Here is a 52,033-nt window from a genome sequence, read left to right on the forward strand (position 1 = left end):
CCTTAATCGGGGGTGCAGCGACCGCCGAAGAGCACCTTCCAGCTCGCGCGGCGTTCGATATACCCAATGTCGGGAAAAATACGGTTCGATATAAACGTACGAATTCCTATACTTTTACACAGAATTTTCAAGGGGATAATTTACGAGTTCGATATAGACAATAATTCGATATACCCATGTTCGATATATCCGTGTTCGACTGTATTCGTTTAGCGCACCAAACGATTATGTCGAAGTGCTCTTTAAAGCGCGCTTTCTCCTCCACAGGTACTTGTATTGCTATAACGAGTGTTTATTTTACAAACGAATATCTTCTGCTGGACGTGAAGGGATGATAGCGAGAAATAAAAAAAAAACGACGTCTTCTTATAAAAAAACAGTCCACCGCATGAATTGTCTTCTTCCAGATGCAAGTCAACCATGCCGATTCAGCCGGGAGTGCCTTGGGCACTTTACATACAATGCAAAAAAAAAAACCGACTTGGCGGGGGTTTCAAAACTTCCCACTAAAAAATGCAACTTCAATTAGGGCAGATTACTAACCATGTTTCATTTTTAATCTCAAAGCGTAGGTGTCGAGATTTGTGCTGATAGCCTTCTACTCTTGCTCATCAACAGTAAAAGATGACTTGCATGTGACTGGCCCAAACTGGAAAACTAGCTGTCCTCGGTGACACACTGTGTCATGGGCCGCATTTACAGCCTCGTCTTTGAGCCTCAGTTCTCGTATGTTCGCGTCATGAATGGGGCCAAGAGGGCAACCCGACCCGAATGTCTTGTAACTTTGCCTCATTAACGGAAGCCATGTTTCTGTAGCCTTCTACGTTGGTTTCATACAGACGTTGTATGGTTCAACCCAAGCATAAAAATAGTGCTGTTCAGTGCTGAGCCTGTAGCGTTTGACATGTGTACAGAAAGCGGCGAACTTCCAGGAGGTTTAGCCCATTCCGGCAGTATTCCAAGGCCAAATATCGGAAATCCAAGGGCGTGGATCATTGCTACTTCAATAAGAACGCAGACCATGTTCATGACGAATCCTGGTTTTGCCTGTAATGGAAACAAGATAATGAGAGAACGTGTAGTAAACCCACCAGCAGTACAGCATAAGTCAACAGCAATCTCAAACATAAAAAACCACGCCGGCTGCCACAATAGGCCAAACGGGAAGTTTCAAAATTCCAGTCACAGTTCTCAGCGTCTCATCTATGTACACAGATGCTCCATACCCGGAGCGACGCGTCCATCTTCCGCTTCGCTCCTGATCTGCGAGCTGTTCACTCATAAGAAGCATCACACAACCGGACCCACGTCCGCACCGTACCACATTATCCTTCAAACGGCCTCGTTATCCCGTGACCAGACGCTCTGCGGCCCATGCCCCTCACCCTTTTTCCCAATCTGTTCAGCCAACACCGACTAGATTGTCGGTGTTGGTTCAGCCCATCTTTCTCGCATCCTTTCCTTCTACTCTGCAATGATTGCTGCTCCTCTCCCCACTCACCCGCCCTCCACCTTTTCCTTTGTGGCCTCACACAACCTTTTCCCCCTCCGCCTTCTCTTTCCGTATCCCACTCTCTGACCTTCACCCTCGGTCTTTATTCCGCCCGCGCTTTCTTTTTCCTTTCGTACCTACTGCTGCGGCCTCCGCCCCGGGGTGCGTGATCTACCCACCGTGGATAAGAAACCCTAGAGTTGGTCACTGAGTGTTCACCGCTAGTTGGTAGCCAGTAACATACCAGCGAGGAGACCCAGCAGTGAGATTGGCAGCTGATTAAAGGGACAGATATACTGTGGACACCACATTTTTTTCCGTATACGCATGCCATATGTGAGTCCTTCGTCTTTCTTGTCTGGCTTTAATCGATACCAAGGTTCTGGTAAAATATGTCAATAAGGATGTCACCAGAACAGCGCATACACTCCTGAAACTCGTCCTTTCGTCTTACACCAATATCCCCATATATTCACGTCTCCGCGCTAGCTGACTGCCATTTTAATGGAACGCCGCAAGGTTCACACAATAAAAAATATACATCCGAATCATCATGCAGGCACCTAATCACAGACAATTTACTTCGCTTTATTAGACTAAGATTGGTTACATTTTTGAAGCTTTATTCTCTCAAGATTAGCTTTACAAGAGTGGTGCAATCGGTATCGATGATGATAGTATACCTTTTACGAAAACGGCATTATTATAAGGGCTTACAAAACCCGAACCGCTTCCCGCTTCTCTGTACATTAAATTGCTCGGCCCCTGGTTTTTCTTCATTTATTGCATTACAACATTTTCAGACTCTTCTCAATGGTTTCCTCACCGACGTTTTTTTTTATTCGTGCAGCTACAGCTCTTTTAAAGTTCCTATTATCATTGGACGGTAGACAGTCTTTTATGTGAAACTCATAGAACAGGTACTACAAGCCTCTATCTTTTTTCGCACCAAAGAATAGGGTTGTGTCTTCGGAAAGAGAAAAAGCCTGAATCATGTACTTATGGTGCGTGGCACTCATCAAAAGCCATGGCTTACCATTTCGGGAACGCTTAGTTCGGCCAGCTCGTAAACGATGGCGTTTGGTGGCGTGGCAGCAGGAAGCATAAACGAGAAGGAGCAGCCGATGGTGACCGGCATTGCCAAGTACAGCGGGTGCACTCCGATGGCTATGGCCTGCGCACAATAATCACGAAACAATATATTTTGCAATCTTTCCACCGAAACACCTTTGGTGGGCGATGGCATTGCGGGTTACCTCGACAACAGGAGCTCCGCACTCCATGGCCATCATGAACCCACTTTAGATGCCGATATTGTTACTGACAAACGCGTTTTAACAAATGCGTGTTAAGGACATAGTATAAATTATGAAGAAGAAATGGGCGTCGTCAGGGCATGTAATGTGAAGGCAAGATAATCGTTGGTCATTAAGTGCAACAGAGTGGATCCCTAGAGATGGCAAGCGTGGCAGGGGCGGCAGAAAGTTAGGTGGGCAGATGAGATCAAGAAGTTTGCGGGGATAAATTGGTCGCACTTAGCACAGGACCGGGGTTATTGGAGATATATCGGAGAGGACTTTGCCCTTGAGAGGGCGTAGGCAGGCCGATTATTATAGTGATGTTGATGATCGTTACTAGAAGAATTATTTCATTCCCAGATGCTCTCTGCATTTAAGAAGGCCCTACGCTAGCGGTCAAGTTGTTATGATGATAACCATAAGAAAACGGCGCCTGCAACGGCAGGTATAACAAAGAGACTGAGAAAGTATTTATGCTTGAATAGAACGCGGCGCTTTCACATTTTTTGTGTATTACTGAACGTGTCGTCACGATTGTTGAGAAGTCCAAACATCGCTAACAAACTTTTATTTTTCGCCATCATTCTTTTGTCAATTTAATTGAACCATATCTTTCAAATGATGTTGTTATGCAGTAACAGTAGAACTAAGACGAAGCAGTGATGACCATACCGTTACCAACTACGGTCCGCCTAGTTATGGTGTGCTCTGCTGTTGTGCACCAAATCGGTCCTCCTTAATATAGGAATGTTTGCCTTGTGACGTAGCGTGCACCAGCCCCTAGTAATATTACAGCCTGCGAAAGTTGCCCAGTTTCAATTTATGATGATGCACTGTGGCAGCGCTGTACGATGCCACTTACTAAAATTCCATTTTCTAGACATGATGTCTGGTTTTCTTCGGATGATTTCAAAACAAAACTTTGCGAACTCCGCAGCATTTAACCAAAGACGTTTTGCTTTGTTTTGCACACATGTTGGTTTAAACTAGGTCGCTGCTGAGACCTGCATGCTTGCTAGACGCGATTGTTAGGAGAAAATGCTACTATTGAACAATAAAAGCTTAAAGATTGCAAAAAAACAGATGTTGGATGCCTGTCAACTGTTAAAGTATTTGAAGATTTCTTGCTGGTTTGGGACTATAAAATATCAGCGAATAAACGACACCAAAGTCCGGAAAGACGTATACACGTGCACAAAATGATCTTTTGTTTCCAGCTGCATAATATAGCCGACAACTTAGCAGAAAAAAATAAGACAGCACTCGCGTTTTTGTAAATAGCAAATGCGTAGAACATGACGAGTAAACAATGTTAACGCGAAATAGCTGCTGGCAAACACTTCAACTTAGTAAAGGAATAGGAAGTAAGAACGACTACTCGAGCACCTAGAGAAACAAGAAATGTGTTTACGGCAGCGGCTGCGAAGACATATAAAGGTCAAGGAAGCTGTGAAAGCCCGCCATTGTACCTCGTGTTGCATAAAAAAATTACTCCCACCTCCCCTCGCGAGAACACCTGTGTAGATGCGACGCATAGGGGGTTCCGTTGTTGTTTCCGTTAGGTTGATTCTCCCATCGCGTGAAACGTGCCATGAACCCCCTGCCGCGGCTATGACGCAACACAATCCACTTTAATCCAATCCAATCCAAACCCAATTCAATTCATTTCAATCCAATCCAAGCCAAGCCAAGCCAATCCAGTCGAATCCAATCCAATGCCCCTCGCGAGAGAGTGTTCGCTATCGGAGAGGAGAGGGGGTGAGCAGCGGAGGGCGCAGCTCGCGCGGCGAGGAGAATGGGGGAGGGGTGTGGAAGGACAACAACGCCGTATGGAGGGACAAGGCGAGTGAATGAGATGCCGTCGCATCTAAAACACATTGCAATTGGAAAATAAGTACTTAAGTGGCCTCTACGTACGCCCGACAATTTGTCTGCAAACAAACGACAGAAAGGAGGGCTCTCCTCCTTAACCGTGAGCAATACATAAGAAAATATCTAAAACTGATGGATAGGATGGCCACAGGCAGTTGGCGATTGCAGTAATAACTCAATAATACTTATCAAGGATGCATTCTTCCTTTTTTATTTTGTTCAGGCAAAAAAAAATTGAAGTGGAATAATTTTCTCCGTTGAACACAACTAAAACTGAGGTGTAGGCAATCACCAATAAAATCAGTGTGCGCCAAATTGCTCTCAGCGGTATGCTTTTCTTTTTATACAGAGGAATGGGCGGGGCGGGATTGTGGTCACTTGAGATTTGGTCAAGGAGTAGTTTGACCACCTTAGAATTTTCTCGCTCACCTGGGGAATGAATGAAGACCTTCATTTTAACACTTCCTTTACATCTACATGATACCTGCTTCAGCGGTGGTTTCAGTCTCCAGATAACAGTGCCGCTGAACACAATGCCGCGGGATCCTTCCTAGGCTTTAGTGGCGTATGGGGTGATCACGAACTCAAGTATTTGCAATATTCAAATACAGGGTAAAGAACTCCTGTAGAGGTGAAGCATTTCTTATGCCCCGCTAACAGCGCGCAATAATTGGCAGGTGTTTTTTTTTTGTCGGGGCTAAATTTAGCTTGTGGTTTTAGATAAGTGGTGGATGTATCAATTAAATTCACGAAAAAGCTATAATTTTCTTTTGGTGGATCTGAATCCTTTGCGGAACACATCTCCGATGTAAAGTGTTAAGTTGGAATATACAACAGAATTTGTTATTTCGCTTGATTTAAAGCAAACACCCATCTATATATGTAAATTTACGAGAACACGAAGAGCTGCACACGCAAAAAATAGTCAAAGAAACAAATTAAACCCTGGCACTTTGTCGTGACAGAAAAAAGGAGAGATGGGTTATAAAACACGTAGTTTTCCTCCATCCACTTCCTTTGGGGACAGGTCAGTAGAGCAAACTGGAAGCAAAGAAACGTGACGTTAAACAAAACATATTTTTGGAAGCAGCGTTCCAGTTACAAACTGCCAATGTCCAGGTGTAATTATGTGGAGCGCCTCCTCTAACTTATAAGGCACCAGGTTAAGAGCGCCCGGAATACTAACAAACGAGAACTGTTATGCACTTCCCTCCTCTAAATTATATTATCGAGCCGCCAAAACACCCGGGGTATTGGTGCCCCCTGCCAATGAGCTGGCCGGCAACACCGCGGTGCAGACTATCAGATGAGAGGCATATCATGTTGTATTAGGCAGTTCCCAGACAACAGCTGTACTGCCTTCTCTACTCGGGTACAACTCAAGAACCAAAACCGAAGTTGCCACAGCGCCTCATCAAGGCAACCGGCCGTTCCCCCGCTTGTCAGAAAGTGCGCCTAACTGCGAGTATTTTGAGCATGACGCGAGTCGTTTCAGTGATATTTCACGCTAAACAATTACCGCAGTGATGTCAAATTACGTGAGAAAAAGCAGGCGATGTCCCAAATTAAGCGCAATTTCATTTCAAAACGCGCGCCCGCGCTAACATCCGGGTCCGTCATTTCGGCGGAGTGATACACTGCATGAGTCCTTGCCCTTGTTAACTTGTACCCGATAATAGCCTCATGCGAGCCAACGTACGATGGCCGAAGGACCGGACGTGGAGCTGGAAATTTGTCGCCTTAGTAACCGCGCATCTCCATAGCCGCAGCGTTGCCTGAGACTAAAGAGGAACTGTCCACTGCTCCCCTGACCGTTTCCACACACACACTGGTGTGGTGGCACCGGTACACAGAAATCTTTGTTTCCCGCTTGGTATGTGTACAAGCGTGCGTACTTTTCCAAGTACATCATACGATACAGCTATCCCGCCTTCAGAGTGAAACACTGAACTGTTAGCTATCCTGGTAGGCAACTCACCATGTCACAGACGACGGGCAGGAGTATGGAGCTGACGGCCGTATTGCTCGTCACTTCGGTGAACATTGACGCGGCAAAGCACAGTACGAGTGCAATCATCACATGGGGTAGCACGTCGAGGCTTTTCAGATGCTCCACCAAGAACGCAGATAGGCCGGATTGCTGGAAAAAATAGTCCAAATGAGTCTGTCACCTCAGAAAACTTGAAACTTTGGTTGGTTGGTACATAATTTGAAACTGACGCAACAGTGCGTCGGGCGACACAAGAGGGACAAGGAGACAGACACTTCCTAGTGTTTGTACAGAGGCATGCACAAACTCAGGTGTTTGTCTCCTGCTGTGCTTGTCGCACTTGACGGGCTGTCACTTTGAGTCGGTTACATTGGGCCTATTATATTTACTCTTTTTAGCCCACGATACATTGAACGTTAGCAAAAGCCGCATAAACCATAATTGGACGAACATCCGCTGGATGTAGTAACGAGAGCACGTCTGCGTAAAGCAACGAGCAAATCAGGAAACTAACTAAACTCTTCGGTCTGTAATGTGCAAGGGACAAAAATACGTGCGGGTAGACACCGACCTTGCATCCTTCGGCCAGGCACATGCCTCCACCGATGAGCAGCATGACTCCCCACTGTGCCCTGTCGTTGGCCTCGCGCCACGTGATGAGCGACCGGCCTGTCGGTCGCCCGGGGTCCTTGGGAATCACGAACAGAAGAAATGTGGCGATCATGGCTGGGGCCGAAGGCTTTATAATCCTGCAGGCGATCAGTGGGTAGATAGGGAGAGTGAGACGTGACACTGTTCATCGTGCGCAACAAGGTATTGATATTAAGAACTGCGAGTTGGAAGTGTTGGTATAGGTTCATAGTCGGTACAGCGCAAACAAAACTCGGACAAGAAAGGACACTGGACGGAGCGCTACTAGCAACTGAAAAGTTTAATGATGAACACACATACGCATATACATACACTCAAAGCCACCGTCATCAAATCGTGTACATTACAATCTACCACTCGGCAAGATCGCGGGAAAATATTAAACAAAACACTGCATATAACCACGCGACAGCTGTACAAACCCTGAATAACGACGCTGCACACTCCATCAACCTTTTTCCAGAAAAGCAAACTCGGCATCCGATAACCTACAGACGGTTGGCTGACACATGTGTTTCCTTCTTTCTTGGTGTGAAAAGCTTCAATCATCTCTCTTATGGCGCGCTGTCTGTGTTTGTAAAGAACGATTGTGTGGCAACTCAGGACGGCATGTAGCCCCCCCAACCCTGGGGTTGTGGTTGTCATCAATAAGAGGGCGTGGCGACTCCGGACGGCCCGGGCACTCCTTATAATGCATGGCTAAATGCGAACACGGTACCCCTTGAAGGAGCTGTTATGTTCCCGTCGGCGAACGTTAAGGCAGCAACCAGTCTGGCCTATGTATTTCTTACCACAATTGAAAGGAATAATGCAATCAATGGTTTTACGCCATGTTTTACCCCGTGTTTTACACCATGTTTTGCCCCGCAGCCTCATTGATGACAACCACAACCCCGGGGGTTGTGGCTGTCATCACGTGCCGCCCTGAATCGTCATCACGTGCCGTCATCCCGTGCACGTGCCCTCCTGAATTACCACACACAATCGTTCTTTAGAAACACAGAAAGCGGGCCGCAAGAGAGATAATTGAAGCTTCTCCCGTCAAGGAAGGAGAAAACGCATGAGTCAGCCAGCCGTCTGTCACATTACCGGATGAATGCTGACTGCTTTTCTGAGAAAAGGTTGATGGAGTGTGCTGTGTTGTTATTCTGGGTTTGTACACGTGTCGCGTGTTTATGTGCAGCTTTTTGTTTGTTGTTTCCACGCGCTCTTGCCGTATGGTAGATTGTAATGTACTATTATGAGCAATATGAAGGGGAACACAGGAACGCGTGGCGCACAGCCTCGAAACAGACTCGGAGCGATGCGTGGATGGCGCTGTGAAAATCGAAGGGGGAAGGAGGGCGCTCTTCCACTAACTGGTGGTACTCCCACCAAGCTGGGATTTCTACAAAGCAGCAGCTTACTTCATTTCGCCGAAAATATGGTATCGTCCGACAGCCGATAAGACTCACGGCGGGAATGGGAACAGTTTTTAGAATAGCGTCCCCCTTTCCACTTTGTTTCCGACGGCTGCCACTGCGTGTCACGCATAGCTGGGTCTGAGGGTGTTTTCTATGCGTCCCTGTGTTCCCTTTCATATTGCTCATAATAGTACAGTCGCGGCCACTGAAACAGGGAACACGGCGCGCGTGGCCGCGCTTCTCGGACCACCAAGCGGGCACCTCGCGAAGTATTGCGGCGCAAGCGCAGTCAGAGCCAGAGGCGGATCCCAGCTGCGCTTCGTCTGCTACGGCTCCTCCCACTTCGCCGCAAGCTTGGTTTGTGTATTCCAAAGCGCGCGCGCAATCTAGGTTTCCCCGCTCGCAGCGGAGTGGGAGGAACCGTGGCAGACGACGCTCAGCTAACTCAGCCGCTGGCCCTGATTGCGCTTGCGCCGCGATACTTCCTATGGCGCCAGTAGTGGCGCTCCGCGGAGCACGGCCAGCCGCTCCGTGTTCCCTGTATCAGTGGCCGCGACTGTACACGATGTGATGACGGTGGCTTTGACTGTATGTATATATGTATGTGTGTTCACGATTAAACTTTTCAGTTGCTAGTAGTGCTCCGTCCTGTGTCTTTTCGAGCCCGAGTTGTGTTCGCGCTGTACCCGTCATGACGGTATTGAAGCGAACTGGTTTCGCTAATTTCAGTTCTTTAGAAGGAAATTTTCTAATTTTGTAGTTTAGAAAGCAGCCTCAACCCGCTGCCAACATTTTAACATGGACCAGTCTTCGTCGGGGCAACTTCAGTCATCCGGTTACCGCCGTATATAGGAGACATGACGGCACAAGTTGCTGACAGGGAAGCGATATGTGAGAGAGTTTTCTTTTTTTGAGTAACGGTTGGTTAAATGAAGCCCGACTGTAGAGCAGAGTCTTTTAAGTTCTTTTTTTTTTTTTTTTGGTCTTGCGAAGAGAAACCTTTACAAACCCTTGAAAAGCACCACTTTTTATTCTAAATTACGAACGAGGATCATATGGGAGGCCTCGCTGCTAAGCACGGACCCTCTGATCCAGGCCTCACTAGCCCAGAGGCTGAAGACGCCGCGGAGACCTATGTTAATCCTGCCGTCGCCGTAAGGACTCTGCAGTCGACCTGAAAAAGGTCCCACCCATGGCAGCAATACAGTTTTTCCAGATATGATCTGACCTAATCTGATGTAACCTGCGGGGAAAAGAGTAAGGTGTTGGGCTGTGACGATGCGCGGAAATTCCAACAATTTTTTTGGTCTAAACATCTCAGTTTGCATTGCTTTCCTTATTTATTTATTTATTTTACCCTCAGGGCATACAAGCCTTGTAGAGGGGAGGGGCTCACGTAAAAGAACAAAAATAATGTCAGAAGCTCGCTACAAGTGTTTAACCACTGCACACACACCAAAAAAACTATGCAGTAAAAAACAAAAAGTAAAGCAAATGCACTAAACACAGCCGTAAGCGCAATCACTCTCGGAGAACAAGAAAAGTAAATGGTAAACGCACATCATTCGCCGTAAAAGAACACAGAAACGACGGATCGACACAAGCATACAATAAACTAAAAAAGAAACAATAAACACAACAAACAGCACTCCTTACTAGGAAGTACAATACAAAAAAACTTACACCAAATTTTAATTTGACAATGCTTCCCGCAAATGGTCAGGGTTAGTAATGCAAGCTAATGAAGCAGGCAGGTGGTTCCACTCCCGGCACGTTTTCGGCAAAAAAGAATGGGAGTAGGTGACAGTGTTTTGGTGCGGGATATGAACTTTGTGAGGATGCTCAAGGCGTTCAGATATGAACCGTGCGGGTTGTATCCGGCGTGATTTGAATACATGGTTATTATGATACACTTTATGAAATATCCCAGACGGGACAGTTTTCTACGTGTAGCGAGAATCAGCGAATAGGTTTGTTTAGTTTACGTAGTAACTTAGCTAATTTGCATGGTAATCTCACTCACGCTTTTTCGCTTCCTCTCCATCTGCAGTATATCATTCCAGACCATGAATCGCCACCTCACGCGGCCTTTTCAGACAACTCTTCCCACACCCGAATAAGCGCCTGACTGCATACGCCCGCTGTTTATTGCGGGCACGCGACTAGATATATATTGATTGTTGAGGCTAGGTGAAGTGACTTTTTCTTGTGTTCTTTTTGTGAACTTCAACACTCGCCCCAATTCAGTGACTCTTGATTACTCAACAAAAAGGCCTCCTTTTATACAGAAGGCGATTCGTCGTGCCGTCCTTATTTCGTCAGGGCGGTGGGTCATGCGAGTAAAATTTAGTTGTGGGTGTGTTCCGTAAGTTAGCATCATGAGCAGAAGTTCACGACGAACCGCAATGAGAAAAGATAACAACACTTTTATTTTTGAGAATAGAATAAGAATTTGCGGGAATTCCAAGTACTAAGGTGTTAAAGAAGCGTTTGCGAACACACAACTGGCCCCAGTCTTCGATGGCGATAGCACTCATCGAATAAAATTTGGACTTTCATAACCTGCAAGATTTATTTTTTTAGTGACGCAACGATTGTACGTACGGTCCCGACGCATTCTCCTAGAGGCAAGAATGAACTTCGGGGTAGAACTTACTTTCCGTATGGAAGAAACTCCACCCAGCCCGGGAACATCTGTGGCTTCATTGTAAACCAAAGAAGAATCATCGACGTCATGAGGAATGCCACGCACAGCTCTGCAAAACTGAAAAAAAGCAAAAAAACGTAGGGGCGACGCAGAAAAAGCAGAAAACCGATTAGAAGTAGTATAAAAAAAATGTGGCGCTTCCTGACAGGCCAAGCTGATATGTTTGATGATGATGATAGCTAGTTTTTTTTTCAGGCGCAAGGCCGTCAAGGGCGAAGAGCGCCAAGCCGACGTGTTTGCACGTTCGCTGGTAAGCGGTATACATTTAAGACATTTTTATTGCGAGAAATCCTCTGTGGGTGTAATACAATGATGCTTTCACTGCTTTTTGTGCAGAGTCTGTTGCGTTATCATTGAGTTTCGGTCGAAAAACCATCGTTTTTATGGTCCGTTTGTGATGCAAGCATGCTTTTAACAGACCTGCATATTTCATCCGCGAATGCGCTTTTATTCTGTTTTGCGGCCCCAGACGCACAAAAGTATTACCTCATTGGGCCAAGATCTTGGTATCTTCTTGAAATTTCTTCTCGTATCTTTTCTTGGGAGGATGCGTCAGATGAGCTCTTGCTGCAGGAAAATAACAAGCATATTTGCACTTTATAGCACCCATCGAGAATTCTTCGTAGCGGCAAGCTGTTTAATGGCATACATGTGGCTCTTTCAACTATGACAACCACATTCGCGGGAAAAATGACTTTCGGCAATTAGACGTTGACGCCGCCACCAGATCAAACTCCCATACCGTTATCTGCCGCTTAACTGTATGCTGGCTATTGCAAAAGGCGGAACCCATCTCCCGCTATCATTTGTCCGAGTACCAGACCGCCGTGCGCTCTTTTTTAAATTTCTTCTTTTAAAACGTCTACCTTTTGCGTGAGTGATTGTTAGTGCATGGGAATAGGGAGTATGTCCAAGTGTTGTTGTACGAAGACACTGGATGACGTGGAGAACAGTTTCATCGCAAGATAAAATGAACATTTTTGGACACATGCCTGTCGCAATGTTTGTTCTTGTAACGCGATCATATGTTTTACAACAGTTTGTATTTGTGTTGCAAAGTTGCTCGATGCCATGCATTGCCAGTTTTATTTATTACATCACCAAACTTTCTGCGGGAAAGTTTCCCCCAAATTTCTTACTTTTGTGCAACCTAATAGCGGTGGGCTTAAAACCATCCCAATTATTTAGAATGTCATGGGAAATTCTATACTCACAGCGCACGTCTCGCTGTTACCAGGAGATAGACCCACGCAAGGAGAACGCAAATCACCATAGTGGGTACGTTGTACAACATCCACGTTGCGAAAGTCAGCTCGGTTGATTCTGGAAACGAGCTATTTGGGAGGGTAGAAAATATTCCATGTCAAGGCAGTGCGCATCGGCAATTAGTGCCCATTACGCTCGTCACTAACGTCAGTAGCAGGTCATGAGGGTGCTGATGATGGTGATCACGATGACAGTACGAGATGACATAGATACGACAGGCTTGTTTCAAATCACGGCGGGTTAAGTCTGGTGCATCACTAATTTCAAGTTGATTCAATGGGCAGTACACAAATAACAGAACTATTATGGCGACTGAACACCAACTTTACGAAATTATTCAACTGGATGTGCCGATTGCTTACATAGGGCAAAAAAGTACAGAAGGGAGATTCACAAGAATAGCGTAAACTTTAAACTGTTTAGTCCATTAGAATGAAGACGATTGTCTGCATGCACAGATGCGGTTAAAAAACAATAGCAAAGTGAAATATGTTCGCAAGTGTAATTTGTTATTCCATGCCATTTTTGTTACGCTTGATCTTTCCTTAAACACACGGAAAGATCGGAACGCAATGGACACATAGCAAACGCGTGCCATGGTTCTATATGCACAAGTATTGGCAGGTAATGAAGGACGCACAAAAAAAAGACAGTATAGAAGCTTACTAAATCTGCACCGAAGCTCATGAATGCGTCAGGGGGCCTTGCATTTGTTTATCCTAAGGATGAGATGGTGAATAGAAGTTACCACGGGCTGTCCCGCGTAATGCAGCCAATCTCCCTTAGCGTTAGTGGTGATATTAAGAGTTAGTAGACCACTTGCAAAACAGGTGAAAAATGCTACTGCAAGACAGGGCGCAACCGGCTGTCCACTTACTCATCCATGAGTCCCTTGAGCACCATATTCGGTCCCGTGCCGACTAGAGATCCCGTGCCCCCGATGTTGGCAGCATATGCCACCGACAGCAGCATTGTCGTGCGGATGACTTTCTGGAGAGATTCCGGCCTGTGCAATGTAATCACAAATATTTTTATCGCTTGTATTTTTGCTTGCAATACCTCTTTTGCCAGTGTGGGGCTGCCGTGAAGTGGGGAACAATAACATGTTCAATGTATACAGCGGGGAACGTCAGCGCTGCACAATCAAAGCCAAACACAAAGGGTAAAGCATCAAACGCAAAAGAAAACAAACGCGGATGGCTATCAATTAAGTCCATTTGTCAAATATGTTCTTGTGTGTGTGTGTGTGTTTTCAAAACGTCAGTGCGAGAATGAGTACTTAGTCGTTATTCGTTTGCCTGCAGAGAAGAACAGGACCAATTAAAGCAAGTTCTGCTTCCCTCTCATGTTGGTTTAGCTGGGGCATTCTACAAACATTTGCGTCTAATTAAGTTTATTTAGATGCACCAAAGGTTCTTGTTGTAGATATTTTGCAAGTTTTACAAAGGTTGGCTCAATTATCTCAAGATATTGTTAGCAAATAAAAATGAAAGCAAAATATAACAGGTGTGGATAGTGCCAAGATGGCATCTTACAGTTAGTGGGGCCAAGAACAGCGATGACACATTTGTATTATTTTTTCCCGTTTTAGTGCTCATCGGCAAGTTTTACATGTACAGCGAGTACAAGAAGTGAGAGACCACACGCTGGCGCCGTACGCTATTTTGCGGTGGTTGGGCTTGTCGATATTAGTATGCATATCGCCTGGCGGGGAACGAATATACTTTATAACCAATCCGCAACGCGGTACCCTCTCTTTTATTATTTGCAAGCAGAAAAACTTGCCACACGCAGGACTTGGCGTGGCACAAGACAAAGATCTTTTTGCTGAAATTCCTGAAATACACCTTGAATTGACAGTGAAGATGGTTGTGGTTCGTTTCCCCGAAGTCCGGTGTCGATCAGGAACCCAATCGCCCGGGCTCCGGTTGATTTGGCAGGAGGCTGGCAGGGCGATGGTGTTGAAGTTCTTGGAGATGGCGGTCGAATCGACGAACTCGAGGCGTTGGGGTTGATTAAGTGAAACAGAGAGTTTATATACAGCTATTTACAGTAGGAAAACTGGGTACATGAGTAATGAAAAGAAAAACTTCGAACATCAGCAAGACGCTAGCTCCGAGTGCGCACAAATCACTCGAGCTCCTTAACTTCGCCTAAGTCTCCTATTCTCGGAGCGTACACAAACCGCTCGAGAAACGACGGCCGAGACCCTGTCTCGCCGCAAGATCCGTCTAGTTGCCCGGTACGGCGCTGCACCCTAAACCTCCGACGCGACCTTAACCTCTAACCTAGGGGGCTCACAAATCCCAACCTAGCTTCAACGGTCGAGACTCCTTGTCCCGCCAGGAACTGCCCAGCTCGGTGCTCAGACAAGAACGATTTCCAACGGCCAAGTTCGGCCTTATAAAACCTCGAGATCACGCTCTCTCGGGAACGCCCCTGTAGCTTTCGTACACGCGTAAGGGAGTGCCCAAATTCACGTAGACAGCTGTCACTCAGCACGCCACGGAATATTCAGTGAGGCGCCGCCAACTTTGGGTCAACGGCACGCTCGCAGACGAGCAGGTGCGTGCGACCCCGCGGGGTGAGAGCGAAAGACGGCGACAGTGCACTGTGCCGGCCGCGGCGCGTTAACAATGGTGTCTTGCGCGGCGCGGGCTTCGACGCCGGTAATCCCACCACCTCCCCGAGTCACGCAGACGGTACCCGGAATCCGGCGGCGCCGTCTGTTTTCTCAATGCGGGATTATCCTTGGGGTATGCGGTGGGCCAGACAATCCGTCTCCCGTGCGCGCCGTGACGAATTGGCGACGGCTGCAGCGTAGAGTCTACAGTGCTGGGCCATCAGACAGAGTGGCGGGTTCTCACGCGCAGCCCGGGCGCCTGGCCGCTAATCTCATAAGTGGACCTTACACTTGACCCTACGAGGAGGGCAAGAAAGGGCGAAATACACTGTTTCCTTGACTTGTACTTACCTAATATCAACCGTACATTGCTCAGGCTTGCCGGTAACCTGTGAGTCGTCCCTAGCTGGTGCTTCGGCCTGTTTGTTCAAAGGTTCAAGCTCAGAGCCTGTAAACGGAAGCGATAAAGCATGATTCTTAGCTAACAACGGGGATACCAAAGGCACCCCCGTAATAGAGAAATGACAACAAAAAGCTAACAATCCTGCTATTTTCCACTGTCCCGTTGCAAAGGCGGTGGCCAAAGAAAACAATCTGCATAAGTCTGAAACTTTTTTCTGACATATATACGCGCTTCCATTACAAGAATGATATAAAATTATGCACAATTACTCTTCACCTAAACCGAAATGCCTGCTTCAGTGACAGAAACATTATAATGCATTCACAGTCTTCGCTAGTTGCAACTATCAGAGAAGGCTTATTTTAAGTCAACCTTTTGAGCATTAATGCATAGTTCTATCGTTTACTGAACCAAACCAAACAATGTTGTTTAAGCTATAACCGCTTGTGTAACACGCAGCACAAATTAAAATTGCTCCGACCGGAAAAAAGGCACGCACTTGTTAAAAGTTCTCCAAGGAAACGAAAATAGATCTATTTAACGTGAAGGCTTATGCCGAGTGTTCTCTTAGAACATATAATGTCCAGATACGTGGGACTTACTGAAATGTTTAATGTCGTGACTTAAATTACATCAAGGCATCAGTTTTCTTAAAAACTGTCTTCTATGCCAACTAGATAGCTCCCACCTCTCAGTGCATCGTGACGTGGTGCAAAGGGCCCGAGTGGCCAGTGCCGAACAGGAGTCCTTGAACTAGACGAGGCCCTTACCGGGCGGCCGGGCAACCCATCATCAGCGCCGACGTTCGTTATCATTTAATTTCATTTACTGATTCTCACTATAATCCCCCGAGCCACATCTTTAGTTAACGCCTTAAGCTCCTCCTCCTTAAAATATAACCGATTGATCTTTAAGCAACCCCTAATACGGAGTTCATTTCTTCTCATGATGTCCACCCAGACAACATCCAAGTTTCTTAAGAGCCTCAACCGGATCTATTGGTCCTGTCGCACATTTCAACTCGGTAAACTAAATTCACTTTTGTATGTTGCGAAAGTGGGACAAAAACAGGCACTGCTTTGTACAAGAAGCAGATAAGACAAATACAGCAAGTCTGACTTACTTTCGACGTCTTTAAGCTGAGATTTCGAAGAAGTGTACATCTGGTCTACGACGGCCATCACTATGGGAGCCATGATGGACGTGGCGGCCGTGTTGGGAATCCACATGGAAAGCCCCATGGTGACTAGCATAAAGCCGAGAAGAAGCCTGTCAGAAATATTTGCGTCGCCAAGAAGAGGCAGGTATTTTTAAGCCGTCGAAAATTGTAAAAAGGATAAGGGGTGGGAGATCCCCTATACTCGCATTATTTCCACCGCAAAGAAATTGGCTTAGCGGGCAGAAGTACAGCCAATAATGCAAATTGGCCTGATTGTCTGGTAATGCCTATTCAATTTTTAAATTGTTAGGTTTGGTAAACGCATCTAAGTTTCAAAGAATTTGAGGGGGAAATTTCGGTTGACTGCCTGAAAGAAGGCCAAATTAACGTCGACCAAGAGCGCATTTTCTTTTAGCTTATTCGTGATTGTAATTCCGAATTGAAAGCTTTAATCCTTTTGCATTGCATATATAACGATAAGTATTGTCATCTACATACATTCAGATCCTTCAGTGCTGCGCAGCGGCGAAGCATGGGGAGCATGTTGAGCCGCCTGGGCTCATCAGCATGTTACCCTGACGACTTCCACCTGGAGATCGTCCAGTTCAACCGCGTGAGGCGTTTTCCCGCTCCTCTAGGTGTGTAACTAAAGTGCCGACTGACACGTATTTGATTGATGCAATACACTTTTTGTTGGTACCAAAGAATGCCGTTGGTCATTTTAGACACAACCAATAACACCAGTTACAGATGGTTCTCGTTATGCGCGCCATAAAAGCACATGCACAATTTAATGCGATGTAATCGGTGATTTTACACTGACATAGTGAGATAAATATGACATAAAGTCTAATTAAATACAACGTGGTTTGAAAGATGAGCTCACGGTGAGGGTTTCAGCCATTCTCGCTCCAATACGATCACTTTATACTCGGATGTAACAAAACGTTCCATGGTACATCGATACGTGATGCTTATTGCTTAACTCGCACTCATGAAAACGCGTCCCCAAAACAGCCGAGGCAAAAAGTACCGCGGCTTTGTCGTCCATCTTTGAGTAAAAGCACCCATCATAAAAAACTCGGAGTCGTTCGCTAAGAACGCCTTTTCACGAAAAATAACCGCCACTAAACATATGCTCTGGCATTGAAATTATTAGTATAGCTTCTAAGTCGGATTAGTTATTTTACATGTTTCAGTCTTCGAAGCAGTTTCTCTCTTGAACTTTGACACCAGCACAAAGTGTAAATATTTTTTTTGCTCACCTAACGTTGCTTGTTCCGATGGCAAGTAATGATTTCAGCGCTATTCTCTTGTGTAGGTTGCTTGTCTCGACGGCCCCTGCCATGATTAGTGAACACAGCACGACGATGCCGATCTCCTACAGGTAAAGAAACACAAATGTATTGAGTGCAGACGTTTTCGCTTGATCAGTACATGGCCGCCAACTTGTAACCTTCAGATATTTAAATCAGTGACAAATGAGTTTTATATAACATTAGTTCGCGTTCATGTCATCCTCCTAAAACAAATGGGCCGTACTCGCGTTTTAATTTGGACAGTAAAGGAATGTTCTTTACTTACTACGAGGGAAAAAAGCCTGCTACCTTTTACCCACTTCCGATGACGGTCTACCTAGCAACTCAAGACGATAAAACACGTCCTACGACTCCTGCAGTCGTCGGAGGGGAGGAGCGGGGGGCGAATACTACACTCTTATTTGCACGGCAGGTAGCCAGAGGCCGTGACAGCGTAATTTGCTATGGCACCAGCACCGACATTTCTTCACAATAATTGGTGTGTACGCATGGTGTCATTTCGTAAAAGACATTGTTGGGCAAGTTGGCTAATAATGTAAAAATTTGGACCGTTAAGAACGCACCGACAAAGGAAAGACGCCGGGACAAGCGCTTGTTCCATCGTCCTTCCTTTGTCGTGTTGTGCTTTGCTTTATACGTTTTACATGGTGACATTTATATCACCAATATCCTCTTCCTGTCTCCCTACTACCTTCATATGTCTTGCTGACCTTACCTATTCGTCGTCATCATTAACACTGACAGCCCCTTGGTATCCAGTGAGGGATGAAGGCCTCGCTCATGGGCTTCCAAGCTCCCCTAACGTGGGTGTTCTGAGTCCATTGCTTGACCCGAATTTTCTTTTCTCATCGCTCCAGCGAGGTTTTTGCCTCTTGCTATTTCAGTCCCCTTCCTGCTTCGGCCATTCAGCTAAACGAATTGTCCTTTGTTGGCTGTCAACCACACTACCCGAGTTTTTCTCTAATCCGCGGCGCTGCTTTATTCCCCCGATGTTTTGGTGGTGTTATTCGTTTTTTCGTACGTTTGGTGTTGACCTAAGTTTTATTTCAAGGTGGAAAGTAAGACCGGCTTATGCTCCGGATTTAATCTCTGAAATTACACTTCGGTAATATACCAATCTATCTACTGATAGCAGTAGTCTATACCAATCTATCTACTATTGTGCTGATGCAGCAGAGCCTTTAACATTTCAACCTTTATTGCTTTTTAGTTGTTTGGACGAGCACTGACAACTTCCATTGTCTATTTGAAGGGGTGTTTTCTGAATCTTTCCTAGTATTACTGCAGATTTATTTGCGTTCATTTAACCCCGCAGCTGAGCTTTCTCAGTAGAGTTCTGTGAGGTTGTTTGTAAATCTTACCTAGACTGATTCAATAGAGCGATGTCACCATGAAATGTAACCCGCCGCGGTGGCTAAGTGGCTAAGGCGTTGCGCTGCTGAGCACGAGGTCGCGGGTTCGATTCCCGGCCGCGGCGGCCGCTTTTCTGATGGAGGCGAAAAGCAAAAACGCCCGTGTGTGCGAGATTTCGGCGCACGTTAAAGATCCCCAGGTGGTCAAAATTAATCCGGAGCCCTCCACTACGGCGCGCCTCATCGCCTGCGTTGCGTCGGCGCGTTAAACCCCACAATCAATCAATCAATCAACCATGAAATGTATGTGGATTAACTATGCCTCATCAATTTTTAACCCTGACTATTCATTATTAGGCAATCTAACACCCCTTTCAAGCAGAATAATTAATCTCAGTAAGTTTGTCTTTTCTACTATGACACCGTTCATGACAATGAACATCTGAGTCTTCTGATAAGGGAGCGTCGTATGTTACGAAGCAGTATGTGGCCTTAGCTATTACCCCACGCAAATCAACGATGTAAACAACCGGGCAACAGTACATTTACCCAAGTGAGCAGGTTTACTCACGTTCATATAAAAATTGGCGACGGTCTGCGATGGCACGATTCCGAAGAATGGGAACAAAAACACGGGCATCAGGGATGTAACCGCCAATGGGACCACTTCTGCCGACCAGTAGCTGGCCATCCAGAGCATGATGTAGGCGCACCATCCGGCCTGAAAAATGTTCATCAAATATAAATAAAAGACAGTTTTCAACTGGCGTTACAAGAAAAAGGAACTTGCGTTAGCTGACACGTCCTTTAATGCAATGTCTTCGCTTTTTATACCATAAAAAGGTTTCCCCTTTTCTGTTAATATTCACCTTGTGTAGCATAAAAGCTGAATATTAGCGTGGCTCCGGCGAAGAAAATTTCCGTACTTCTGCATGCCACAAAATCATTGTCACTTGATATACCATTGTGGTGGCATAGGGGATACGGTCTAACTTCATAAAAGGCTTTTTAAATATTCGTATGCTGCTAGCGAAATTAACTATTAGTGCCGTTCAGGCCACTGCTATACACGTTGTTTGGGATGAGCATTCAATCAGTAATCCCCAATCTGTATTTCGTCTTATTACTTCCAAGGGGAAAAAAGCCTGCTCTTTTTTTTTTCAAAGCTACTGTGCGCCAGTGACGCCCTACACGCATCGTGTCTTTTATTCCGAAAGCAATATTGACCTATGCCAACAAGTTTCATCGTGCGGAAAAGTTTAACCTGGAAGCATGGAGGAAAGGACAGGTTCCATGCCTGGAATTTTTACCACGTGGCCCATCGCAGCCACGGCAGCTGCTACTAGTGGCACCTTTCGGAAAGTTGTAGAAGTGGGAGGAGCGACTGGCTTGCGAGCCTGGAGGAGGCAGGTCACGTGACATCAATCGAATATCGGAGGCGTGAAGACGCCCTCTCCGAGGGCTCATCATGCAATTTTCGACCATTGCTAATAAATCCAGTTGTCCTACCGTCTCTCTGGCGCTTCGCAGTTTCTCACTATTATAGCCGAGCCAGCGCTTCAGTTCAGCCGTTTGCACAATGAAAGGGAGAACCGAGGACGATGCTTCACCTGTGCGGAACTCCCAATGGCAAAAGCAACAAACTGAGTCGGACCATCCGGCAGACGTCGCTCCGCTCGCTAAGGAGTTAACGCGGAAACGTGAGTAGGAGCGGCAAATTGCAGGCGGAAACAGGTAAACAACGCAAACTTTGGCAGCTAAGCGTCGGGAGAAGGGCGCAGAAAGACCACAATCGGCCTAGGCGAACTAAGCCGCGGCCATTTTTAAAGCGGAGCTTTCTACGTCTCGTTGACGGCGTAGGCCGCGTCGAAAACGCACTGCAGGATAGGCAACTTTCTCTGACGATGAGGACGATCGAGGGCGAAGGGAAAGAAAAAACTCCTTCGTGGTCGGAATCGACCCTGGGTCCCCGGTGTTATGAAACCGACGTCTACCCGATTGCGCCATCTCGACATGTTCCGACAGAATAAATTTGGAAAGGGATGCATGGACGGGCAAAATTAGAAAAACGATGCGCCCTCTGGCTAACGACGAGGATGAGTGAACTAGAAGCTTTCTTTATGCGAAATGAAATGGCGAAAGGCCAAAGTCTAAGCCGCAGCGGTCAAAAGACCAAACTGCGTGAGAGACAAAGTCAAAGCTCAATGAGTCACAGTCCCAACCATCTGCGGATGTAAGTCAAAACTCAGACGACAGCCAAGGAAACCTTAACGAGGAAACTTCGCGTTCAATCATCGTCGTCTTTAGACAGAGGGGTGCCTGATTTCTCCCTTCATTTACGTCCGTGTCCTTTCAAAGTTGTAAAGGCTCTGTCTAATAATCTTAAATATTAAGTGCGAATGCACTTTATAAGCGACCCTGAATTCCGTTGACGGCCGTCCGTCCACATAGCAACAGCTGCGGGTGCGCGCGCTCCTCGTCTTCCTTGGCAACGGGGGGAGATGGGCGCGCGCTGCCTGGCCGCTGACATGGCACATACCCACGTGGGGGATTGGCCAGGAATCTCCTCGTCTTCCTTGGCAACGGGGGGAGATGGGCGCGCGCTGCCTGGCCGCTGACATGGCACATACCCACGTGAGGGATTGGCCAGGAATCGGGCGTGAGAAGGGCTAATGCACCCGCTTAAAGGAGTACTGACACGAAATTTCAAAGCTGAGATCCGCTCTAGCAATCAAGTACCACGACAACACAAATAGGTGTCTGTGAATAAATGCATCTTTCTTTCTTTGTAGTTGTGTGTGTGTATGTGATCTCTCTATCGCGAACATTACCGAACCGCGCAAATTCAACTCCTGCATTCGCACTTTCACATTCTTCCCCTCGGGGAAATGCGGGGAAATTTTTTGTGGCTAAAAGGTTAGACCAATTTTATGGAAAGCAAAAAATATGTTTAGACTTGTATTGAATTCAAGAAACCCCGAATATATATTGAAACAGTTACCCTCCCCTCTTTTGGCATACTTTTTAATAGCGAAGCCCTTAATGTTGCCCCCCCCCCCCCATAGGATGTATTAGTCGTCATCCTAGTCAGAAAACAAAGTTGTCGCCAAAAAGAAAAAAATAAACTGCGCTGCTTCACAAATGATCCCTACTCTTTCCTTTCCTAAAGAAAGGAGGAAGAGGTTATTTTGCAATAGAGACACTCGCTGTTATTCCTTCCCTCGAGTATTCAGGGACGTCGTTGGCGAGGATCAGACGACTTGCATCTGCACTGATCTTCCCATCACTAAGTAACTGGTGACACAGCCCTAGTCCTTCAAAGGGAGTGAGTTACGACTGTCAGACTGTATATACGGGGTAGTTGGTTACGGGTATGAAGCGTTATTACTTAGCGCACGAGAAAACAGGCCGCAATACGAACACATAACAAGCGTTCGGGGTTCTTCGTCTGGAAGGACGAAACGATGATAATGGCGGGGTGACCGTCACGGAGATTCCTTGATTGTCTTGTTACGATAATGCGATCTTGAGGTTCAACTTCCCTGAACCACATTTATTCAGAGATAAATGTGCACCCATTTTATTTTTTCAGAACTCAACTGAACTAAATCTTTCGTACCAGTTTCAAACGTTTGCTAATTTATACAGTTTTAAAATGTTGGCACGCCTCGGAGTAGAGTCTATTCACTGTGCGTGATACCAGTCAAGCTTGGCCACCTAGACTCTTTAGAAAGACGCAACACAGAGGAACATCTGGCAGGCACATGCGCCTCGAGCATGGTTTCACCTTGAAGCCAGCATTTACCCTGTGTCGCGAGTGGAAGGATAGGGCTATTATTTGGCGCCATGAGTCTGGCCTCAACGGCGTCATAAAGACGCAACCTCGTATCCCCCATCGTAAAAGCAGTGTCCTTTGTACTGGGAACGTACAGCAGAGCGGCATTAACCGCGACGTTGATTAACGCGTGCTGTAGATGAGCCTCTGAAGACTTCACAAAACAACCAAATCCTTCGAGGATGCGATCTCTGCGTTACAAAAACAAGTACGACAAGTAGGTCAACGAATGAACGCATGTCGTGAAACAGACACACAAGTGGGACGAAAAATTCAGAGACGGGAAACAAAAAACACGCAACAACATACAGACACACACACACAAAATGACATGCGCCTTGGCGGTGGCCACGAAGAAATACCGTTCGAAAGCAGCATAATTTGCTTGTTATAAAGTATTCTATCCTCTGCGTGTATATGTTACTCTGCGCATATTCCACACTGTACTAGGGGTTACTGAAAATGCGTGAGCATCCTTTCACACCGAGTTTTGTCTCCACGTTTTTGTACCTGTTCATCATAATCCTCAAAGGGACTTCGCAGCACTTACCATCGACTACTCGGAATATATTTTGGGGTTAGGTATATTGTCCCAGCAATCTCCTCCCGCAAGAATTATGAAAATACGTTCACTATTACCGAAACTAATCGCGATGAGAAAATCGCAGCGTAATTTTTCCCTCTCAACTCGACCGCGGACAACGCGATGAAAGCTGCGCTCTCTCCCCCGGAGAGGGGGACGGCTCGCGGCGTTCTCTTCGGCGGCCTTCGATACATCCCAGGCCGCGGAGTTTCCTTTTGTTCTCTACAACGTGGAGTGGTCTATCTCCGGTCGGGTGCCACAAAAAAGCAGGCATGATGCCTGCTCCCAAGCAAGCGCTCAGGCTGGTAGGGCCTTTTTGAAGCAATAAACGTTTGTCGTCGAGTGATCTCATTGAAAAGAAAGTATTGAGTCCGCCACTCAAACTCCGCGCGCACTCAAAACAAAAGTAAAAGTATGCGTGCAGGTTCAGACATAGAAGAGTTTGGTACACAGCGCCGACGGCGGCGGATCGTCGCAGGAAATGCGAGAAATAACCCGCGAAGTTGACCAGCGACAGCCAATAGGACAGCCTTGACAAAAATGACGTGATTTAGGCCATGCCAAGGGTGCATAACGCGGATAATTGAAGAGAACGTGGTTGGTTTTTCCGCGTCTTTCACGGCGATTTGCGCGCTTACCGCTTCACGTACACGTGTAATATTTGGCTCAAATATTCCTGGCAGTGCAATCTAAACGTCGTATAGGTTTACTTGCAGAGCACAAAGAGTGTTGCAGGGTCCCTTTCACGCTTTAGTTTGCTTCTTTTCCCTTCTTTCTCCGTTACTATGTTTAGGAGCGTAGTGTTGTCGGCTTCTTAGGCCTTTAATATAGACGATGTTACAAAGCGCTAACGTTCAGCCAGACGACATGTCAAGCGACATCACAGTTAATATACGTAAAAATGCGGTTTCCGGTTTACGACTTTAGACAATACAGCGTGACGCTAGGCGTGACGTCGGGCCTTCAGGTTCCCGCGTCCGCGGTGTCTCTGCTGCGCTAACAGTTTTTGCTGGTTATAGTTTGTCCACTGCGCACCCCTCTTGGCGCGCGCATCCCTTAAACCGTAAAGCACGGTAGGCAGCTAGAACACCAGGCAGAATACACGCACGTACCTTCCCTCCGATGCATACCGCCACTGGAAGCAGGGCAATGGGAACACACACAGTGTAGATGAGACGCCAGGACCGCCTTAGTGCGCTTACAGTCACTAGCATCTTGCGTGCTCCCCTGGGAACAAACAGTAAAAATTAAAAAAGAAGAGTAAAAAGGAGAGGGCATTCCCGTTTTTCGGGCCGTATTCTGTAGATATTCGACGTATGCTTCGGGCTCCCGCCTGGTATGCTTGTTCCCAACCACTGTTTAGGGCAGCGTCGGGGGAATTCATGGTCCGTCTTTCACGCAGCGACTCGCGAAACGCACATTTTTATGAAGACAGAACCCCGTAAGGTCCACCGGACTGCAAGCTTTGTTCCTCGATATGGGACGTCTTGACTGAAGTAGATATATTCCTTAAACTCGGACTAGTGCGATGCCCTCAGATGTCTTCTGAAAGCATGAATCCCGTTTGGTCAGTTAGTGCGGCTTAGTTTTTTTCTTCCATTTTTAAAATATGATCGTTTTTAAAGCAAAAATTCCACTCAAGGGCGGATGCACATGTTAGCTGTTCTACTGGTGGGTCATACATCACTTACTGAAGAACTCCGAACTTCAATTCCCCTCCCTATTCAATACGTCCCGCAGACCTAGTGCCTTCATTTGGTCAATAAACGGTTTGCAATCACATCACCACTTGTTACAGAAGCGAATTTTGAATTTTGGCCTGGTTGATTCAAGCCCGCATTTATGCCACGAACAAGCTCAAGGGGAAACTGTTTTTACTGGAATTGTTCATTGCTGTGCACTATATTCGCACTACGCCTTGCCGACGTACATGCACACAACGCTAATGTAAAAACAGAACCTTACACCTATGCGCCGGCTTGGTTTAAAAAGGAGAGCGTATTGCCCTTCCAAGAAAATTCCTTCCAAGACGCACTTAGCATGTAGTCGCGTACGCTAGGATGTACTTCACCTTAAAAGCAGAAAATAGTCAGATAGATTGTGAGTTCAAATCCACGAAAGGAGAATTCTGTATACACTACGTTCCTCTGTCTGATACCTTTCAGAGTGCTAGATAATTCTTTCTGACCTCTATTCCTTGCATTCTGCTCCACCGCCACGGTGGCTCAGTGGACAAAGCGTTGGGCTGCTGAGCCCAAGAACGCGGGTTCGATCCTGGCCGTGCTGGCTGATTTTCTGCTGGACGCGAAAAGTGAAAACTCCTATGTGTCAAAATTTCAGCGCACGCTCGAGATCATCACGTGGTCAAAATTAATTCGTAGCCCTCCGCTACGGCATGCTTTACAGCCTAGTTGTAGCTGCGGTGCGTTAAACCCCCTCAATCGATCATTACATGTCGAAATCGTTGATCATATGAGGCCCTAAGAAAGCTCAATATTTTTTCTCGCTCATTTAGGGCACTCAAAATTTTAATAAATGAAAGAAAAAAGTCACCTGCTGTACCTCACATCGTATGCGACACTGCCTGTACAAAATAGCTGCTTACCTTGCCCAGGCTCCGACGGCATCTGCCGCAAACTGCTCGGGTTCTTTTCCAAAGTTTGTACACGGGACCCAAGTGCCACACGCCGAAGCATGCTGTGAAACGGTGGTTGTTGATAAGGCGGCAGGCGTCTAGGTGCGGTAAACTCAGGGGTCGACAAGCAATGCTGCTTATCTACAAGAGTTTACAGCGGCTTCCCCTTACTTTTTGTTTGTGCTTCAACTGACTTGCGTCAACGCTCGCTTAGGCGCAATCTCACACGAACCTTTGCTTATTGCAGTCTCCAGGAAGAGTACCGCAACCAACGTGCGCCAGAACGCTAGCCAAGAAGCAAGTGTAGAAATTATGTCAGTGTGGCGTCGCACTGATTAGGCGCCGGGACTACAGTCTCTCTGACTTGGTGCTGGTCGCTGCCTTAATGGCTGTTGTCCTTCACCTCTGCCTTCAGATATACGTTCCTAGTAAGGATGCAACACCAGCATCTGCTGCGTAAAAGGAGGTAATCGACGCAGGTGTCGAGAACGGTGTCGCCAAGTGCGCGTCATTTCTGTTCCCTCAAACGATATGGTCATCTTCGCCGTGCGCTCTTTCCCCCAGTGACGAAGGCGCAACATACATATAACGCCAGTACAAGGCGTATCTTCCTCCATTTCATTAAGCTTCCCTCAACAAGGCTTGCATTATAGTACTGAAGTTATAACTTGTAACTAGAACAGCTGTATACTTCACCAGAGCAAGTGATCACGTTTCTACACATCTTTCTTGCTTGAAGAACTTGTTGTTGGGTGAATTGGGGCGTCTTTGGTTAACAAACGTGGATATTGCGCGGGAAAGGCAACTCATGCAGGAAGGACGAAACGAGCGCGAACTCTCAACGAACTTTTATTAGACAGACCACACATACAAGTACACTTGTTATTAGGTCACTCATGCGCACTTATTACACAACATATCGAACGGTGAAAGCAGAACAATCACATTTCTAAAGATACGAGTCAAGATACATATCTTGTTTGTGAAGGAACACCGATGTGTCACTTACACAATCTCCTGCCTTCTTTCTAATCTGTTAGGCCTCTAGAATTTCCGTGCCTTGGTGTCGCTGCACCTTAATTAACCTCTTTGAACAGTGACACGCACGCGCCAGCCTCCATGCCACTGAAGTTATACCCTGTGTTCACAGTTCCACCCACAACCTTAAAATGGTCCCCAACACACACGGAATAAAAATGGCCTTCTCAGCCCACGTGAAGCTTGCAGGCACGTGCTCACGCATCGCAAAAGAAAACAAGAAGCGTAAAAGGCGCGGAAAGAAGCACGCGAACCCCTGCGTGGACTGCAAAGTTGGCGTGGTATATCAAATACCATTAAAGTGTGGCAATGTCGACATAGGGCAGACCGGACGCTGCATTAACGACCATTTGCGTGAGCACGGCCTCCCAGATAAAAAGAACACTACTGCGCACTTGCTGATTCACTGTCTGGCCTGCACGTCTGGCGAGTCCATGCCGCTGTTAAATGTTCAAGGAGGTTAACGTTCTGCTCAGGTGCGGCGACACCGAGGCACGGGAAATTATAAAGGCCTATCACATTAGAAAGGAGGGAGGAGATTGTGTGAGGGACACATCAGTGTTCCTTCACAAACAAGAGATGTTGTATCTTCACTCGTATATTTAGAAATGTGACTGTGCCGCTTTCACCGTTCGCTATGACTTGAAAAAGTGCGCACGAGCTTTCTATTAACAGGTAAGGCGTTTTTTTTTTTTTTTGGACATGAGTCAAATTCACGAACAGCGAATTTGAGAAAAAAGCCAAAGTTTGTTGCCGTAAGTAAATGCAACGCTGTCAAAGCTACTATATGGTATCTTTTACATGTCAGCTAGGGAAGTTTATGGCCCCAGTAATTAAACATCATGCGGTGACTTTGAGCACTATTGGGATGATAAGTTTGTATTTGGCTCGTATTTAATTTAAACACTCACGGTGATGCGCCATTCTTAATAAATATTCATTTAAATTGACATGCAAGAATGGTTCGACGGAGTTGGGCGGAAAGGGCATTAAACATATGCAACAGGGATTCAAGAACAGCAGATCTATAGATGGAGAGAAGATGAGTCCTCTTGGTAGCCTTCGATTTCGATTTTCGAATGTTTTCGATTTCCTCTGCAGGGTAAGCGCTTCATTGCCTTGCCATTAATTTCCGAACCGCTCCTCGAGAAGGCTAGTCGTATTTTTTTCTTCACCATACTGAAGTGATTCGCACCGACAGAAGAGGGGGCGGGGAGATTTGCTAGGTCTTCCAAACGGCAGCTATTTAGTAAAGTACTAAAATAGTAAATATGGGAGTGAAAAAATAAACATAACTAGAGTTACTCCGTAAGAACGGGGGAGACGAGATGAAATGATTGTTTTACATCTGTCAGTTTTATTTCGTTCACTTCTTTTTCCAGTCCCTTTGCCGTCGACGTCTGGATACAGATCTTTCGCCGATCTTTTAATTTATTACAAATTAGCAACTAATAGAAGAAAAAATAACTTTCTAAAGCCCCAACGTAACAGTCCGAACAGTAAAGCGAAAAGCAAACTACCACTGAGCAGCTGCATTTCCCTCATTTTCAATACGAACTACGACCTGTGTGCATGTTTGCAGTGTGTTATCTCACCTACTTCTTTGCCACCCTTTTTTTAGAGAAAGTTGCCGAGTTTTTTTTGTCACTGCAGTTTTATCTGGATTTGTTTCGGTTTGTGGATATGGCTTCTTTCGAAAAAATATTAAAAAAACACCTCAAGCGTACTGATATCTGTGGTCTGTCTAATAAAAGTTACTTGAGATTTTGCTCTCGTCCCGTCCTTCCTGTATGTGTTTTCTTTTACGCGCAAAGCCAATGTTTGCTTACCATGTCCTCTTTCGGACTGGCAAATTTGCTGGGTTTCTTTAACGTGCAATTGAAAAGTAATGAATTCATGAAAGCCACTGCAATAGGCCAAAAAAAATTGCGTGTGACGTTTCCCGATTAAAGCAAGTGCAAGACCCTCCTTATTAAAAATTTCACTGCAATACAAACAGTGTGAATAGGTTGGGCAATGGTTTTTGATCATACAAAAAACTTGCAGATGTGTTTAACTGACAGCATCCTTTATAGCGTTTTTTATGTCCTTTTATGTCACTTTTGTCACTTTTTATATATTTTATATCCCTTCTTATGTTTCCATTTAATATTGTTGGTCGTAGGTGACCGACAAATCCCCGAGACATGACTTGATATCTCAACTAACAGAACGCAGAGGTTTCTGTATGCGATCTTCTACTCTTCCTACGCACTAAGTGGAAAGGAGGGAGTGGAGTCAGGGCGCATTCATTCAAACATGTAAATTTAAATAACACTCTCTACGAGGAAGCACAAAGCAGGAGACGAGGAAAAAATTTGTAATCAGATCACTCTCATGGTTGCACAAAATGGGCCACACGTATACCCTATCCCGTAAGTTGTAGCCGCGGAGAGAAATTGTTCATTTGTTTCGTTGCTAATCAAGTGAGCCTGAACTGTCCCACCATCTGAATTTCTCCACGACTCCTACGAGTGCAAGTACTTCGTGTGACATTAATACCCAGAAAAAGTGGGTGCCCCCACTGCAATAAAACATATTTTTCTCAAACTGTGCCGAAAGGCGGTACACACATTCTATTCTTTCTAAAAATTGTCAGGCCTACCGCATATTGCCCGCGGTCGCCTATGACGAAGTGTTGTTTAATTTAGCTACATTATATCGGGAGTAGCGACGTGTTCTCGCCGTCATATGCTAATACTTTTATGCTTGGAGCGACAAAGATCCGGCTATATATTACGGCGCCATATTTGGGTAGATGCCTGTGCAAAACTGCACACCCTAATTCGCCTTAATTTCTTAATGTGCGATTTTCTTCGTGCTTGTGTTCATGCTTTCTCGGCAAGGTTATGAAACCTTCCTTGATCTTTTCTTGAAAGGATAAATTTATTATAAAAAAATCCTGGTATCAATGATACAACGTAACAACCAGAAACAATTAAACAAGTGCAGCGCCTGTCGCTACAAAACTAATAGAGCGCGAAAGCTGCCAGTTACAGACACTTACAGAAACACATAAACAGTTTCAAGTTGATTGTAGACTTGAAATCAAGTCTACAATCAACTTGAAATCAACAATTTGAAATCAAGTTGTTGATTTCAAGTTGATTGTTGCGATGCGGTTGTGAAAGTGGGGCCGATGCCGCATGCTTAAGCCCAGACAGCTTAATTGACACCTCGCGTGCCAAATTTAGAACTCCAGCCTGGACGCAGCAGTTGGCAGATGGTGGCTTTCGCATATAAACGTGGTCTTTTACAAACGGAGTCAACCTTTTAAACCTATACATCGTGCTTTACTGCACAAACATGCTTTACATCGTGCTTTACATCGTGCTTTATAGTAGAAACAGAACGTCAGCGAACGGTATGCCGGAACGTAGGTGAATCCTTCGGCCTACGAGACATCATCATCATCATCATCGGCCTATCTACACCCACTGCAGGGCAAAGGCCTGTCCCATCAATCTCCAATTACCCCGGTCCTGTGCTAACTGCGACCAATTTATCCCCACAAATTTCTTGATCTCATCTGCCCATCTAACTTTCTGCCGCCCCCTGCAACGATTACCTTCTCTATGGATCCACTCTGTTACCCTTAATGACCAACGGTTATCTTGCCTTCGCATTACATGCCCTGCCAGCGTCCATTTCTTTTTCTTAATTTATAATATCTCCTTAACACGCGTTTGTTCCTTGACCCACTCCGCTCTTTTCTTGTCCCTCAATGTTACACCTATAATCTTCCGTTCCATTTCCCGCTGAGTCGTTCTCAATTTAAGTTGAACCCTCTTAGTGAGCCTCCAAGTTTCTGCCCCGTAGGTGAGTACCGGTAAGATGCAGCTGTCATACACTTTCTTCTTCAGGGACAATGGTAGGCTGCCATTGGAGGCATCATGGCTGTGTCCAAACTTGAGCATAGAGGCGGCGATTCTCTGAGCTGGACCCTACAGCCATTTATCACAGCTGTGATAAAGCTACTGTTAACAATCTAGAGATATCTCACGCTGAGCTACTGACAAACCGGCGCCGCAAATGTGTCGAAAAGGCTGTTCAAAGGCTTAGCAAGACGTGTTCGTCGTAATATCAGCGTCGGCCAGTGAGCCTTCATTGCACCCCCAGGAAAAGAGGCCGAATATAAAGATAACGATGACGAGAGCGTCGTCGTCACTGTAAAACTGTCCCTTCGTTCAGTTGTAGCAAGTGGTCGACGTCCGAAGACAAGTAGTGCAGCACATGCTTTAGTTTATTCGAGAATGTGACATTCAACGTCAAGACAATGAGCGTCAGGTCATAGAAAATTCCGGAAACACTTCAGCGCTTTTTATAAGTTGTGAATACGACAAAATTAATTTCCATCTGAAGGCTAGTGAGCGCTTTTCTAGTTTCGCGTTGCGAGTAATGTTTTCGAGTTCAGTTGCGGCGTGCCTGCGGTGTACGACGCTGCGGCTTCCGGCGAAGTAGATGCTTCAGACCACATAGCGGTACGGCATGCAGTGCCGCGCACAGAGGCCAGCGCAGAACGTCAGCGTGAGCGAGCGAATGAGTGAGTGAGTGACCAAATGGGGCAGTGTAAGTATACAGTCGAACACGGATATATCGAACACGGGTATATCGAATTATTGTCTATATCGAACTCATAAATTATCCCCTTGAAAATTCTGTGTAAAAGTATAGGAATTCGTACGTTTATATCGAATCGTATTTTTCCCTACATTGGGTATATCGAACGCCGCGCGAGCTGGAAGGTGCTCTTCGGCGGTCGCTGCCCCCCCCCCGATTAAGGTTGAGGAGGATGTAAGGAATGCGCGGGCATGGCGAAGACTGGCTGGCGGAACTAATCCCCCCTACCGGAACGAATTTGCGCTTGCCCAGTCGGGCCCCGCTACCGGCCGCCGTACTGTTAGTGGACGGAGCCCGGTATGCTAAATCTCTCTAGGCACACAAGCCAGAACGCTGGGAAAATGTGGCAGTGCGAGGTAGGGATGCCCCGACTGGGGGCCATACATATGATGACAGGCGCTTGGAACGGCATGAAGAAGGAGACCGTGGCCAACTCCTTCCGGAAATCACGCTTTGTGACGGCCGAACTTCCCGAAGCTTGCGAAGACGGCGACGACGACGACGTGTGCATGGGCGACACGTTTCGTGAGTTGTCGTCCCTTTTCCCGGCTGCTGTCCCAGCCGGAGTGTCTGCCGACGACTTCGTGAACGCTGACACCAATGTCCAGGCTGTTTCGAGCCTCGGTGACGAGGATATCGTAGCTGCGGTAGCAGGAGCCCAGGCGAAGTAGCTCGAGTGGCGAAGATCGTCAGGACGAGGAGGCGGCTACACGATCGTACTCCGCGGGTGAAGTGGCCGCTGGGTTCGGCTTGATTCGCCGTTGTTGCGAGGACATGGAAGGAACTAGGCTGTCGCACCTGGACAGGCTCGAGAAGATCGGGATCAGCGTCTTTAATTTAATTTCCAGGACGAAGAAGCAGGCCAAGATCAGCGATTTTTTTTTTCACGGAAATAAAGCGTTCTGTTGCGTCGTAAGTGCGGAATTAGTTGTCATTCATGAATGCGCCGATCGGTAAGTGATCGTCCGCCATAGGTGAGGTCTCAGAGCCCATATTTTTTATATCGAATTCTTCATATATCGAACTATTTCGCGATCCCCTTGGAGTTCGATATATCCGTGTTCGACTGTAGTGCCAAAGTTTCGACAAGACTGGTCGGCGTAGGGGCGTGTGCGTGCGGTGCGTGCGGTGCGTGCATGCGTGTGTGCATGATGGAAATACACATACCGAAATTTTGTTTTCAACAGTCTTAAGGCGCATGTCGGTGCCTATGGTTAATGGTGAATGCGGCTGGCCACTCACACTCGCCACTAATCACTCTCGGCGAGAGGCCCTCGCCCTCGCCGTCCACGACTCACTGCGGTAGTCCCTTACTCACTCCCTTGAGGCTGACGCTTGCGCTATGCACTCTTCCGCACGTGCATTTGTTCATTTCGTTAATTTTCGTTTCTCTTCCGGAAATGGCGTTAAAGTTCTGACACGGAGTTGCAGGAAACTCGCTGTTCAATGGCGCGTGGACTTCCTTGGAATACCATGCGCAATGGTTGGTGTCATACTGCACTGCTACTTCCATACGTTACGATGCGACTGTTGCGCACAGCGACGAAGGTTGCTACCAGAATTCCGCGTCAGAGTTCGTGCTCGTAAAGCTGTCAGGAAAAATCCCGGGCCCCCTCCAATAACGTTAAACTTGGAAAGGGGTGAAGCATGCAGTGTATAAGTGTATTCTTGGCTCCTTGGCGTTTTTGTCAACGGAGATAAAACCGTTGGAGGGTAGAGGAATACAGCTTTGCTGGAAAAGTCTCTTGTCTTTAAAGCACGAAGCTTTTTAGCGCGAGGCGCAAACGAGCGTCCCGGGTTTTTTTTTTTCTTTTTTAGTGCGCGTTACGAAGCGCTACAGCGCGAGGCGTAAACTAGTGTGCCGGGTTTTTTAGTACGCGTTACGTTCTAGAGCGAGGCGTGAACGAGTTTACCGGTGTTTTAAGTACCGTGACTACATGATATGAAAGACGATTACGACGACGACCGCGATGACAGGAGACGCCATCAGCCCCAGCCCCTATAAAGGGTTTCGCCCCTAAAACCGAGTATACACTGGGTTGTAGCTTCGTGTTTTCACCTCGGCAGCTCTATGGTGTTGTATTTTCCGCTGTACTTTGCTCGCTTGCTCCCTTGCTCTGCTCGCAGCATAGACTGTTTTTGTTAAAGCACAACTTGCTGTATCTCGTACAAGTCGGAAAAGACAATATATATTTTACGTATCGCACTAGTATGTCGTTCCGCAAAAGCGAAAAGTGGCGTTGTGGTGGAAGCTGCGCGCTAACTCGCAACGTTCTCGCGTTGTAAACTCTACGTGCTCGTTTAAGTTTATAGCTGCGCTTCAGATTTCGCCATCTGGCTCAGATTCGTCCTCTCGGCTGTGCGAGTATAAGTATTGCTAGCCGGGACTAGGAACCTGGTTTTCACATAAATCTGGTGTCATAGCTTCGTGTGCAGCAGCTTCCACGCGTGCCTTAGCACAGCTGATTGTACACTAAGGCAGATGAGGAATATTGCGCTTTGTCGTGCTAGTTGCATGACACACCGCATTTTCGCGTCCTGTTGCACTAGCGGAAGCACCCGGAGATTCCCTGCTATGTCAATGTACTAATGGGTATGAGACATATTCAGTTATTCGCTATTTGTCCTAATTAGATCACCGTGGAGTTTTCCACCATTACGAATTCAAATTCGTGTCTTTACATCGGCCCCTACGGTAGGCGTATGGTTACAGAAAATGGCTGGGACTATCGTTGTATTGGAAGTATCCCAAAAGAAATTGTACGGTGTTGGTCAGTTTAAATGACTGGAAGCCCATTAAAAGTTTTACCATAGTAGGTTTTGCGGATAACTATCATTCACAGTTTCATAGCAGTAAACACGCAATCCTAAGCCATTCTAGCCGCGGTAAACAACCGCCTTTGAACCACGCGGACAGACGCGCGTTTGTCTGCGAGAATGCAAAGATAGCTCATTATCCATTCAAATTCGTTGAATGTATTTCTTCAGAAGAATGCAACATCCAAAATTACATACCCTCGAGTTTTGATTCTTGCAACGGGTGTAATTTATGCTGCTTGTTGCGAACAACCTACTCCGCCTTCACCAGGAGTATAGCATCGAACGTAGTGTCATTTATTACAACTAAGCCCCTTTCAATCATCTCGTGCACTGTCTCCCACTGTTGATATCGAAGGAAAGAGTTCTATGCATCCGTACCTGCGCCCAACGGTGCGTAGAGTTCCGCCTTAAGGTCTTATGCACCTGTTTCTTGTTGGTGGGCACAGATACCTCATGCTGCGTGTCATGGCGGCATGTGCATTATGCGTGATTATTGACCAGTTACAGATGCAAATTTAGGGCTCTGTTTTGACAATAAAGCGTAAATAGTTTATTGGCAACCTTCGGGAGCAGCACACAGACGGGACGAAAGACGCACAACAGAAAGAAACGCTTGGTCCGTTTGTCCTTCCGTCGTCCCGTCGGCGGGTTGTTTCCGAAAGTCAGAAGCGCCGTTTCGAGCTTGTATACCCTGCATTTTGGTGTGTGTTCGTTCGTCGGTTCATAGTACTGGGCGCCATACTTGCCGCTCTAGCTCGTTGAGAACTCCTTGCCAGGCTGGTGCTTATCGCGTTTTGTAACGCAGACGCTGCCCTGTGTGCGGGCTCACCGGCAGCGCGCAGATAAGAGGGAAGATACCTGGTGCGGAGAACCAGTGGCTGCTATGTCCTTGCCTTGTGGTGTTGCGCTTGCCTTTCGTTGTGATCTTATTGTGTGCTTCCGCTGGTTACGGCGCAAGTTGTGATTGTGGGCGCGCTGGTGCCGCCCGAGATAACCCGCGCACACGTGCCCCTCCCCCCCACAAATGGCGTCATCCTGTATCTGCTGTTTTGACGGAGGAGCATTGTGCCTGCATCGACATTTTCGGACTCACACGTGAGACACAAGAGCGTTGTGGCGTCACAAGACACGTTATTTTGCGCCTTGCACCTTGTGGCTTTTGGCGAACACACAGCGGCACGTGAGAGCTGACTTGCAACAGGTTCTACTACTTCACAACCATTGCACCATACAGCGATATAACAAAAAGAAATTACACTATCTGCCCGTAGGGGAACCCTAAGTAGTATGCGAAGCAGCCATGGGGTCGACTGAAGTTCCCATTACTTTTCAGTTCCTCGTTTCCGTTGACGTTCAGCTTCGCGTGCCTTCGTTGGGTCAGTAGCTTCTTGGCGTAGTTTGAATGAGTGAAGGACATAGGGCGCGTTCGTACCACATGCTCCCGTCTCGGTTTGTAGCACAGTGGGAAGAGCGCCAGGTACCTCCCGTTGCGGCCAGAGAGTCGTGGGATCTAAACCGGGCGCCACCAAACTACCTTTTTATAGTGGACTGCGCTGACGTCAGCGCAAATGCTGACGGGGCTAATGAGACGCCCTGCGCAGTAGAGTGCGGATGGCGGACAAGGGAGGGAGGGATATAGCCCCGAGCATGAGATGCTCCGCATCTAAAAATTGTGCCAGTTTGTTGATATATAACGTGGCTCGAACCCCAGGAGGGAAAAAGCAGGCACTCGAAAGAATCGCGGTGGTGTGCTTCTTTTTTGCTGTTTTGTCCCTGCTTTGTGTGCTGTATGATCCGCAATGTATATTGCATCCACAGTAGATTGTCCTGCTGTTATCAGCTTTATTTATTCTTTTCTCTTGGACAGGCGATTTTAAAATTTCCACGCTCGTAGGACGCACACTATTCCGATCGCATCGCGTGGCGCTGATTTGCTAGAAAATAACCAATTGGAATAGCCGTCCAGTCACGGGAACATTAGAGATAATTACATATTCATCAAATTTGGAACATTTACTTGTATTCGGTGCCATCACCGAACAACTTATTTAACCAAGAATCGAATTCATGCCTATTCCAAAACTGCAGGTCCTATCTGAAGTTAAAATTGATCAACACATTCTCCCAGGATTTCTTTGACGTCTTTAAACTGGCTTGATATTTGGCAGCGAAGCTGTTAGTTTGGTGTTTGTTAGAATCTTTTACATCGTTCGTGTTCGTAGACAAGCACGCTTTGGGGCAACGCCAACTGTCTCCTGAAAAGGATGTATAGCTCTTCATCTAATGTACTTAAAAAAAAATTATTGCGCAACTAATTGGACAGTAAAACGACGCTATCATTGCGCCCAATTTCATTTACTTGTCATCATAAGTTCGCATGACAGTTGTAGGATGCAGCGAAAGCACAACAAAGGTGAAATTTAGGCGTTACTAAAACGTTCAGTTGGTATGTTCCTTTCCCCTTCTTGTGCCCGTACTTCTATTCTTCACGATTCTCATTTGTTTTTGTGCATCTGCCTTACCCCCTCTACATAAAACCACTCCCAGTGGGACACACACCCACGCACGCACGCGCCCCCGCACGCGCATCCGCACGTACGCGCACACACTAACACACACACGCACACGCGCGCTTGCATGAGCACACTCACACAGACGCTGATATTTCGCTGAAAAAAAACCTATTGTCGTGCATTAGTTGTTAGCATTAATGGCATCTTGAAGGTAACGACATAAGTTCGGGGATATTAGTGAAATATTCTTCTGGTTTCTTAGACCGTTTGCATGAGCCAAACTTGATGCTAGTGGAAAGGAATAATGGAGATATGCAGCCATACACACAAAAAAAAGTAATTTTATTGCAAAGTAGATTACTTATTTGGGACTTTTTGTTGGTACATTGCAGCGTTATTAAGGAAAACCGTTTCAAACGCGAAGCGCTTCTTGGCCATGATCACCACTCCCGTTTCCTGTGTCAACATGAATATCTGTTGTATGAGGTGTTGGATTATTAACCCACTCCCGTTTCCTGTGTCAACATGAATATCTGTTGTATGAGGTGTTGGATTATTAACCCGCTCCCGTTGTTTATTTCTTTACAATCAAACCGCAGTGACCCCCCTCCTCCCCCCCCCCCCCCCCCCGCAAGTTCACACTGACTTTATCTTGTGCGGGAAAAGGCACCTTTTGATAACTCCCCAAGACATTTCGATAAAAGGTTACTCTTTCAATCCTGAAACAGCGACCACGAAGTACTTAGGATGTGCAACTAGCAATCAAACAATTCCTCACTGCTGTAACTTCGCCGTCACCATCAAACAAGTACTGGTTCCGGAGGCTCGCTTCTTTTCCACAAAAAGTCCGACAACGAGAAGAGCCAGGCATGAAGCCCTCAAAGCCTACTTGAGTGGAAGAAGGTGTATTACAATGGACGGAAAAATAGGGTGCGCCTTTTTTAAACAGAATATATTTTATTTGGAAGAGAGGCTCTGGCTTTTTTGGATAGACAAAAAGTTTTTTTTCGTTAATGTCATTAGAGGCTAATGGAGTGAGAGGGGGACACCCTTCTGGCATGTAGACAGAAAATTGTATGTCCGTCCTAAAGGTGGTAGGCACCCGCATTCACGTCGCGTTCTTCATTCCGACTTTAACATATATACTCCGGGCGCTGTTCTTCTGGATTGGTCTACGCACAAAGTATGGCCCCGATGGCCGCGCCGGATGTGCGTGCAGAGCAGACTGCCAGCTCCACACTACTGCTCCTGTAATACCTTGCTTTTGATGTAGAACTGTGCAGTGAGTGTGACAGATGGAGTGTCGACGGTATCAGGCTTTGAGAGAGATAAAGAGAGAGAATAAACTGTTGTGTGCAAAAAAGAGCACGTGGTCGTACTTTTTATTTTGGGGTTGTGGAGCAACTTTCTCTTGTCTCGGCACAAAAAAATCTCAAGGAGCAAAACGCGAAGGTATATTTCAAAAATCTAAACATCAGAATCAGATCTCAACAGGAGTGACTAAAAAAAGAAATGGACACAAGAATCAGAGAAACACTCATCATAGGCAGCATCCCCAGGAACATGCACCCAAGTTTGTTGTAATTGTGGCGCCGTGCGATCCCGACTCGGTACGCGGCAGCGCTCGGAGGGCCGCGCGGCTTGCGCAGGATTGCGCAACAAGACGGCAAGAATATAGGGGTTCGCTTGCACGTCGCGGGATGGCGCCACCGGCTCGCTTGGGAGCGGGGAGCTGGGAGTCGCGTCGGCGGGGAGGCGGCTGTGGAGAGCGGGGACTTCGGCTACGGCGCTCGGCGGCGGCGGGCGGCCGCTCCGAGCGAGGGCAACTCGGCGTGCGGCGGCAGAGCGACCCGGCGTTTTCCCCTACAGCCTGGACCGACCATCGTCCACCGGTAGCGGCGGAGTCGAACGACTCCGGCCGCTCGCGCAACGCGGGACCCGTCGATAACCGAGAAGACGGGGCCAGCTAGGGGAGGGTTTTGGGAATAAACTCCTTTGGAGGTTGGGGTCGGTTGCCTTTGTCTCTTGCCTTCCTCTCACGCCGACACCGTCTACACGGCAGCCGCGTGAGGAGGGTCATCCAAGACATACCCATACCACAAGTTACAACCAATAAAGCGAAGAGGAGGGAACCAAGGCTTTCCACATGAAATGAACTGGACTTCCACATGAAGTGGAACTGGAACAGGAACTTCCGCATGAACTGGAAGGTACCCTATACACAGATGCAGCACTACAATGATTAGAAAATTCATGATATGTGTAGCCATGGACAATATGCGATCTATAGTGAGAGGCTGTATGGCTATGACCAACTCTCCGCAGATCAGAGTGAAAGCGGCAGTAGCATTCGCCAGGGCCACCGGAAAGGCAAAGATAATGATGGAGCGATTTCGCAAGCGAACATACAGTGATTTTGCCAGCGAAATGGGGAGCGATGCGACGAGCGACGAACTACTTGTGGCAGCGCAGTGAATCGCGAACCGCTTCGCTCGTTTCTGATTCACCAGAAAACATCGATCATCGCAAGAAAATGGGCTTCCGGCTTCATGAGAGAACTAAAGGAAGGGGCGAGTGACGACACAGTCCATCCTAGAAACGTACGACCCTCTGCTTACTGAAATACGTTTATTTCTCGTTTGTGTGATAAATGCACACATAAAAAAAATTGGTCGCGTATCTGCTCATTTCGTTGCAAATGCCGTCAAAAGACGATAGTCTTTATCGGCTTTTGCGAAGTAAATGCCTCCCTTCGCTTTCCCGCTCACCTCTCATGTTGTTCCTCTTGCGTCGCACTCCTCCCAAAGTAAAGACGCCAAAGGTTTGCTTAAATCTTTTTAAATTTCCCACACTCCACTGCTCCAAACCGGGCGTCTCGATGCGAACGCTGCCATACGGCGAAGACGCGCGTTAATCGAGGCGCCCTACTTCAACGTTTATAGAACCGCGTTTCCCTACTCCACGTGCGTTGCAAGCAGAACGTGGAACCTATCTAGTGGAACCTTGCGTAACTGTTGCCGGTTGATTTCTTAAAATGGCGCTAGAAGCTATAGTGGCGCGGGCGACAGCAGGCGACGGCGGAGTGAATTCTTTTTCTGCAGTTGATGAAGTATTTAATTTCGCAAAAGTCAAGAATGTTTGATTTTTTATAAGGGAACACTGTAAATGTCACTTCTCTATTGATTTGTTGTCTCATATTTGCGTAATGTCTTGTTCTTCTTCAGCAATGTTAACAAGTATGAACATTACACCGGACATGACGGGTAGATTTAGCTGTGACTATATTAGACTATTGCGCAGGCATTGTTTTGCTTTGGCCGGGTGGCTGAATCGAGTCAGAGACAGACAGACGGACCGACAGACATACAGACAGACCAAAATTTCTGGGTTTAAGTAGCCCAAGAAAGACTTTCGTCTTTAAAAACCTTGCGGCCGTGTGTAATTTGATAGTACTATTGGGCGCAGGGCGGCAAAGTTGGGATCGCATTTCTGCGTCGCTCGTGGCGTCGCTCTCACGTGGCTGCCTCAGCGAGCTATTAGGGCGAGCCAGGGCAAATCGCCTTGGCGTCGCTCGCAAGAAACCGCTTCATGTGGTTGCCGCTTGAAACTTCTGTCGAGGCTACATTTCGACAACCACATACAATATTATTGAAGGCATAAAATAAGGCCCCAAAAGAAAGACCGCATTATTATGGATTCTAGCGCACGACGAAATGCCTGGCAATGATGTGACACATGAGGCTCAAAAAACCGAAACCGCATTATTATGGACTAGAGCGCACTAAAAAAATGCCTGGCAATGAGTCACATTGGTAGGCTACACGTCGAGCACCCCAGCCCCCCGGTGGTGCACATGCTGCCGGATGAAAGAGTTGATGGCAGGGACGCACTAACTATGTATATATAGAGAAACCTTTACCGCTACACAGTGAAACCTGGATATAACGAAGTTGACAAAAATTCCCAATTTTTCGTTACATGCAGGTTTTCTTTACATGCAGGTTTTGAGTTAAGGCACCCGTGAATCAAGGAGAAACGAAACCAAAATGGTAGACATCAGTGATGGCGAACTCACCGCTCAATGATTTATTTCATGGTGAAAAACTGCGTGAGTTGCGCCTAGTGCTGTCCCATGAGCTCAGGCACTAAACGGCACTCCAAAGAAGCAAGATCACTTACCTCCGTATTCACAAACGTAAATTAAGGATCACTTTTGACACTTCTCGGTGCCTTAACCAGTTGCCAGAACCAAACTGAGGCTGGAATGGCGTCTTTTCGCGAACCTGGTGTTCTTTCCCGCACTCAAAACTGTTGAGAGGGTGCTAGATGTAATACTGTACCGGGCGGCGACGTTCTTCTGTCTCGCCGGCGGAGACGGCATTTAAAATTGCGAGCTTGTCTTGAAAAGGTGGAACCTTTCGTTTTGCGGCAGCAGAACTTGCCACCCACAAGCCGAGACCACAGATAGCAGTTGACACGCGCGACTACACGCCGACAGGCCAGCCTAGCACCCAACCGACACCGCACTTACACTGGAAACGCTCGCTAGTTTGCGGTGCGGATGAAGTTACATAAATTAGTGCATTTCTCCAGAGTTTTGTTCAGAAAAAGTGCAAAAAACAATGGCTCATCACAGTAGCAAATTCGTTACATCCAGGTTAACCATCGCGATGGCTTCGTTACATAGAGGTCACGAACACATGGGTGTCATTGGGGTTGGCAATGGATAATTGTAAAACTTCGATTTATCCAGGAATTTGTTATATAGAGGTTCGTTACATCCAGATTTACCTGTAGATGTAGAATATACACTGCATACATACCTCTATATATTGCCTACTACCCCGGGACAATCAGTGTTTTTTTTTTTGAAACTGGCAGCCAACGGGTATATTCCAAAAACGTGTTGTGGAGATGCACAGAGAAACAAAAATACACACGAAGCGTAAACGTCTTTAATGAGGAGCAACGGCAGACGGCGCAGCTCAGCTCCGAAGAACACTTACAACACCTACTTATTCAAGAAGATGAATAGACACATTAAGGGTGAAGGACTACTAGCCGACGACTGGAAAGGACAGGGCACCCCCCCTTCAATCTATCTTACAAACAACTCAAGTTGTCCATATATATATATATATATATATATATATATATATATATATATTGTAAAGGAGATACTCGACGTTCCTGTAGAAGGATGGGCCCGTTTATTCGTGAACGAGGCGTCAGCGCAGCAGGGGCGAGCCGAGACGACCAGCTTATCGCGAGGCTGAGCTTCAACGAGAGCGTCCTCTTCTTCGTCGTCATCCGACGCATACCCACATACGGGGAATTGCCCGTTATGACTTATGCTGGTCACAATTGCTCGTACATTTGCGCTACATACATACTTGCTACAATACCCCCGGCGAAAAGGGGAAGCCATCCTGGCGACCTAAGGGGTACACGACATGAGCGGGTCATAGTACGGCTTGAGCCGCGCGACATGAACTGTCTCACGCCCCCGACGGCGGCGATCTGAAGTGGGCGTTACAGGCTCAACAACATAATTCACCGGCGATGTTCGCTCCACAACCCGGTAGGGGCCGTGGTATTGCGACACAAATTTCGGTGACAGTCCGGGCGTCGGGCACGGTATGTAGAGCAAGACGAGGGATCCGTTCGGAAAAGTTGGAGCTGAGACCGAAACGTCGTGACGTGCCTTCTGGCGCTGCTGGTCTTCCGTTGTAAAGCGACGAGCAAGCTGGCGACATTCCTCGGCGCGTCGAGCGACGTCTGAAACTGGCATGAATTCGGAGGCGTCAGGTCGGTACGGAAGTATACTGTCCAGCATGCATGAAGGCTCACGACCGTAGAGCAAAAAGAACGGCGAAAATCCTGTGGTTGTCTGCTTAGCGGTGTTGTAAGCATACGTCACGAAAGGAAGAACGAGGTCCCAATTGGAATGGTCCGAGGAAATGTACATTGCGATCATATCCCCCAGTGTGCGGTTAAACCGCTCTGTCAGTCCATTGGTCTGTGGGTGGTATGATGTGGTTTTGCGGTGAACAACGTTGCATTCAGCTAGAAGGGTCTCCACGACGTCGGATAAAAACACGCGACCTCGATCACTGAGTAGCTCGCGAGGAGCGCCGTGGCGGAGAATGAACCGCTGAAGGAGAAATGACGCTACTTCTCCAGCCGTGGCCGCCGGTAGCGCAGCTGTTTCGGCGTAACGCGTCAGATGATCAACGGCGACGATGATCCAGCGGTTACCGGCAGCTGTGCTGGGAAGTGGGCCGTAGACATCAATGCCCACTCGGTCGAAGGGTCTCGCTGGACAGGGCAACGGCTGAAGTGGAGCGCTGGTGTGCTGCGGAGGAGTCTTGCGCCGTTGACAGTCTGGGCAGGATTTAACAAACTTTTTCACAAAGGTATACATCCCACGCCAGTAGTTGCGAAGTCTAAGGCGCTCGTATGTTTTCAGGACTCCAGCGTGAGCACACTGCGCGTCATCGTGAAAGGAAGAGCAAATTTCCTTGCGTAGGTGGCGAGGAATCACTAGCAGCCATCTTCGACCGTCGTCGTGGTAGTTGCGGCGGTACAGGAGTTCGTCACGAACGGTGCAGTGAGCAGCTTGTCGGCGCAGTGATCTTGGAGCAGCGTTTGCCGGCGGGCATGAGAGATATTCGAGAATCGAGGTGATCCACGGGTCCTTACGCTGCTCACCAGCCATGTCCGCTATGGCGAGAGGCGCCAGGGTGTTATCCGCCGTCGACAAGCTCGCGACGTCCGATGGAAGCGGCGAGCGAGAAAGGGCGTCAGCGTCGTTATGTTTGCGTCCTGACCTGTACACAACACGGATATCATACTCTTGTAGGCGGAGGGCCCAGCGAGCGAGGCGACCGGAGGGATCCTTTAGTGAAGACAACCAACAAAGAGCATGATGATCCGTCACGACGGCGAAAGGGCGTCCGTACAGGTAGGGGCGAAACTTGCTGATGGCCCAAACGATAGCCAAACATTCCTTCTCTGTCACAGAGTAGTTCGCTTCCGCCTTCGTCAATGTACGACTCGCATAACTGACTACGTATTCCTCATAGCCGTCCTGTCGTTGGGCGAGGACTGCACCCAATCCCACACCACTGGCATCGGTGTGGAGTTCAGTTGGTGCGCGCGGATCGAAATGTCGGAGTATGGGTGGCGACGTAAGGACACGGCGTAGCCTCAGAAAAGCGTCTTCACAGTCAGCGGACCAATCAGAAATTTCCCCACTTCCACCGAGAAGTTGCGTGAGGGGCGCAATGATGGAGGCAAAGTTCCGTACAAAGCGCCGGAAATAAGAACAGAGGCCGATAAAGCTTCGCAGGGCCTTCATCGTAGTCGGCTTTGGGAACTCTGCCACGGCACGGAGTTTCGCTGGATCCGGGAGGACGCCATCTTTCGAAACTACATGGCCCAAAATGGTGAGTTTCCGAGAAGCGAAGCGGCACTTTTTAAGGTTCAGCTGCAAACCGGCGGAAGTCAGGCATTTCAGTACTTGTTCCAGGCGCGTTAGATGGGTCGTAAAATCTGGTGAAAACACGACGATGTCATCTAAGTAGCAAAGGCATGTTTTCCATTTGAGACCGCGCAATACGTTGTCCATCATTCGTTCGAATGTCGCAGGCGCATTACACAGTCCGAATGGCATGACATTGAACTCGTAGAGCCCATCTGGCGTTACAAATGCCGTTTTAGAGCGATCGGCGTTGGCCATGGGGACTTGCCAGTAGCCGGACCTCAAATCCAATGATGAGAAGTACTCGGCCCCTTGCAAGCTGTCCAGGGCGTCATCAATTCGGGGCAGCGGGTAAACGTCCTTACGAGTTATTTTGTTGAGACGTCTATAATCCACGCAGAATCGAATGGATCCATCTTTTTTCTTGACAAGGACCACAGGAGAAGCCCAAGGACTCATCGATGGTCGAATGACGTCGCGTTTTAGCATGTCCTCCACGTGTTCCTCAATAACACTACGCTCGGTGGAGGACACACGATACGGCCGCTGTCGCAATGGTGCGTGGGTGCCAGTGTCGATCTGATGCGAAACAGTTAACGTGCGGCCCAAAGGAGTGCCATGACAGTCGAATGATGAACTGAAGCGTCGTAGAACGGTCAATAGTTGGTCGCGTTGGGTCGAAGTAAGGGCGTCGTCAATGGCGTTGAGAAACATAGTCGCATCACGTTGGATATCACGTAAGCAACCGGAGCTAAGCGCGGTGATATGAACGGGAGAAACGTCTTCAACTACGTCGATAAGAACGGAAGGCTCAACTTTCTCTACAAGGCCAACGCATTCACTGCGAAAGAGTTTGATGGGGTACGGATTTGGGTTTGAGAAAGGCACAGAACAGGAACCGGATTTGAGGTCGAGGACAGCGAACGGTAGTGGAAAGGATTTGCGACGCGACAAGAGACCAGAAGGAGCGAATATGACTGTGGCGTCCGAAACACTGCTGCATGACAATGGCACAAGCACAGTTGAATCCGGTGGGATGTCGGTGTCGTCAGCAACAAGCAACTTTGCCGCGGCTTTCTCACAATCGTCTTCAAGTACCGGAAACAGCTCTACTTCAGCGCGCGCGCAGTCAATGATGGCGTGATGTCGTGACAAGAAGTCCCATCCGATAATGAGATTGTGAGAGCAGGACGGCAGGACGATGAGTTCGATGATGTAGACGACCCCTTGAATTGTAATCCGAGCAGTGCATGCGGCCAGCGGTTCCACAGGTTGCGCATTAGCGGTGCGCAGGGTAACACCATGTATAGGCGTCGTCACCTTACGCAACGATCGGCAAAATTTATCGTCAATAACAGAAACCGCAGCTCCAGTATCAATGAGCGCCAGGGTAAAAACACCATCAACAAACAAATTGATTAAATTAGGCGGCGAAGAAGGAGGACTTTGGCATTTCGACGGTGACGCAGTTTTTGCCTCCGGAACTGCGGCGTCTAGTTTTCCGTCTGACTAGTCGTAGGACGACGGCGCATCGGAGAGAGTGAGCGGCGTCGTGGAGACTGCGAGCGACGGCTGGCGACGTCACGGTCATCAGACGAGATGGGTGTCGTCGAAAACTGGGCTGGGGCGTGCGTCATGGGTGGTGAGGGCGCATAAGGAAAGGACCACGATGAGTTGCGCGTACCCGTCATGCCACGGCGACAGTAGCGTGCCACATGTCCCGCAATCCCACACGAATAACAGATAGGGCGATTATCGGACGTGCGCCAAGGGTTTGCGAATGGGGACGCCGGACGCGGCACGACAGGCATGGGGCGAATGCGTTGAACTCCGGCAGTGGCATGACTCCCAGTGCTTGCAGCAGTCGCAAGGTAGGGTCCCGGTGCGGTTCCAGTAAAAGGTCGCGCCGCGGTCTCGGCATAGGTTAGAGGCATATGTTGTACTGCATCGGCGAAAGCCAAAGGAGCGGTCATCGGCGTTTGCGGCGCGATGTCGGCGTAAGCCACTGGGGCTACCGCGAGATTGGGCTGCCGGGTGCATGGAAGTGCGTCAGCGACTTGTTGTTGTATCACGCTCTTGAGGGTTGGGGCTAAATTGGGCTGAGGCATCTTCACTACGTCGCCAACGAGAGAAAGCTGACGAGCCACTTCTTCGCGAACAAACTGCTGAATCTGGGCGAAGAGGACACCCTTATCGTCAGAGGCTAAGCTGCAAAGCGAGTGGTTTTGCCCCGCGGGTTTGCGAGTGAGAGCCCTCTCTCTGCGGAGTTCATCGAAGTCTTGGCAAGCATTGATGATTTCAGCGACAGTGCGAGGGTTTTTCGCGATCAGCATCTGGAAGGCGTCGTCTTCGATGCCTTTAAGGATATGCTTGATCTTTCCCTGTTCAGTCATAGCGTCGTTTGCCCTGTTACATAAGTCAAGGATGTCCTCGATATAAGAGGTAAAGCTTTCATTCGTGCGCTGAGCGCGTTCGCGCAAACGCTGTTCAGCGCGCAGTTTTCGAAGTGCTGGGCGCCCGAACACTTTGGTGAATTCGGTCTTGAAGTCGGACCATGTGCGAAGATCAGACCCGTGGTTCTTATACCACGTCTCTGCAACACCGGTAAAAGAGAGACTGACGCTGTTTTGCTTATGCTTATCGTCCCAGTTGTTATGGGTGCTCACACGTTCAAAGGTGGCGAGCCAGTCCTCAGCGTCCTGGTCATCAGCGCCGTTGAAGAAGGGGGGATCCCGTTGACGGACCGTTCCAGGGCAGATGATCGGTGCCACAGGAGGTGTGGACTCGTGGTGGTTACCATGAGACATCGTCGAGGGAAGTGTCCGACTGCGCAGCTCCAGGGTAGACAAATGGGGACCCGAGCAGGACCGCAACCTCCACCAAAAATTGTAAAGGAGATACTCGACGTTCCTGTAGAAGGATGGGCCCGTTTATTCGTGAACGAGGCGTCAGCGCAGCAGGGGCGAGCCGAGACGACCAGCTTATCGCGAGGCTGAGCTTCAACGAGAGCGTCCTCTTCTTCGTCGTCATCCGACGCATACCCACATACGGGGAATTGCCCGTTATGACTTATGCTGGTCACAATTGCTCGTACATTTGCGCTACATACATACTTGCTACAATATATATATATAAAAGCAGTAGAAGAAACTTCTCGAGGAATCACAAGAAAGAGTTGAGAAAGTGGTTTGAGTAACTTACAACCTAGAAGCATGCACGCTTATATAGGTGCAGAAGGTGTGCTACAGTGCACCGTAGTTAAGAACATTGTCGGGTTGGGGCGAGGGAATAGGGAACAAGGGTAGGGAACAACGGTGCACTGTAGCACACCTTCTGCACCTATATACGCGTGCGTACTTCTAGGTTGTATGTTACTCAGATGAATACTGGTTCTCCAATCGAAACGTCAGTAAACCACTGTGCTTGCTTTTAATCGTGAGCCAACCATTTTCTCAACTATATATATATATATATATATATATATATATATATACAGAAACAAGGGTTGGCAGTCGAGAAAACCTCGGAAAGCAAAGGGGAGGATGTGGTAGATCATTGAAACAGATTGAGAATTTGGAAAGAAAGAAAGTGAAGAAAAAATGCCCGCCAGGTGGGATCCGAACCCACGACCTTAACATAAATACCCGAGAAAGTGCTGGGGAAACAGCCCCGCCGGTAGCGTAGTGGTTATCGCACCAGACCGGTATTCTGGAGGTCGTGGGTTCGGATCCCACCCGGCGGGCATTTTTGCACCACTTTCTTTTCGACTAAAAAATTCTTCATCTCTTTCTATGACCCACCACAACCTCCCCTTTGCTTTCCGACGTTTTCTTGACTGCCAACCCTTATTTTCTGTCTTATTTCACGGAGCCCCTCATTTCCCATTTTCTGATTCGCTACATGCATAGCGAGGGCCTCTGTTCTGGCAGTCTTGTTGCCAAAGGGAGCTTAAGAGGGTTCAAAGCTGGTCGACCATTCTGGACATGTCGTAGACACTCGAGTCACGACCCGGGGGTTAAAAAGAAGGTCCCCTTCACCCCGATTAGTCCGAATGGCGCTGGCTACCACCCCCAAGCACAGGAAACAAACATACCTAACATAAATACCCCAGAAAGTGAATGGGAAAATCGCCCCGCCGGTAGCGTAGTGGTTATCGCACCAGACCGGTATTCTGGAGGTCGTGGGTTCGGATCCCACCTGGCGGGCATTTTTTCTTCACTTTCTTTCTTTCTTTCCAAATTCTCAATCTGTTTCAATGATCTACCACATCCTCCCCTTTGCTTTCCGAGGTTTTCTCGACTGCCAACCCTTGTTTCTGTGTTATTTTCAACGAGCCCCTCATTTCCTATTCTGATTCGCTACATGCATAGCGAGGGCCTCTGTTCTGGCAGTCTTGTTGCCAAAGGGAGCTTAAGAGGGTTCAAAGCTGGTCGACCATTCTGGACATGTCGTAGACACTCGAGTCACGACCCGGGGGTTAAAAAGAAGGTCCCCTTCACCCCGATTAGTCCGAATGGCGCTGGCTACCACCCCCAAGCACAGGAAACAAACATACCTAACATAAATACCCCAGAAAGTGAATGGGAAAATCGCCCCGCCGGTAGCGTAGTGGTTATCGCACCAGACCGGTATTCTGGAGGTCGTGGGTTCGGATCCCACCTGGCGGGCATTTTTTCTTCACTTTCTTTCTTTCTTTCCAAATTCTCAATCTGTTTCAATGATCTACCACATCCTCCCCTTTGCTTTCCGAGGTTTTCTCGACTGCCAACCCTTGTTTCTGTGTTATTTTCAACGAGCCCCTCATTTCCTATTCTGATTCGCTACATGCATAGCGAGGGCCTCTGTTCTGGCAGTCTTGTTGCCAAAGGGAGCTTAAGAGGGTTCAAAGCTGGTCGACCATTCTGGACATGTCGTAGACACTCGAGTCACGACCCGGGGGTTAAAAAGAAGGTCCCCTTCACCCCGATTAGTCCGAATGGCGCTGGCTACCACCCCCAAGCACAGGAAACAAACATACCTAACATAAATACCCCAGAAAGTGAATGGGAAAATCGCCCCGCCGGTAGCGTAGTGGTTATCGCACCAGACCGGTATTCTGGAGGTCGTGGGTTCGGATCCCACCTGGCGGGCATTTTTTCTTCACTTTCTTTCTTTCTTTCCAAATTCTCAATCTGTTTCAATGATCTACCACATCCTCCCCTTTGCTTTCCGAGGTTTTCTCGACTGCCAACCCTTGTTTCTGTGTTATTTTCAACGAGCCCCTCATTTCCTATTCTGATTCGCTATATATATATATATATATATATATATATATATATATATATATATATATATATATATATATATATATATATATATATATATATATATATATACATCCATTCACGCGTTGTAACTGCCGAACCTGCCGCAACTGGCCAGTTCTCTCTCCCACTGCCCCTGGGAAGGATTGGAGATTAGGCGATTTTTTGGGTTTCCTTGGCAGGCACACGCCATGTGGTTGAGAGTGCTCACCTCTTTGGAGTAGGGGAAGGTGGGAATACAGGTAACAGAGAGATAGAGATAGAGAGAGAGAGGAGAGAGAGACGCGTTATTTTGTTCTTCAGGATCAGGTATTAGAGATGAGAAGGCCAACAGGGCCACCGCGACCGCCAGGGCCCGGGAGGTGGTCAGGACGTAGCCTTACATCCCGCCACTTCAACTCTCTTGATGCCCTCCTCCTTAAGACGTATAGTCATGCACTCCTGCTTCCCCCTTACGCCCAAACGAACCGCTTTCGCCACCTAGGCATGCAGAGCACCATACGATAATACTTAGACGCCCACCACATCTTCCAACTCCCTCGCGTCGCGTACTCCGCTAGAGGGCACTAGATTCTGAACTGAAAAACATACTCCGCGCGCACCATACCAAACCCCACTTCCTATTCCACCTGACATCCGTAACAGCCTCCGTATCCGCCCCTTACATCTCCAGATGAACCCAGCTTTCGACTCAGGCCGAGGACAAGCACAAGGCAACATCCACGGCCAACTATACCCACCATCACCATGACACTATATACTTATTCCAACTCCTATCCCCACAAACCTGCACTCTGTGTAGCTGTTGTTGGCTAACGCCTTACATCCACACAATTCGACTTCCTTGATGCTCTCCTCCAGAAGACGTATAGGCATGCACTCTTGCTTCCCCCTTACGCCCCAATGCATCGCTCGCTCGACCGAGGCATACACAATGCCATGCGGGAACACCTAGACGTCAGCACATCTTCCAATTCCCGTGACTCGCGTCCTCCCCTACAGGGAACTACATTCTTAACTCATTAAATACTACTAAACCACCATCCCCATTTCCCACACTCAATTCCACCTCACATCAGTAACAGTATCGGTATCCGCCCAAAACCTCGCCACATGCGCCCAACTTTCCACGCAGCTCGACGACTAGCACAAGCCAACACATACGCCAAGCTATACCCACCATCACTGTGCACGCTATACACAGATGCCACTCCCTACCCTCACAAACCTTCATACTGTGTTGTTGTTGGCCAACACACACCACTAAAGCTAAGGCGGCTACCATGCTCACTACCAACACAACGACGGCTGAGGCGGAAGCCATTGCCCTTGCGCTCACCAAGCGCCCCTCCCCAGAATTCGGTGACAACTAACAGATGGTGAGCTTGGTGGCGTGAAATTTAGATAGCTGGAGGAGTGTTTTAGTTTGCAACAGCCTCAGTGTATGCCCCTAGTCCTCTGTGAGTGACGCGTGGGCGCGAGGACAATGCTGCCTACCCAACATTCAGTGTTGTGTGGCGCTCTGAAACGTTACTAGGAATGATTGATCCACTTTCCGCCAGAAGTCGCTCGGTGTTCGGTCAGCTATTTCTCATGCTGTCGTCAAGGCCGTAAAATTGTCGCTACAGC

The 52,033-nt window shown here is 47.6% G+C and overlaps 2 protein-coding genes across 2 annotated transcripts; both read right to left on the reverse strand.

Annotated features, from left to right (window-relative positions):
• Nucleotides 1-246: 246 nt before the first annotated feature.
• On the reverse strand, nt 247-26,710 carry LOC144146077 (Na(+)/citrate cotransporter-like). Its single transcript, XM_077678015.1, has 14 exons — nt 26,559-26,710; nt 25,066-25,180; nt 20,107-20,256; nt 18,130-18,245; nt 16,829-16,974; nt 15,654-15,750; nt 13,557-13,685; nt 12,628-12,747; nt 11,900-11,980; nt 11,363-11,470; nt 7,224-7,401; nt 6,641-6,802; nt 2,529-2,666; nt 247-1,047 (listed from the first exon to the last, which is right to left on the reverse strand). Exons 2-14 carry the CDS (start codon nt 25,165-25,167, stop codon nt 832-834), a joined length of 1,743 nt encoding a protein of 580 aa, XP_077534141.1. The 5' UTR covers nt 25,168-25,180; nt 26,559-26,710; the 3' UTR covers nt 247-831.
• A 14,725-nt stretch (nt 26,711-41,435) lies between these two features.
• Nucleotides 41,436-51,153, reverse strand: LOC144146400 (uncharacterized). Its single transcript, XM_077678355.1, has 3 exons — nt 51,145-51,153; nt 47,174-47,935; nt 41,436-41,474 (listed from the first exon to the last, which is right to left on the reverse strand). The coding sequence occupies exons 1-3, from the start codon at nt 51,151-51,153 to the stop codon at nt 41,436-41,438; spliced, it is 810 nt and encodes a 269-aa protein (XP_077534481.1).
• Between the last annotated feature and the right edge of the window lie 880 nt (nt 51,154-52,033).

This window comes from Haemaphysalis longicornis, unplaced genomic scaffold, assembly GCF_048455015.1.
Source record: "Haemaphysalis longicornis isolate Haplotype H1 unplaced genomic scaffold, Haemaphysalis longicornis Haplotype H1 scaffold_7, whole genome shotgun sequence".
Taxonomy (NCBI): Eukaryota; Metazoa; Arthropoda; class Arachnida; order Ixodida; family Ixodidae; genus Haemaphysalis; species Haemaphysalis longicornis.

Excerpts from the sequence above, each read along its gene's own strand:
- LOC144146077 (XM_077678015.1), bottom strand. The coding sequence starts at position 25,167 with ATGCTAGTGACTGTAAGCGCACTAAGGCGGTCCTGGCGTCTCATCTAC. Across the intron at positions 20,257-25,065 it reads CGGTATGCATCGGAGGGAAG|GCCGGATGGTGCGCCTACAT; the intron begins GTACGTGCGTGT and ends AACATTTTTCAG. Across the intron at positions 12,748-13,556 it reads CTCAAGGGACTCATGGATGA|CTCGTTTCCAGAATCAACCG; the intron begins GTAAGTGGACAG and ends CCTCCCAAATAG.
- LOC144146400 (XM_077678355.1), bottom strand. Across the intron at positions 41,475-47,173 it reads TAGCCCCAACCCTCAAGAGC|CATGTGCACCACCGGGGGGC; the intron begins GTGATACAACAA and ends TTCATCCGGCAG.